General features: G+C 52.6%; 5 protein-coding genes and 1 non-coding gene across 11 annotated transcripts in view; 2 read left to right on the plus strand and 4 right to left on the minus strand.

Annotated features, from left to right (window-relative positions):
• ODAD1 (outer dynein arm docking complex subunit 1) overlaps nt 1–9313 on the minus strand; it is a 21765-nt gene extending 12452 nt beyond the window's left edge. Inside the window, exons 1-4 of the mRNA XM_057712109.1 lie at nt 9180–9313; nt 8765–8857; nt 7397–7496; nt 7039–7228 (exon numbers count right to left, since the gene is read on the minus strand). Coding sequence (XP_057568092.1) covers nt 7039–7228; nt 7397–7496; nt 8765–8834 — 360 coding nt within the window. The 5' untranslated portion in view covers nt 8835–8857; nt 9180–9313. The remainder of the gene's footprint in view (nt 1–7038; nt 7229–7396; nt 7497–8764; nt 8858–9179) is intronic.
• A 3795-nt stretch (nt 9314–13108) lies between these two features.
• Nucleotides 13109–16979, plus strand: EMP3 (epithelial membrane protein 3). Of its 2 annotated transcripts, none has more exons than XM_057711926.1 (5): nt 13109–13393; nt 14318–14479; nt 14732–14834; nt 15720–15860; nt 16713–16979. In XM_057711926.1, exons 2-5 carry the CDS (start codon nt 14402–14404, stop codon nt 16880–16882), a joined length of 492 nt encoding a protein of 163 aa, XP_057567909.1. In that variant the 5' UTR covers nt 13109–13393; nt 14318–14401; the 3' UTR covers nt 16883–16979. The 2 variants fall into 2 exon arrangements, with proteins under 2 accessions (XP_057567909.1, XP_057567908.1); XM_057711925.1 differs by having other exon boundaries at nt 13212–13393; nt 14387–14479.
• A 1355-nt stretch (nt 16980–18334) lies between these two features.
• Nucleotides 18335–37197, minus strand: TMEM143 (transmembrane protein 143). 3 transcript variants are annotated; one of them, XM_057713467.1, is made up of 8 exons: nt 37116–37197; nt 36510–36750; nt 35064–35168; nt 27008–27202; nt 25859–25986; nt 24481–24760; nt 20072–20261; nt 18335–19443 (listed from the first exon to the last, which is right to left on the minus strand). In XM_057713467.1, the coding sequence occupies exons 1-8, from the start codon at nt 37136–37138 to the stop codon at nt 19184–19186; spliced, it is 1422 nt and encodes a 473-aa protein (XP_057569450.1). In that variant the 5' UTR covers nt 37139–37197; the 3' UTR covers nt 18335–19183. The 3 variants fall into 3 exon arrangements, with proteins under 3 accessions (XP_057569450.1, XP_057569453.1, XP_057569451.1); XM_057713470.1 differs by lacking the exon at nt 35064–35168 and having other exon boundaries at nt 37116–37173; XM_057713468.1 differs by lacking the exon at nt 37116–37197 and having other exon boundaries at nt 36510–36785.
• SYNGR4 (synaptogyrin 4) lies at nt 36503–47138 on the plus strand. 2 transcript variants are annotated; one of them, XM_057713472.1, is made up of 5 exons: nt 36503–36611; nt 38643–38843; nt 44953–45190; nt 46419–46558; nt 46847–47138. In XM_057713472.1, the coding sequence occupies exons 2-5, from the start codon at nt 38751–38753 to the stop codon at nt 47078–47080; spliced, it is 705 nt and encodes a 234-aa protein (XP_057569455.1). In that variant the 5' UTR covers nt 36503–36611; nt 38643–38750; the 3' UTR covers nt 47081–47138. The 2 variants fall into 2 exon arrangements, with proteins under 2 accessions (XP_057569455.1, XP_057569454.1); XM_057713471.1 differs by having other exon boundaries at nt 36515–36563.
• A 1852-nt stretch (nt 47139–48990) lies between these two features.
• KDELR1 (KDEL endoplasmic reticulum protein retention receptor 1) lies at nt 48991–58482 on the minus strand. 2 transcript variants are annotated; one of them, XR_009049658.1, is made up of 6 exons: nt 58171–58482; nt 57402–57502; nt 56969–57127; nt 52598–52850; nt 51226–51342; nt 48991–50495 (listed from the first exon to the last, which is right to left on the minus strand). XR_009049658.1 is itself a non-coding variant. In XM_057711354.1 (5 exons), exons 1-5 carry the CDS (start codon nt 58259–58261, stop codon nt 51308–51310), a joined length of 639 nt encoding a protein of 212 aa, XP_057567337.1. In that variant the 5' UTR covers nt 58262–58482; the 3' UTR covers nt 50585–51307. The 2 variants fall into 2 exon arrangements, 1 of the variants encoding a protein (XP_057567337.1); XM_057711354.1 differs by lacking the exon at nt 48991–50495 and having other exon boundaries at nt 50585–51342.
• TRNAE-UUC (transfer RNA glutamic acid (anticodon UUC)) lies at nt 53151–53223 on the minus strand. Its single transcript has one exon. It is a non-coding gene; the product is annotated as a tRNA-Glu (tRNA).
• Nucleotides 58483–60948: the final 2466 nt, after the last annotated feature.

The raw sequence follows: 60948 nt of genomic DNA on the forward strand, positions 1-60948 counted from the left end.
TTTTTTTTGGGAGGGGGGCAAGCTACACAGCCGACAGGATCTTAGTTCCCTGACCAGGGATCAAACCCATGCCCCCTGCAGTGGAAACACGGAGTCTTAACCACCGGACCACCAAGGAAGTCCAATGTCACATCTTTGTGAAACTGAGTGTTTAGCAGTTGCTGTGAGAAAAATCAAATATCCCAAAATGGTACCATTGGGGTAAACTAAGCAAACCGTGTAAGGATTCTCTGTGTATTATTTCTTCAAACCACATGTGAATCTACAATTATCCCAGTAAAATTTTTAATTTAAAAAAAAAAGCAAGTACTGCACAGACATCAGTGTGGAATGAAAGTGGTGAGTCCAATTTGACTCCAAGATCTGAAAAGTTGCACAGTGGCCAACAGGTACAAACATCCCACAGGTAAGTGTGGTTTTTAAAAACAAAACGCAATTTTTTTCAATTTATTCATTTTTTTTAAGTGGTTTTAGGTTGTTAGGATGCAAACACTTATTGGGTTGTTTGGTCCATACTGCTATAATAGAGTTGTTAGCAGTGCACTACTGGGGCCTCCTTGGACCCTTCTTGAGAGCTGATTGTTACATTTTCAGGAGTTACATGAGTTCAGTGGTTGGTAGCTTGAAACTGACCCTTATAACAGTTTTCCATTTCTGCAGAAAAAGTTTTAAAGTTTTACGAAATCCAATTTATCAATTTGTCCTTTTATGCATCATGCTTTTGGTGCTGCATCTAAGAAATTTTTGCCTAACCCAACGCCACAAAGATTTTCTCCTACGCTTCTTTCTAGAAGTTTTATAGTTTTAGGTTTCACATTTAGGTCTATGATGGGTAACATCTTTTTTTTCTTAAAAAATGTTATGGTGCACAGAAAAGTGCATAGATTGTGTATGTACAATTTATTATATATTTCAAAAGTGAATACCCTTGAACCACCATCCAGGTCAAGAACTAGAATACTGACAGCATTGCAGTCCATCACTACCTCCTTTCCCTCCATAGAGGTACCACTCTCCTGTCTGTGTTAGTTTCCACTGCTGGAACAAAATATCACAAATTTACAGCCTTAAAACAAAACAAATTTATTATCTTACTGTTCTGGGGGTCAGAAGTTGGAAATCAGTCTTACTGGGTTAAAAACCAAGGTGTCAGCTGGGCTGTATTCCTCCTGGAGGCTCCAGGGGAAAATTCATTCCTTGCCTTTTCCAGTTTCTAGAGGTTGGATTCCTTGGCTTGTGGCCACTCCGAACTCTGCTTCTGTTGTTACATCTCCTCTCTCCATAATCACGTCTTCTCTGACTCTGACCTGCCTGCCTCTCTCTCTCTTTTTTTTTTAAGATTTATTTTATTATTTATTTATTTATTTTATTGTTGGCTGTGTTGGGTCTTCCTTGCTACATGCAGCCTTTCTCCAGTTGTGGCCAGCGGGGCTACTCTTCATGCGGTGCGTGGGTTTCTCATTGCGGTGGCTTCTCTTGCTGCGGAGCATGGGCTCTAGGCGCGCAGGCTTTCAGTAATTGTGGTTCGCCGGGTCTAGAGTGCAGGTTCAGCAGCTGTGGCACGTGGGCTTAGTTGCTCTGCGGCATGTGGGATCTTCCCGGCCCAGGGATCGAACTCGTGTTCCCTGCATCGGCAGGCGGATTCTTAACCACTGCGCCATCAGGGAAGCCCCTGCCTCTCTCTTATAAGGACCGTTGTGAGTAAATTGGGCCCATCCAGATAATGCATGATAACCTATCCAACTCAAAACCTGCAATCACATCTGAAAGTCTCTCTCGGGAATCTGTGACTATGTAAAGTCACATAGTCACAGATTCCGAGATGATGATATGGACATCTTTGGGGAGTCATTCATCTGTTTGCCATACTTCCTTAAGCGAAATTCTTTATAATTTTATCACCCATGTATAAACCCCCTAAAAAAAATTTGACTTGGACTGGTGTTGAATTTTATGTAAATGAAATAACGCTGGCTGTATATTTTATGTCTTGCTTCCTTCAAATGTTTGTGAGATTCATCCACGTTGCTGTGATTTTAATTTTTTATTGTTGTATACTATGTCATTATAAGAATATACTATGTGGGACTTCTCTAGTTGTCCAGTGGGTAGGACACTGGGCTCCCAATGCAGGGGGCCCAGGTTTGATCCCTGGTCAGGGAACTAGATCCTGCATGCATGCCGCAACTAAAAAAAAGACCCTGCATGCCGAAATGAAGGTCCCACATGCCGGAACTAAGACCTGGCACAGCCTAAATAACTAATTAATTAAAAAAAGAATATACTACAGTTTATTCATTCAAATACTGATGAACATTTGGGTTATTTCCAGTTTGGAGCTAGATAATATGAATAATGCATCTCTCTACACTGTTTTCATGAGTCGTCCCAGGGTATAGACTCAGATGTGGAATTGTTGGGTGGGAGGATGAGTTACTGACAAATCGAAACCATTTTCTACTGGGAGATGAGTTTGGTTTACTTCCTTCTAACACCGTTTCCATGGAAACATACCGGGTTAATGTAAATACAGAATGCCAGCTGTGTTCCCAGGCAACGATGTTTATTATAAAAATGCCCCCCTGATTGGTGAACGGTATCAGACTGGAAGGATTGTGAGTGGACTCATAGACCCCCTAAAGCCTACATGACCAGGACTGAATAGAAAACTAGTTTCTCTGTGGGGTGTTTCTTACAATAGAATGTGTTCCTGGTGGGGTCTTAGAAGCTGCCCTGATGATGTTACAAGAGGCGGCTCGTGTTATATATAAAACCTCCCTATGCCAGGGCGGGCAACACCCACCCACACCGTATCATCCAACTGAAGATGCCGAGAAGCAGCCCCTGGACGCTCAAGAAAAATGTATGGGATGCTGTTGTGCAAAGATGCTGTTGTTTCTTGTCCACTATCTTCTACAGAGTTAAGCGAACCTGATGCCAAGTGACTGGCTACTGGATCCTGTGAGTGTGATGGTCAGTCAGGTGGAAGCCAAGACTGCTTCTGGTGAAGCAGGCGGAGTGGATGCAGCCCCAGATCACAGGGTATGTCTCTCTTCAAATTTAATAGATAATGAGGGAAAAGAAACTTTTCAGGATACACATGACAATTTAGACTCCCACCAACTGGTGGGGTCTTAGGAACCAGCAGTTCATAAGAGTTTCCCCTGCTCCTTCTCTCCTCAGCACTTGGTATATTTGGACACTAATTTTTGAAAATCTGGTGAGTGTGTAATGACATCTCCTTGAGGCTTTCATTTGCCTTTCTCTGATTACTGATGAGTGATTAATTCCTACATTCATTGGACATCTGAATTTCTTATTTGGTGATGTGCCTGCTCAAGTCCTTTGACTGTTTTTAAATTGAGCTGACTCTTTAATGATTTGTAAGAGATCCTTATAGGTCCTTGACACTAGTTCTTTGTCAGCTATATGTCTTACAAGTAACCTTCAGTTCTGCAACTTAGTTTGCACACTCTTTACCGTTCTTTTGATGAAGAGGAGTTACTAATTTTTAAGTCATGGAATGTATCTTTTCCTTTAAAAGTAGAGATTTCTGTAACTTATTTAAGAAACGTTCTGCACTGTCACACATTTAAACTTTTGATCCATCTGGAATTAGTTTTGGGGACAGTGAGAGGTAAGAGTCTGGTTTCATCTTAAGGTACGGATATCCAATTTTCACAGCACCACTATGAGAATCCTCCTTTTCTCATTTCTTGAAGTCAAATATCAAGTGTCTACATATGCACAGATCTCATTCCGGGCTCTCTGTTCTGCCCCGTTATCCCATTTGATTAGTCCTGCATCAATTATAAGAGTTTATTTATTTATTTAGGCTGCACCGTGCTGCATGTGGGATCTTAGTTCCCTGACCAGGGATCGAACCCATGCCACCTGTATTGGGAGCATGGAATCTTAACCCTGGACCACCAGGGAAGTCCCATAAGAGCTTTGTAATAAATCTTGAAACTGATAGAGCAAATCCTTCCACACTGTTCTTCTTTTAAGTAAATCTTAGTCATCTTGTTCATTGCACTTCTCTATAAACCTTAGAATCTGTTTGTCAATTCCACCCATTAAAAATTTTAAACTTTTAGTGTTTTGATTGGGATTTCGTTGATTCTATAAATCAATTTGGAGATCTGACATTTTACAGCACTAACTCTTCCAATCCATGAATATGGTATATTTCTACGTTTATTAAAGTCTTCTTTAGTATCCCTCAATAAACTTTTACAGTTTACTCTATAGAGGCCTTGCACGCTTTTGTTAGATTTCTTCCTAGGTACTTCTTTTGGCTATTATAAATTTGTCTTTTCTTCTTCTGGTTTCTAATAGTTATTGCTAATACAGGGAACTATCATTAATTCTATATCCAGCCACATTGTTAAAATACCTTGTTAAAAGTAAGTTAGCTTCAGATTCTTTTGGATTGTCTACATACACAAATATATCATCTACAAATACCAACAGTTTCATTTTTTCCTTTCCAATCTTTAAATTTTTTTTTCTTTTCCTTGCCATACTGCACTGGATAGGACCTCCAGTAAGATATTAAGTAGAAATTGTGCTGGCTGACATCCTTACATTGTTACTGATCTCAAAGAGAATTTTTTTTCATGTTTTGCTATCAAATATGATGTTGCTGTAGATGTTTTTTAGTTGCCCTTTATCAAATTTGGGAGATTTCCTTTTATTACTGGCTTTCTAAGAGTTTTTTAACATGAATAGATGCTGAATTTTATCAAAAATTCTTTATATTTACATAGATTGTTGCTATGAACTGGTACAAGTCCAAGCTCTGTCGGTCATCAGTCTCTGACATGACAGTTTCAGAAAATGAGAGTAAGTATTTAGAAACTGTTCTTGGATGGCAAGTCACACAAGACACAAGCCTTACAAAGGTATCAGTCAGCGACAGATTGGAAGTTTTAAAAGTTGGTCCTTCAATATATACAGTTTGGCTAACTCTACATTTTTCTTTGCCAGAAAATGTGTATTCTCCTTTCTCATTCTTTGATGATATTTTCACTGGGCATAGAATTCTAAGTTGACAGCTTTGTCTCTTAGTACATTGAAGTTATAATGTCACTTACAATCTGACTTCCAATGTTTCTTTTGAGAAATCAGCTGTTAGTCTAACTGTGGCTCCTTTGAAAGTAATGCCTTTTAAAACTTTTCTGGCTGCTTTTATATTTTGGAACTTTCCATATGTCCTATATAAGTGTGGCTTTTTTATTCATTCTGTTTTGGACTCTAAGGCATCTTTGAATCTGTGGATTCATTCTTTCATTGGTTCTGGAAAGTTCTCAGATATTATCCTGTCACACACTACCTCTCTCTCATTCTCCTTCTGTTTTCCTGAAACTTTTATCAGACATCTGTTAAACCTTCTCACTAGATCCACAATTCTCTCTCTTTTTTTTTCTTTCTTTTTTTTGGGGGGGGGGCGCCATATTGGGTGTTCATTGCTGTATGCAGGCTTTCTCTAGTTGTGGTAAGTAGGGGCTACTCTTTCTTGCAGTATGTGGGCTTTTCATTATGGTGGCTTCTCTTGTTGTGGAGCACAGGCTCTAGGCACATGGGCTTCAGTAGCATGCAGGCTCAGTAGTCGTGGTGCACGGGCTTAGTTGCTCTGCAGCATGTGGGATCTTCCTGGACCAGGGATTGAATCCATGTCCCCTGCACTGGCAGGCAGATTCTTAACCACTACGCCACCAGGGAAGTCCTAGATCTGCAATTCTCTTGACCACCTTTCCCATCCTTTTGTCTCTCTGTGTGAGATTTTCAGTGATTTCTTTGGAACAAATTCTTTCTTTGGCTTTTATTTGGCTTATTATCTATCTCCCCAGTAGAATGTAAACTACATGAGAGCAGACCCTTGTCTGTTTCATTCACTACTGGGTATTCAACACCTAGAACAGCACCTGGCACTTAGTAGGCACTCAACAAATATTTGTTGAATGAATTACTGTCACCAGACATCTACATCCTTTCTTGATCTCACGTGGAACTTTACAGAGCTCTATTCAGAGGACCCCACCTGACCTACAATTCTCCGTAATCAAGTTTCTTAAGGCAAAGGAATCCATAGAGTCAAGATAATAAGATCATTCCGGTTGGACCTGTCTCTGGCAAGTTCCTGTGAGAGACTAAGGAAAGCTAACTACAGCAGCCAACACCCACTGAGCCACTGTACTACCATGAAACAGCCAAAATTTTGATGTGTGTAAATCTGATAGAATTCAGCTTCCAAAATGGGGCTCAGGGTGATACTGACAACTGAACAAATGGACTGATTGAAAGTCAAATGTAATAAAACAATAGAATATGTAGTAGACAGAAAAATGTCCCCCACCGTCCTGCCCAGATGTCCACATCCAAATCCCTGGAACTTGTGAATATATTACTTGCAGTGGCAAAAAGGACTGCATCTGTGTGTCTATGAACTGTGTCATAATGACTCATGGTCCTAAAAATTGAAAAGAAAACTAGCCTAGAAAAGTCACAATAACTTTCCAGGGTCCAATAACAAGATCTTGAAGCAAATAGGATGAAAAATCTGTCTAGGGAATTCCCTGGCGATCCAGTGCTTAGGACTCCGTGCTTCCACTGCAGGGCACATGGGGTCAATCCCTGATTGAGGAACTAAGGTTCCACATGCCATGTGGCACTACCAAAAAAAAAAATCTGTCTAGATTAGGCTGCATTACCACACCCTCTTTTTGCAGGTGAAGAAACTACCGCCCAGAGAGGTGAAGACTTGCCCACGGTCACACAGCTCTGATGTGCCAGGACCAGGATTTTAATGCAGGGTTCACTGACTCCAGAAGGTGAATCCTTCCCCCTTAACCACCTTTTTGAAGGTGTGGGGCTGTGCTTAGCACTAAATACTCATATTCCCACCAGAGCCTAAACACGACTCCTCCAGGTGGATGCTTTCAATAACCCCATTTTTCAGATGAGGAAGGTAAGGCTCAAAGAGGTTATAACACGTGCCACTTAGTAAGATCCACTGAGTCTGGGCTCAGAACCCACCTGCCTGTCCAGGGCTCTGGTCTGCTCCTGCAGCTCCTTGACCTCAGCCTGCACCCGGACCCGGCACTTGAGCAGGTACCCCATGTTCTCCAGCCTCTCGCTGTCCCGCAGCCGCTTGACCTGGCTCTGGGCAATGCTGATCTGCACCTGTAGTTTGTCCCGCAACCCCTCCAGGCGCTGGATCTCCTCACTGCCCAGGCAGGGAAGTGGAGGGGAAGCCAGAAAGGGGCAGAGCTCAGCATCACTGAAGTCCAGTGACGCTGGGCCTGCCCCAACCCCACCTCAGACTCAGGAGTCCAGCCCCCAGCCTCCTTAACAGCCCCCTCCCCAGCTCCAGAGACCCAGACGCTTGGCTCACAGCTGTTTGTTGATGCGCTGGTGGACTTCCTTGCTGTAGGCTCGCCTTTCACCCTCCATCACTTTGCATTGGCGCTGCAGTCTGCTCAGCTCCCAATCCACTGAGGTGGGACCAGGCAAGGGACTCAATAGGAATCCAGGTCCCAGCCCCTTCCTCCCTAGGACCTAGAAATTCTGGCTCCCTTAGGGTCTCACAAACCGCACCTGAACTGCAGACTCAGTTCCCGATACCACTCTAGGACTGCATCTCAGTTCCCGTATCCCTCAAGTTTCCTCATCTCTTCATAGTCCCTGTATCCCAAGCTGACCTCCGCATTTTTCCCCTAAACCCACTCCTACTCAGGGTTTGGGCATACATCTGTTCAGGGTTTGGGCATACATCTGTTTCCCCACTAGAGGGCACTCCTGGGAGGCCTCACAGACCTCAGGGACCAAAAGCACAAGACCTGGAACTTGGGAAAGCTGAGGACAGGTGTCAAGACCCCCCAGGGCACCATTCTTGTTCCCTCCCTCCCATTCGGCCCCACCACCCAGGCTTCCTCAGCCCCACCCTCCTGCCTCCTCACTTTCAGCCCATCCCCTTGGCTCAGGCCTCATCCTCCCCTGCCTGGACCATCACCCCATCACCCCAGCCTCCTCCCCAACCTCCTGGCCTCTGCTCAAGCTCCAGAGGGTCTTTCTATGCTCACTCAGAGTTGCCACAGGCCTCCCTGGTGCTGCAGCACCTCCAGAACAAAGTCCCAGCTCTTCAGCCTGGTGTTCAAGGACCCACAAACCCGACCCTACCCACCTCTCCAGTCTCATCCACTAACTCCCCATCTCCCACGGCCCAGTGGTTCTCAACCAGGAGCATTTCTGCGCTGTTAAGGACATTTGGCCATGTCTGGAGACATTTTTGATCCTCACGGTGTGGGGGAGGGTTGGGAGGTGCTACTGACATGGGGTGCACATGGGTGCTAGAGGCCAGGGATGCACTGAGCATTCTCCAGCGCACAGGACTGTCCCCCCCAATAGCAAAGAGTGATGTGACATCTGACCCCAAGGGTCAACAGTGTGAAGGCTGAGAAACTCTGCTCTAGTCACATGCTGTTCTCTCTGCGGAAACACTCTTCCCTTCTTTCTCCTGTTGGTAATTCCTGGGAGAGGTTCTGGGCCCCACTCAAACTTCTCCTCCTGCAGGAAGTCTTCCTGGCCACTCCACTCCCCAGGCTTGGCCCATCCATCGCCACCTCCAATCTAGAGCTTGTGTGTTTTCCTACTAGAGGGCGCTCCTGAAAGGCCACTCCATGCTCAGTGCCCTGCTGCCCAGGGCCTGAAACATGGGAAAACGGAGGAAAAGAATGAATGAAATAAAGAATGTATGAGTTACCCATTCCCTCCAGGAAGGCCTCGCTTCCATCCTCGGAGCGAGTGCTCCCAGCAGAGAGTCCCAAAGGCATCTTGGCCAAAAAGGGTGGGGCTCCTGTAGGGGCGACACAGAACCCCTTCAGACAGCGAGCGGGAGAGGGCTAGGAGGAGGGAGGGCGATGAACAGCAAAGAGACTAGGAACTGGAAGACAGTGACCCCAGAATTAGCTCTGGCCTCTCTTTGCGTCTCAATTCGTCCAGTGGATTGGAGGGGGTCGCTTCCCATGCCCCTCCCAACCGCCCACCTCTCACATTCTCTGTCTTGCGTCTCGCGCGAGGTCCTCTAGGCTCTCGGTATGGGACTGTTTGGGGAGGGGAGTCATAGAGAAGGGGGAAATCCGCCCCGTCGGCTGAGGGGAGCGAGGCCCGGTCCCTACCTGCTGGAGTGCCTGACCTGTCCTGGGTGCTGCAAGCTCACTGTTGTGGTCTGGTTACTGGGGAGATAAGAGGCCAATGAGGCCTGAGGACAGCAGCCGGGAGGGACCAAGGCCACCGAAGAAAGCCGTGGGAGGGGAAACTGGGGAGGAGGGGCCGAGGAGGCCACGAGGTGGCCTCTGCGGAGCTCGGGTGCCATGGACAGATGAATCAGGGGAGCCTTGCGAGGGGCGGGGCTAGGGGCTGCGATGGGCGTGGCTTCGGGTTGCCAGGGGCGGGAACTTTGGGGGCCTGTGAGGGCAGGACTGTAGGACTGTAGGTCTGGCGAGGGGCGGAGCTGTAGAGGACTGACGGGCGGGACTGAAAAAGCCTCTGAAGTGAGGGACTGGGTGGGGCGGAGGGGCGGGGCTTCAGGGGAGGGCAGAGCTGCAAGGGCCGAAGAGGGTTGGGGCTGGGGGACCTTGGATGGGATACGCATACCCGTCCGGGGCGGGGCTTCGAAACCTTGCGAGGGGAGGGGCAAGGAGACCCGTAAAGGGCGGGGCTGCGGGCCTTGTGAGGGGTGGGGCTTGGAAGGCTGAAAGGGGCGTGGCTGGAAGAACACGTGAGGGGTCTGGTGGGAGGGCAATGGAAGGGCGCGGGTTCCCAGGACTTGTGCTGGGGGTGGGACTCACCGGGAGGCACTCAGGGTCGGAGAGCCTGGGGAGGGAGGTCGAGATGGTCTGCTTGGGGAGCACGGGGTTGTGAGGGCTGGGCTGGGTGTTTCCAGGAGGGAGAGGCAGTAGCCGACAGAGCCTGTGGAGGCAGGGCTGGGGGGGAAACGTCTGGAAGGCTTCAAACTGGGCCGAGGTCCTTCGGGACGGGCCGAAAGAAATTTGTGTCTTAAGCTGATTAAGACCACGTTATTTTGAGGATTCATTAGAAGGCAGGCGGTGCCGATACGGGGAGTTGTGAGGGGGAAGGAGCGCTCACCACCGACTCAGGGCCTCGCAGCGGCTCACTACGCATGCGCGACCAACGGCCTCCGGAGAGGCAGCCAAAAAGCCTCAGCCGGCTGAGAGGTCCGCGCACGGAGAGGCGGAAGTGGGCGGGGCCTAGGGCTCTCCGTGCAACCCCCGCTTTCCGGCCACGCCCTTCTCCATGGCCACGCCCCTAGCTCCATAGGGCACGCCCCCTTGACGGCAGGCTGCTGCCCACGTGGGCTTTCACAGAGAGGGCTGGTGGTAGGCAGTGCTCCCTGCAGGCTGGGTGTGCCTGCCGCCTGCGGTTTCCTGTGGGAGGAAGCGGCCCGCGGGCGCTCAGCTCGTAGCTTTGGAGGCCGAGGAGGAGGAGATCCCACCATCGCTCTCGGGTCCCCTGATTCTCCCCGTTCTGTAGGGCCCTAGCATGGGGGATTCCCTGCCCCGAACATCTCCGGGGTACCCAACTCTGGCTCTCATCCACTCTGGGAGCTTGATTCAGAGTCCTAGCCTCCTGTTCTCCACCTTCCCCCCCTCAAATTTCATCGCCCTAGCCGCTAGTTCCCAGACTCTTCCCAGGACCCAGGTCCAGTCCTCTTTGCCTCCATGAAAAGCGTATGATCTCCAGTTCCTCATTTTTCCCCCAGTGACCCAGGCTTTCTAACTTACTGGGGAAACTGAGTTCAGACCTCCAGTCTCTGTTCTTCTCTAAGATGTAAAATGGATCTACTTTATTCCCCACCCCCGGGGACCTTCATTTTGTACTCGCAACTTTGTAGCCTTGGGACCCAACGGATCCAAGATTTTGCCCCTTTCCCAAATCCTAGAGACCTTGATCTCGGGTCTCCCAGTACTGAATCCACTCAGGGCCTCAGTATCTGGTATAACAAGCACATACAACAGTGCTTACTCAGTGCCAGGCACTCCTCGAAGAACTGCTCCATGATGTATTTACTATTATTATACCTATTTTACAGATAAAGAAACTGAGGCACAGAGAGATTAGTAACTTGCCCAAAGCCACAGCTAATGAGTAAAGCAGTTTCAATTTGAGTCCAGCCAGCGTGTCTCTATAGAGTCTGTGCTATAGTGATACCCAGCTTCCAGGTCTCCTAAGTACCCACCCAGTCACTGAATTGCCCCTCCCACACCCCCTCAGGGAGCCCATATGACCAACCTTTCTCCCTCCCTCTGGTTCTGGCCCCATCAGATACGCAGACATCCCATCGTCCAGTTCCCTTCCCTTGTAGGAAACCAGGATTTCAGCTCCAGCTCTTAATTCCATATCAGGACCCCAGACATGGTTCCCTGTCCCTTGCTTTTCACCAAGCACCCAACCCTGCCAAGAGATCCAGGTACCTAGTGGTGATCACCCCCCACCCTCATTCAATAACCCAAGAATAAATGATAACAATAATAGCTAACATTAAGTCCCTGCTACTGCACTTCTGTTTAAAACCCTCCAATGGTTTCCCACTGCACTTAGAATAAAATCCAAACTCCTCCTCTAGGCTTCAAGGGCTCTTTTTGATTTCCTTCTTACCACTCCCTCTCACTCCCTATGTTCTGGCCACACTGGCCCTTCTGTCTGCTCCTTAAACAACCTGAGCTTGTTCTCAAAGGCCTGTGCATTTCCTTTCCCCTCCAGCATTCAGATGACTCCTGTCTTTAAGTCTCAGCTCGGATGTTACCCCCTGAGAGAGGTCTGGCCAGATCACCCTTTTAAAGTAGCCTTCCGTTGTTAGCAGTGTCTCTCTATTTTATTTCCTTCAAAGCCCTTATCACTCTCTGAAATCTATCTTCTTTTTTTTAAATTAATTTTTTTTTTCTGGACGTGTTGGGTCTTCGTTGCTGTGCACAGGCTTTCTCTACTTACAGAGAGCAGGGGCTACTCTTCACTGCGGTGCGCGGGCTTCTTATTGTGGTGGCTTCTCTTGTTGCAGAGCACGGACTCTAGGCCTGTGGGCTTCAGTAGTTGCAGCACACAGGCTTGGTAGTTGTGCCTCGCGGGCTGTAGAGAGCAGGCTCTGTAGTTGTGGTGCATGGGCTTAGCTGCTCCACTGCATGTGGGATCTTCCCCAGACCAGGGCTCAAACCCGTGTCCCCTGTATTGGCAGGCGGATTCTTAACCACTGCACCACCAGGGAAGCCCTGATATCTATCATCTTCATTGATGTTTTGCTTTTATTGTCCCTCTCCCTCAACTAGAAGATGAACTCCGTAAGAACAGCAGGGCTCACGTTGTTTTCCTTTATTATTAACTCCTGGTTCATAATAGATGCTCAATAAATGTTTGATGAGGAAAAGTATAAACAGGTGTGCTGGTGTATGGGTATTACCTTATTCATTTAGAAAAAGTATCAGTTGTTATTATCAGTATTAGGATATTGTCAGTATTATGAGTAGTATTGTACACACCTCATAGATTAGGAAACTGAGGTCAGAGGGTTGAAGTAATTGGTCAAGTTCTCCCAGGCAGGAAACGGTAGCCCTGGGTGCTTAACTTCCACCTCCTGCCCCCTTCTGGAGTTCCACAATTCCCCATTTCCCATCCCCTAACATCCACCATGGTGCCAACCCCACCAGCCCTCAGCTCATTCCACTGCAGGAATCTAGCCTCCTCCCTCAGACTCCCATCCCTCTGAGGATTCATTCCTAAGCCCCATCAAGGAAAGCAGACATTGGTCCCAGGAAATGTCCCAGAGCAGAGGACTGAGAATCAGATCCTCCCACCCCTGATGCTTGCCCCACCCGAGGGCCCCAGCTCTGTTCCCTTCCCTCCAAAGACGTGTCATCTCAACCACAGGAGGGAGACCCAGAAGATGCCTGTCTGGGGGCAGTGGGTGGGGGCCCCAGAGAATGAGGAACCCAAGTGCCTGGGCCCTCCCTCTGGCTGCAGGCTTCAGCTGGGTGCGGTGAGGGTGGGTATAAAAGGGTCAGTATATATTGAGAGGATCAGAGAAAGAGAAACTAGGAGAGTGAGGAGAGAGAGAGAAGGAAGGAGGTATAGACAGGACAGGACAGAGAGACAGACAAGAGGCAGGAGAAAGAAAGGGAAAGAGGGAGGGGAAGAGAGAGAGAGAGAGTTCCGGGATTGGAGGGGAGAAGGAGGGAGAGAGCCAGAGGGGAGAGGGAGGGAGGGAGAAAGGCGGCGAGAGGCGGGGGCCTCGAGAGGGTGGAAGGAGGGAGGAGAAGGGCGGGGCACAGAGGCCCGAGCGAGGGACCAGACTCAACTCTGACTTTTTCCGCCGCTCTCGGTAAGTTTCCAATCCGTTATTCGGACTAGGATTTCTTTCTTTACCTGGGTGTGCAAGCAGCTTGGAAAGGAGACCCCCCAGTTTAGGAGAAGCTTGGAAATCCTTGTAATTTAAGAAGTGATCTCTTTGCGATTGGGGTGGAGACTTGGGAAGGGGTGGGGCCCCGGCAAGGTTTGAGGGTTCCCAGCAGAGCCCCCCACATGAAAACTTCTTGTGGTTTTTTTCCCTTGGCTGTCCACTCCCCCCAAGGACCCTGAGGTCAGAGAACAACCAAAGTCTGGGGACCCTCCAGCCCCCCACCCCCCACCCCCGCCCACCCTTTCTGGACACTTGAAGGGTCATGGGAGGTTGGCTGCTTCTTCTCGGGCCTCTCCCTACTCCCAACACGGATCTTGTCCATTTTCCCTACAAGACGTCCAGTAGACACTAGCCTGGCAGCAGGGTGGAGTGGGGACTTCATGGGCACGGCCAGGGGCTGGGGTTTCCCTGGTGCTTGGAGGCAAGGGGGTGAGATGAGTCACCAACCAACCAGGATGACTCACCGGGTCCCCCTTCCTCCCCCCACCCCAGGAGAGGAGTGGGGTGAGTCAAGGATGCCTGTCTCTGGGGGCAGCTCCCAGCTTCTGATGAATCTGAACGGGATGCAATATGAATTTTCATATCCTGGCCCCTATGTGTCCAGGGACAGGGCTCTGAGGAGATGGGGGCCACATGGCTAGTTCTGCTCATTCCCAGACCCAAGAGTCCATCCCTGGGCCCCTCTAGGCCCTGGGGGAGTCAGGAGTCCGGGCCCCCAGCCCCCTCCTCCTTCAGACCCAGGAGTTGGGACCCCTGGCTTCTCCTCCCTCAGACCGGGCATCCGGGGCTCCTAGCACCCTTTCCCATTAGACCTGGGAGTCTGGACTCAGCCCCTCTCTCCACCAGAATTCAGGCATCTCACCCACCCCTGTGCCAACCTCTTGAAGTGACTGTCTTCTGACGTCCCCACCCCAGGCTTCTAACGCAGCCATGTCAGTCCTTCTCCTGGTGGTCTCTGCCCTTCACATCCTCATTCTCATCCTGCTTTTCGTGGCCACTTTGGACAAGGTAAGCTCACTTGGAGTAGGGGGCTTCCTGCTCTCCTGCAGACTCCCACCACACCCCTCCACTGAAGTCACTCTGGCCCCACCCCTTTCCCTAGCTCTAACCCTTCTGCGCTCTGCCTCCACCCTACCCTTTCCCCTGACACATCTCCCCCCACACTTTCCTACTAAATTCATGCTTTCTCAAGGCATCTCGCCCTTTTCCTAACCCTTCTTAGTCACCCTAACTATGTCTTCGTTCCTCTGTCCATCCCAGTCTTGGTGGACCCTCCCTGGGAAGGAGTCTCTGAATCTCTGGTACGACTGCACATGGAACAGTGACAACAAAACGTGGGCCTGCAGCAATGTCAGCGAGAATGGTGAGGGGCATTGGAGACTGGCCTGCAAAAGGGAGGGGTAACCCCAAATCTCCTCCTGGGACCAAGGATTAGGAACCTCCCAAGTTTGAGTGGGTGGGTCTGGGTCCCAGTGCAGTGACTGAGGCTGATGTATGATGACCCACTTATCTGGATGGTAGGGGGAAGAAAGCTCATGTTCTAAAGAGGATGGGCTAAAAGCCCCACTCCCTACAATTCAGAAGGAGGGGAGGCCACATGCTATAGGTTTAAAGAATGAGGGAAAGCTCCCAAGATTCTGAGAAGACAGGATTATGTTTCCAAAGTTCTAAGGAGACAGGACAAGTGTCCTGAAGGGATGGTTGGGACCAATCTGTCCAAGTTCCAATGGGGTGGACAACATTAAGGTTCTAAAGAGGTGAGGCTGAATCCTTCTAAGGTTAGAAATAAGTGGGGCCAGATGCATCTGAGATCTAAAGGGGCAGGGCTGCATTCATTGAAATTTCGCAGTCAAAGAAGGTGAAAGATTAAATGCTTTTCCCCTAAGAGCAAAGTAAGAATTTCTGCTCTCACTACTTCTATACAGCATTGTACTGGGGGTAGCCAATGCAACAAGACAAGAAAAAGAAATAAAAGGGATAAAGATGGGAAAGGAAGAAGTAAAAATGTCTCAATTCCCAGTGAACATGTTTATATAGAAAATCCTAAGGAATCTGCAAACAGCTTCTAAAACCGATAAGGGAATTTAGGAAAGTTACAGGAATCAAGGTCGATATAAGTGATACTACTAAGTATCTAAGGTTGTATGGCTCTAAATGGAAGAGAGGTTGGTGGGGGCAATGACAAGCAAGCAGGTGGAGCTGGAACTCTGCACCTGCTGTGACTTCCACCTCTATCTCCTTGTTGCAGGCTGGCTGAAGGCGGTACAGATCCTCATGGTGCTTTCCCTCATTCTCTGCTGTTTGTCCTTCATCCTGTTCATGTTCCAACTCTACACCATGCGGCGAGGAGGGCTTTTCTATGCCACTGGCTTCTGCCAGCTTTGCACCAGTAAGCACTGTTCCCCGGGAATTGAAGGAAAGGGAGGACGCCTGTCAGGATGTGGGGGTGCACGGGGCGGGGCTGAGAATGGACATCTGATGAAAGAAAACAATTCTCAACAACCCAAAGACCACCTGAGGCTCCTCTCTTGGCTACCTCTCTGCCCCAGGGACTTAGGGGAGTTGTAGTTTTCAGTGACTCGGTGGTTTGTGGTGTGCAGCTCTGAGTCATGGGGGAACTGGCACTTAGAGCTTCAAGGAACCAGGGCTGCAGAAGGGGGTGTGGACAAATAATTTAGACCCCAGGGATGAAGGGGAGCCGGCAGGGATAGGTAGCTAATTAATACCCCAGGAGAGAACTCTGAATCATAATAGTAGTGGTCTTATAATTATAAAGTCAGCCAGCTGCTGTTTCTTGTGGACCTACCGTGTATCAGAGACTTCAGGGAGTTTTACGTACTTTTCAGTTTTTTGACTTCACGTGCAAAGGGCTAAGTTAATCATAGTCGTCAGTCTGGGGCAACAATATCTGTCTAGGTTCCCACTTGTTCTATTAATTCACTGTCTGTGTGCTTGGCTTGTAGAAAGGCACTCAAAAATATTCCTTGAATGGATATATGGATGAGTGGGTATTATCGTTCCATTTAATGGACGAGTAAAGAGGGCCCAGAGATTAACTAAGTTGTCCAAGACCAGTCTACAGCAGCCCGAAGGCACGGCGCTGGGGGAGAGAACCACAACTTCCAGCAGGCAGCGGTGCTGCGCACTCGCCCTCCCTTGGCTTCTTTGCCCCGTGGGTTGTTGGGAAATGCAGTCTTCTTGCGCGAGTCCTGCGTGACGCGTGGTTCCCGTCTCCCTGCAGGCCTGGCGGTGTTTACCGGGGCACTGATCTACGCCATTCACGCCCAGGAGATCCTGGCGGAGCGCCCATCAGGGGGCAGTTTCGGTTACTGCTTCGCCCTGGCCTGGGTGGCCTTCCCCCTTGCCCTGGCCAGCGGCATCATCTACATCCACTTGCGGAAGCGGGAGTGAGGGCCACACGTCCCCTTGGCTCCACACGCGGCTCCTGGCCCCACCACCTCACCCCCAAGCCCCCACCCCGCCTCCAGAAAACAAAACAGTTTAACCGCCATTCTGCCTTTGCCTCCTTCCTTTCTTCCTTCCTCTTCCGTGGACCCAGGCTGCTGGTGCCTGATCTTTCCTGAATGGGGACAGCCCCCATCACCAGCAGCTCTGCCTTGAGGACGTCCAGCTCCAGGTCCCCATTTGCTTCTAACTTGGGACACAGGAGCCCCAGGTCTGGCAGCCATTCCCCTTCCACAGACCTGAGGCCCCGGGCCCTCCTGTCTCAAGACTCAGGACTCCTCCCAAATCTAGACCTTCAGGCACTTCTAGGTGAAAACCAGGAATCTGGGTTTCCAGTCCATTCTCCTTGGCCAAGGGTTTTTTTCTCTTTCAACCAGGGAGGCTGTGTGTCTTTTTTGAGGTTGCTGTGAGACAGGGTGGGACCTGGGACCCTTTGCTGCAGTGCTTGCACCTGGACAAACGTCTCCTCCAGCTACAAAATACAAAGAAACTATAAGGGACTAAAAATAACTGCATGCTTGTGCATTTGGGGCAAATTCTGGACGACAAGATACAAAGAGACCAAAACGCCCAAGTGCCACTTCTGAAGAGCCAGGAGCAAAAGCAGGGTACTGCGCATGCCCTCTGCACACACCACCACCAAAGGGGTGGGCAAGCCACCGAAGCCACCCCTCTGGCCTGACCCCTGGACACACCCCTACCCTCACCCTATAGAAGGGACCACTTTGCCCCACCTCAAAGGAACCTGTTGTTTGTTCTTGCTCCCCCCCCCCGCCCCCGTTGCAGCAGGGACCCAATAAAGCCTTGCCTGTATTTCTTATCTGGCCTCTGATCAATTTCTATTGATTAAGGAAGCCAAGAACCCTGATGAGTAACAGTTGGTCTCCTTTCTCCCTCTGACCCTTCCTCTAGGAAGACACTTTTCCATGTCTCTCTTGGAACCCAACCCCTCTTCTTCCCCTGCCCTCTCCAAATGCTGCCTCTAGTCCATATGACACCTTAATAAAAATTAGATGACACCTCCCCCCTTTCTCCAGGCTTACTCAACCCCACATCAAGACACATGTGGGAAGGGAAGAGGCTGGCTCGTACACCAAGCCATCCCCTGGCCGTATGCCTTTGTGCAGTGAACAATCTGTCCTTTCTCCCGTGTTTAGATGATCCGGTCTTTTGGGGAACCAGGGCCTCTGCTCAGGAGTCAGGTCCTCCCTAAGATCCTCTTCTGGGACCCACAGCCAGTCTATTTCACCAACTACAAGCCCAGTCTCTCTCTAGGACTACAGCTTTCTTTGCCCAGGATCCACCCAAATGTATTCCCCCAATACCCAGAGTCTCTTCTTTCCAGGATTCTGATGCCTTCCATCTCTCCAACACCTGCAGCTACCCCACTCATCCAGATTTATGAAACGTGATTTATTCCTTTGGGAGAGGGGACAGGGGAGAAATTGATAGACAAATAAATATTGCACAGGCCACTGGTGGAGGCAAGATCCAGGCTGAGGTAGTTTCTGTAGAAAGGGTGAAGGACCTGGGCAGGGAAGTCACCTGAGTTTTGTTGTTGGGGCCTGAATGGATGTGAGCCTTGGGGTGAGGATGGTTTCTGGTTCCTCCTGGCCCCCAGCTTTCTGCCTGGCACAACGCTCCCAACCCCTTCAGCCTGGACAAGCTCATCGGCGGCTCATCAGAATGGCCTGCCTTATAAGTAGCAGCAATCTATAGAAAGATCAGGTCTCCTTTAGAAATTCTGGTTGGTTGCTTCTATGCAGGGACAACTGACTGCCCACGACTGGTAGTGCCCAGCAGCTGTCACTGGCGGTTTGCCAGAGAACCGGGCTAAAAGGCTCTCATTGGCTGCAGGCTCGAGCTCCGCCTGGGTGAACATGCTGGGCAGTTTGCCCGGTACGGGCTAAAAAGACATCGATATGTAGCCTCGGGAGGGCACAGTTTAACAACTGTGCCTGGTGGTTTGTAGCGTGGCACAGCTCCGATTGGCTGGCACTCCCTCCTCAGCCAAACCACGTTTAAATGTTTACGGTGAAGGCGGGGGACTAAGATGGAACAGCAGCAGAGCTAAAAAGCTTTGATTGGCTGGTCATCGGAAGAGGGGGCCTAGCCGCGGCAGGCGGCCGAGACACGCGGCTTTGTTTAAGAAAACAGCATAACGGAAGTGGTAATGAGTAATTGGAAGTTGGAGAATGGTGAAGCATCGCAGCCATGATGGACAGCTTGTCAAGGAGGAGGCGGAGCTTAGTTCCCAACCAGGTGGCTGGGAGGGGCCGGGCAGAGAGGTTTCGGCAAGGGGCTGTCACTGCGGGGCGGTGGGGCCTTGGGGGAAGTGATAGTAGCCCACGGCTCTAGTTTGGGGAAACCCGGGGGCGGATACATCCCGATGCTGGGGGTCAGGGCTTGCAGGTGGGCTAGGGCCCGAGTCCCGTTGAAGGCCACGTCACAGCCCGACTGGGCCAGAAGCCAGTTCTCCACCTCCGACTGGAGCCACTGGGAGGTGTCTGCAAAAAGGGAGAGGCAGGTGTCGTGAGGTCAGACAGACCCGGAAGCACTGAGAGCGGGCAGCGGGGAGGGTGCAGGACAACGAATATGAGGGGGTCTGGGTTTGGGAGAAGCCTAGGGGAGTGGGACAAAACCTACGAGGCTCAGCTTTGGAGCTCTCATCTGGGGACAAGCCCGGGACTCTGGGTCAGGGGAGGGCCCACCTGCGGCTTACACAGGTGACGGATGAGGGTCTCCTGTAGGAAGTGTTTGGGTTCACGTATAGGAAGAAGCAGGCGGGGAATGGGGAGCACGCCACAACAGGAGCCTGATCCAAGACTCCTGTGGAGGTTGAGGTTAGGAAAGGGAGGTTACCCCAGGGAAGATCAGAAGCTGGGTCGGGGTTCCCGACTGCTGAATCGGGCTCACCAGCGCAAGCCGGGATGGGGAGGTGGGCATCGTGGAGATGCTGTCTCACTGGGGCAGGGCCACTCGGGACTAACGGGAGTCTCAACCCAGTAGGGGCAGAGTGAAGTTTGTTCCAGGTGCCGCCAAGTCTGCGCCCGGCAGCGTTGGGATGGGGAGGGGCCCCGCGAGGGCGCGGCTGCAAGGGGGCGGGGCGGGGACACCTGGCACCCGCAGTCCTACCTTCCGGCGGGCCCCGCGCCCCCTGGGGCCGACGGGCCAGGAAGCTGTGCGCCAGCAGCGCTTCCTTCGTGTGCTCGTCCTGCGCGCGCAGGGCCAGGGCGCTGAGCAGCTCCGAGTTGTTGGACGTGCTGCGGTAGTAGAGCATGTGCGCCAGCTCCAGCGCCTGCGCGCTGCGCCGCTGCCCGAACATCTGCAGGCGGGACGAGATCCCGGAGGGGCAGGTCGGTGCTGGGACTCCAACGCCCCCACCCAAACACCCCCACCCACCCAAACACGCACCCCACACACGCCTGGGCCACTCACACTGGTACGGCCCTTCTCGAGGGCTCCCGGGACCTCCCCAGACCTCTTCCGTTCAGGTCCCCCGGACTGGGGCCTGGGTATTCGTATGTTCAACCCACAGGCTCTCGCCCCAGTGACTCCGCGGCCGCTGCCTTCATCTGAGTCACGTATTAATGGATGTGTTCGAGGATTTCCGGACCATAGGAGTTTTAGCCTGGGCACTTTTTGTTACAATGATTTTTTAAAGTCCTATCGTCCGGACACATACTAAAGTATTTCCAGATGATGTGTGTAGGATTTGCTTGAAAATAACCCAATGGTGGGAGAGCAGGGGTCTTTAGGTGAAACCTGAATAACTGTTGCTAATTGTTGACGCTGGGTGCTGGCTACAAGGGAGCTTATTATACTATTCTATTTCTGCATTTGTTTGAAATTTTCCATAATCAAAAAAAAGGGGGAGGGTTTAAATATTGTAAAGAGAAGTGTTAGCGGACAACAAACACTCAGTGACTTTCAGAGAAGAAGGGAGGGAGGGGTAGGTCAGGGGCCCAGCTATCTATTGGCTGCGTCCTTCCCCATCCTTGGCCCCTCCTCGCCCGGACCCCTCTCCCCATCCTTGTTGTCCCTAAGGAGGGAAATAAGAGCCCACCAGTGCCTTCTGGGGCTCATACTCAAAACCTCGGCGCAGATTCCTCCTCTCATCCACCAAATGAGTTCAAGGCTGCTACGTCCTGCAGCCAGCAGGCCCGGATGCTAGTCCCATCTCTGCCCCCTCCAGCTGTGAGACTGTGGCTAAGACCCAAGTCCTCGGGTAGCGCTGTCTGTGAACCAAGGCAGATGACCGGAAGTGCTCCAGAAGTTAATAAAACACTTGGCACAAAGGCTGGCCGGTCACAAGCATTTAAACATTAGCTACACATATCCGCCCACACCTGGTGCTGGATGCTGGCCCTTTACACGTCAGTGTCTGCTGCGCATAGAGTGTTGCCCATTTTACTCGGAGACCTAAGGTGAAATGCCTCTGAAATGAAAACAGCCCTGGAAAATCGCTGAAATGGCCAGCACGGTCCCGATGACACGCTCTGTGTGAACTGCACTCTCTTCTTACAAGGCCAGCACAGTCAGCTTATGTCCCCGCATTGGAACAAATCGCCATTTCTCTGGTTGGAGGCAAGATGCAGGAACTGCGTGCGTTCGGGACTGTCTGCTACGAAAAACATATTGGGTTGTGTGCCGGTTTCTGCCAAGCTTATGGAGTGGAATTCTGGCAGGTGAAGTGAGCGGGCCATGCTACCCTGCGGCACGCAGATGAGGCCAGACCTCTCCCTGGAGAGGGAGGGCTCACCACCAGCCACCAGGATGTTCCCTTCAACACGGCCCACGCTGAGTGTGGTGTCTCCCCTCGCCCAACTCCTCAGTCACTCCTTCCTATTCCCCTGGGGTCCCTATCTGGTCCCTATCTGGGGTGGCCCTACCATCTACCCCATTACAGGCCAGACCCCTGGCATCATCCTAATGCCCTCCTCGCCAGCCTGTCAGTCTCTCGCCCCATCCTCCTGCCTGGACTCTCTCTGACGTGTCCCCTCCCCTCCAACCCACCTAATGCATCATCCCAGCCTCCTCCCGGGCTGCAGTCTTCCCCACTCCCAGTCTGTCTCCACACAGCCCTAGCGCTGACCCTGCTCCTCCCCTGCTCACAACCCTCCGATGGCTCCCTAGTGCCCTCAGAGAGTCCAAACTCCATGGCCTGGTCCCTGAGAATCTCTCCCACTCACCTTCTGCTCCTCCCCTCTAAACACAGCTCATGTTGAATGAGTCAATTTACCCTGAATGTTGCCCTAAGTGCACCTTGCTCTCTCAGGCTTCTGGGCCTTGGAACAGGCCAAGTCACCTCTAGTCTGTTCTTGGGAAACACTCACTGCCTCATTATCAAGGTTCAGGATGGACATCACTTCTCCCACATGAGCAGCTGCGTCCTGGGGTTCCTGCAGGGCCCACGGCAACCTCCATCAGGCACATGGCCGTCTGTCCATGTGTCCCGCACCTCTCCCTCCAGGGCAGGACCGGCAGTGAGGCATCCCTGGGACGCCAGCTCCACAACCCCTCTCAGGGTGCCCCAAGGGCCTCCCCTGTGCTGGGCTGAGAGGGCCCCCAGTGAACCAGGGTACGGCAGGAGCTTCTTCAGCCTGGGAAGTCTGGGAGGGCTTTCTGGAGTCTCTGAGCTGAGGGTAAGGGGTGAGGCACGGTTGGTAAGCCCAATAACAAGGAGCATCTCCCGGGAGATGCTGGGGAGCTGCTTATGGAAACCACGGGAGTAGACAAGCTCTTTTGGGGGGGGGTCAGGAAGAAACAGGGATTTAATTAAGGCACAGAGGCTCAGCCTGGGGGGTGTGGGAAAATGTTTAAGAGATGCAGTAAATTAACTAGTGAACTGGGTTTTAAACTGGGCACTTCAGAGCCCTAGAGGCTCAGGCACCCCCCAACCCCCACAGGCCACTGAGAGGTGGCATGAATGGTCCCCCCCAGGGAGGACATGGGCTGGAACTGTGCACATCCTCCCCAGGCCAGCTCGGCACCCTCCCCTCTGGTGTCTGTGGTTGTCACATGCCCTCTATGCTTACAGTCCTTCCATGGCTCCCCCTGCCCTGAGGATGAAGCCCAGGGCCCCGGCCTTGGCATTCAAGGACCCCGCCACTCCCTCTGGGGCCTCACTTCTCCACCCTGCACCCCAGACTCCATCACTGTGAGATCCCCCAAGCTGTGCTCACCCAGCCCTGTCTCCACCAGGCTCAATCCCTGCCTTTCAGAGCTTCCCTCCAATCCCACCTGACCCCTGGTTCTAGGTAGGAAGTGCCCCACCCCAACCCCCTGCAACCCTCTCAGTCAGTGCAGTCTGGTTATTATCTGTGGGATTTATTACTAGGCTTCCTAAGAGCCCATTGGGATGGCTGAAAACATCTTGAAAACCAATGAACCAGCAACTGAATGACTGGGTACAATGGACACTTCATGCCAGTCCACATTCCTGGGGCCAGTGCCAACCCTGGGGAGAATCAGTAAAAGGCAGCCCCTCGAGGCCGCCTCGGCCTCAAGACAGAGCTCACGGCTCAGCAAGCAAAGCACAAGTTGGATTCTAGACCCCATCTGTCCCTTCGGCCCAGAATCCTTGGATGGTGAACAACCTGCACAACTGGATGAGGCGGCCCTGCACCCACATGTAGCGGAATCAGGAAGCGAGCTTGTTAATAATACAGGCCCCATTCCTGGGTTTTCCAATTTAGTCCATATGGGCTAGAACACAGGAGGCTGCATTGATAAAACAGCTCCCCTGATGATAGGGACACCTGGCCAGGATGAGGAAGCCCAGACTCAGGGAACAAGAGCCCAATCAGCAATAATAATGGTAATAATGGAAACGGCAAACTCTCATATAACCCCTTCTGTACAGCGTGCCAGGCTCTGTTTTCCGCACCGTACGCATATTAATTTACTTAATCCCACAACAACCCCCACTGGCATCTCTGCTTTAAAGAGGCACAGAGAAGTTAAGCAGCTTGTTCAAGGTCACACAGCTAGGGACTTTCCTGGTGGTCCAGTGGTTAGGACTCCACGCTGCCACTGCAGGGGCATGGGTTTGATCCCTGGCCTGGGAACTAAGATCCCATATGCCATGCGGCACAGCCACCAAAAAAAAAAAAGCTAAAAAACAAACGGGTGCAGAGTTAGAAGATGGTAGAACTAGATGCACACCCAGGCAGTCTGGTTCTAAAACATACATCCTTCACCACGTCACTAAGTGCCCAGTGAGTGGCCGTGAACACTTGTGTCCCACCAGCCATGTGTAAGCCCTCTATCCAGCGTTCCTCTCAGATTCACTCATTTCCTCCTCACCACAGCCCTACCAGGCAGGTCTTGCTCTTACACCCATTTTCCAGATGAGGAAACCGAGGCACAGAGAGATCAAGAAAGCTGCCCAAGGTTGTGCTGAGTAAATAAAGAAAGGAAAGGAAGCACAGCACAAAGCAGAAATAATCCACAAAAAGAGAAACAAAACAATAGAGTGGCTAGGGTGGTCTGACCTTCTGGCTGAACACCAAGGAGCAGGCTTGACGGGGTGGACTGCTTACCTTGGAGGCCCGCAGGCCCATGAAGGCAGCAAAGAGCAGCAGCAGCAGGGAGGTGGCCATCTTGAGGTCGGAGAGCACCACCATGCCCACATTGACGAAGAACACCACCCCCGAGACGACCAGGGTGACATTGAGCAGGGCGCGCTGCAGGGTGGACGTGCGCACCTTCAGCTCAGGCAGCAGCTGCTCCAGGCCCTCCAACGGCGTGTCCTTGAAGCTCTTCAGCACCAAGTGCCCCCGCTTCGTTCGGGCTGCTAGCACCACCCGCTTAAAGTATCTCCTGATGGCCAGAGACGGAGGGGTGAGGATGGTCAGGACCACCCCAGGGAGCCCCCCTCCAACCCCAGGATACTCTCTCTGGCTCTGCAGTCACACTACCATTTTAAAAGCTACTGAACAATGGTGGGAGGAAAGTCAGACATAAGCTAAGTGTCCAAAAATAGGGGATCAGTGACATGATGCAATCCCCTATTATTGGACACATAGGTTACTTCTTATTTTAAGAACTTGATAAATGAGAGCTGACTAAGTTTAGTTAATTTTCTTATTTTTATTATTTTTCTAACTGAAGTAGAGTTGATTTACAATATTGTGTTAGTTTCAGGTGTACAGCAAAATGATTCAGTTACACACATATATATGTATATACCTATATCGTTTTTTCTGTATTCTTTTCCATTATAGTTTATTACTTTAGTTGAGTAATAAATTCAAATTCTATATATATTTCAGTGTATCTGCTATGTGCCAGGGAGTGCTATTTAGCTCTGGAGAGACAACACTGCCTTTGTGGAGCTGCCTTTGTGGAGCTTATAGTCCAACATGAGAGACAGATAATTAAACACAGAGTCTGCAAGTATAAATATCTCCTTGGAATAGATTCCTGGAAGTGGAATTACTGGTTTAAGGGATGTAAGAGGTTTTTTGTCTTTGGTTTTGTTGTGTTTTGTTTTTGGATTCGTGACCATATTTGATACACTGATTTCCAGAAGGACTGGGTGATGGACAGGTCCACTGGCTGACTGTGAGAAGATCTGGCTCTCCTGACCCTACTCTGTATTTGAATATCTGTTAAAAATATAATGTTCCTCAGAATCCTGGTGGTATCACTCTTTGAGAATGTGGTCTTCCCTCTCTGAGCATCAGTTTTCCTCGTTTGGAAAATGGAGAGAAATGTCCCTACCCTTTCTCTTCCGCTGGGAATTGTAGTTCTTACTTCTCCTTGGGAAGAAAAAGCAGTATTTGATTCACCCTTACCCCCTTTCTTGATTTCCCACCCAGGTCCCAGACACCAGAATCCAGACACTGACCTGTCAGTCCCCTCTCGACTCTAACCTTGTTCCCTCTCGCTGCAGCTGGGGAACAAGGGCCGCCTCACCTCTCTGCAGGGGGCGACTTGAAGAAGCCACGCTTGGAGCCCACGCTGGACTTAAGGGGCATCTGCCCGACTCGCTGGCCAAGGGCCCAGAAATGCATGTAGATATACTGGTCCAAATTTATTGTCACCTGCCAAGGAGGAAGAAGGAGCTGAGCATAACCTAGGGTGTGAGTTCAGGTTCCTCAGATTAGATGCCCCTCCCCCTGGTGATACCCCAGCCCCCACTTCCCAGGCTTATCATCACTCAGTGTGTAGGCAAAACAGCCATGTGTGGTTGTTCATGTTGCACATTGCACAAGGGCACACCATCCAAGATGGCGCCATTCACATCATAGCCCTGTTTATTGTCATATTTCCTAGAATCTAAGATGCCACTGATTTTAAGATACACTATCATTTTATGAAGCAACTAAAAGGGAAAATATATTGCCAATTAAACTATGTCACACCACTGCTTGTAAGTCACAACCCGATTTCAGAGACAGCGAAGTATGACTTTAGAAAAAAGCACATTTGAATGTGAAACTTTGGAAGCTTTTAGTATTTTGACTTTAATTTTGTTGACTTTAACGGTCAGCATTTTGTATTATTTATTATAGTCAGCCCTCTGTGTCTGCGGGTTTCACATCCATTGATTCAATGAACTACAGGATCGAAAAAAATTGTTTTCATTCCAAAAAGTTCCAAAAAGCAAAATTGGAATTTGCTGTGTACCACCAACTATTTTACATAGCATTTATATTGTATTAGATATTATAAGTAATTAGAGATATGCAGGAGGATGTGCATAGGTTATATGCAAATATTATGCCATTTTATATAAGGCACTTGAGCCTTGGAGGATTTTTATATCCACAGGGGTCCTGGAACCAACCCCCCACCCGCATACCAAAGGACAGCTATATTAGTTTTCTGGCAGATGGTCATAGTCTCTAGTCCTAAGAAGACTTGTATCTCATGATACTTTTCCAACAGATGGTAGTGAAGCGACCTGAGAAAGAGGTGTCTTTTCCTCATTCACCAAAGGTGTCACGTGGGCTAGTGCCCTGTGTTCAGGACTACAACTCCCAGCAGCCTCTGCTTCCCAAAGGCTCTACCCCTGCCCCAAGGCCTCCTGGGAGTTTTGGTTCTCCTGTGGAAGACAAGTACCTGGACCTCATCCTGAGGGTGATGGACCACCAGAGCATAGGCCAGGGTGTCCTCCAAGAGTGGCGAGAAGTTGGCCTGGGTCAACAGGGGCTCCAGAGCCCGAAGCACCTCCTGCTCATTGGACAGACGCTGGGAGTCTGTAAGCAAAGGCTGGTCAAGGGTTTCCCTGTCAGGGTTGATGGGGTCATACAAGGCCTGCGGAGACAGTCAGAAGAAAAATGGACTAGGTCACAGTGTGAGAGATTGTGGGTACACATAAGGATGTTTCTGGCCCCATCCTTTAAATGATAGGGTACCCCCAGGGCTTAATTCTGGGCCCTCTTCCCTTCTCTCCCCTCAAGCTTGCTCAAAGTTGCCTTGCCATCCCCATGCCCTTAAACACCATCTCCATGCAGATAATTACCCAACTCACATCTCCAACTCAGACCTCTTCTCCAAGTTCCGGACCTAATACCCATTTCCGGTGCAGGATCTCTGTCCTTCCCTTATCCCAGAGTAATAGGGGTGAAGGCAGCCGTGGGGCTGCCCAAATAGACTACGTTTCCCAGTCTCCTTTGAGGCTAGGTGTGGCCTGGAGAATTCATCCACAGAATGTGAGCAGAAGTGACAGATACACCTTCTCCCTCATTTCTTGCTCCACCTGCATCTTCCACTCTTTCTTGTCCTACCAGCTTAGAACGCTGTTCTGCCTACAACCCAGTTCTGAGCCCACAGAGATGAAGACAGTGTCCTAACGGGATGGCAGAATAACAAGATGGAAGGAACCTGGGTCCCGGCATCATCTCATGTGGAACAGAGCTGCCTATCCACCCTGGCCTGCTTATCACAAGGCAGTGAAGTGGGAGAGAAAGAATCCTCCACCTCCTTTAAACCATTGCCTTGTGGGGTCTGCTTGTTACAGCAGCTAAGCCTTTATAGGAACTAATACAAACTCTCTACTTGACATTTCTTTAGGGATGTCATGGTCGTCTCAAATCCAACATGTCAAGCCCACAAGATCACATCTTTCCATCCTCATCTTCCAATAAAATAACCATTCTGAATTTCCCCTCCCAAACCTATTCCCCCCAACCATCCTTGGCCTCTTCCCTGAGCATCAGACTCTCATATTCAATCACGTCTTTGACATCTCCAGTTGGGTGTCTAACGGCATCTCAGAGCTAACATCGCCCGAGGAGAATGCTTCATTTCTTCCTCTTCCCCACCTTGGTCTTCTCCTTTCAGGAAATGGTACCACCATCCACCCATTCAGATACTCTGATCTGAAATCTGGGAGGCATCCTTGATTCCTTTCTTATCAATACCCCCATATCTGATCCTTTAGCAAATTCACAGGCCAAACCTCTGAATTTCTCTGGACTCCATCTTCCCTTTCATCCCCACTGCTACCTCCTCGTCCCAGCCACCATTACCTCACACCTAAACAGTTGCATTGGGTTTCTGCTCTCCCACCACATCCAAACCAGTCTCTACACGGCTGTCACGAAGAGCTTATTGAGATTATAAACAGACCCCACACCGTATCCCTCCAGCAGCTTTCCACTGATTTGGAATAAAATTCAGATTCTTTCTATGACCTTGCCCACCTCACCTCATGCGCCCACCACTGCCCCCCCCCCCCAATTGTTGACTGACTGAATGAATGAATGAAAAAAAAAAAAGCAAGCTTACTGGTGGCTTGTCTACTTGTTCACAGAGAGAATGAATTTCAGGATGACATATGATGTGTCCCAGACAATACAGCAAGCCACAGAGGGAACTCACCCCTCCTTAAAACCAGTCCCTAAACCCCACCCTCTGTGTGTGTCTCAGGAGAGCCAGCCTTAAGGAACAACATGTCTAGGTCAGATGCAACTTTGTGTTAGTGGAAGGAAATGGGGGAGGAGGTACTCCAGGTGGAAGGAATGGCCAGGGCGAAGGTTTGGAGATGGGAACGCCCAGGGCCTCAGAAACAACGGAGCCAGGTGACAGGTGATGCAGGAGAGAGTCGAGCCTAGCAAATCCCCGTCCGAACTAACTCCTAGGGCCAGGTTGTGCTGGCCAAGGACAGGACTGGAGCCCAAAGCTAAGGCCTGTGCCCAAGTCCTTCCAGCCAGGCTGACAGAACAGGTCCCACAGGCCACATTCTCAGACTCGTGGAATGACCTTGAGAAATGCCATTCCCGGAGCTGAGGTGCAGTTTGAGAATGAGGGAATCTCAGAGCTGGAGGAGAGAGAAATCTGCATTCACCAAATGTCCGCTGCGAGCCAGACTGTCTTCTGGGAACCTCAGATCTGCCCAGGGCTTCAAGCCAGAAACATGGATGTAGCAGGTGACCCTCGCTGTTCCCCTCCCCCACAGGATAAATCACACTGATTCCATCTCCAGAACAGATCGCCACTCTGCCCCACTCTCTCCTCCCGACCAGCCCTGCCCCATCCACACCACCATCGCCTTCTCCTGCCTGGATGAGTCCAACAGCCTTCTTAGGGGTCCTCCCAAATCCCCTCACCTCCCTCCCCTGCTCTCTGCACAGCAGCCAGGGAGATCCTGTCAAACAATCACAACAACAGTAATAAATGAGAACAGCGCACATTTACATAGCATTTACTATGGCAGGCTCTGCTTGAAGAATGTTGTACACACATTCTCACAGTGTGAGAACAGAACTATTATCATCCTCATTTATAGATGTGGAAACTGAGGCACAGAGAGGTTAAGTAACTAGCCAAGGTCACACAGCCAGGAAGTTGTATATCAGGAATCACATATCCAACCATGTCAGTCTCCTGCTAAAACCCTTCCAAGGCTCCTGCTGCTTTCAGGAAAGAGGACCATGCTCCATACTATGTCCTGCAAAGCCTCCCAGGGCCTGACACCACAATCCTCTTTGGTTGTTCTATACCAACCACACTGGCTTTAGTTCCTCCAGGCACAGGGACTTTGCACATGCTGTTGGAACACTCTCCCTGCCCCCTTCCCTGCCTCCTTCCCCTTCCACTGCTGAACTGCTACTCCTCCATCACATTCCAGCTCCCTTATCACTCTCAAAAAAGCCTTTCTTCACTCCCTAGGCTGAGCAGGGCTGCCCTGTGCAGTTGGGTAGGGTGCACACTGCACAAAGGTACCAGACCTAAGTGGTACCATTGTAGATGCTGTAGACCTAGACATTTATCATCTTTTCATAGGGAAATAAAAGATATAGAACAGCACCATCCAATAGAACTTCCTGCAATGATAGAAACATCTCCATGTGTGCCAGCCAATAGGTTGCCACCGGCCACAGGTGGCTACTGACCCTTGAAATGTGGTGGGTGCAATTCAGGAATAGAATTTAAAATTTTTATTTAATTTCAATTATTTCAAATTTACAAGCCACGTGTAGATCGTAACTGTCATATTAGACAGCCCCAGGCTAGGGGATGGGGTGCTTTTTTCTAATTTGCACACAGACCCTGGTACAGACACCTGGGTCAGTGTGGACATCCACTCACTTGGACCCTTGCTGTCACAGTCTGAATTCATCCCTGCACTGGGGGACAGCGCCTGACTCACGACTGTCCCCACCACCCCCCTCTCAAGCCATCTATGGCCCACACTGGGGTCCTGAAGCTCCTCCCCAAACCTGCTCCTCCCCAACTCCCCCCATACCTGCCCCCCAATCTTCTCCATCTCAGAAGAGGTCAAGTCCATCCTTCCAGGTGCTCAGGCCCAAAGCCTTGGGTCATCCTGGACTCCTCTCTTTCTCCAACCCATCAGCAAATCCTGATGGCACCACATTCAGAATCTTGATAGATCCAGAATCCAACCACTTCGCATCCCCTGGACTGCAGTGGTGGCCTCAGCACCAGACACCCAGTTCCCATCCTCACCCCCAGTCTGTTCCCAGCATGGCCACCAGAGGGCGCCTATTGTAATCTAAGTCAGTTTAGGGTTGTTCTCTGCTCAAAACCCTCCCCTGGCTTCCACCTCACCCAGAGTCAAAGCAAAGTCCTCACTGTGTCCCACAGGGCCCGGCAGGATCTGGCCCGGGGTCCCCTCCCCACCCTCATCTCCAGCCCTGTCCCCCTCACGCACTCTGCTCTAGCCCCACCAGCCACCTTGCTATTGCTCCTACACACCATACGCACTCCTGTCACAGGGCCTTTGCACTTACTGTGCCTACAGATCTTCACATGGCTCACTCTGGCCTCCTTCAGGTCTCTGCTCAAATGTCACCCCTCAGTGAGGACTTCCCTGACTACTTTACCTAAAACTGTATAATCAGCTCTGCTTTCTTTTTCTCCTTAATTAGGGTTACCAGATTTAGCCAAAAAGAAATAAAATATAGGACACCAAGTTAAACTGGATTTCCAAATCAACAACAAATAATTTTTCAGTTTAAGTATGTCCTAGGCAATATCTGAGGATTGTATTCCATGGAACATAATTACACTAAAAAAACAAAACAAGCAAACAAAAAAACCCCAAACTATTTATACCTTTATGTGAAATTTAAATTTAACTGGGTGTAGAGGGTTGAATAGTGTCCCCTAAAAATCCATGTCCCCTTGGAACCTCAGGATATGAACTCATTTGGAAATAGGGTCTTTGCAGGTATAATTAAGAATCAAAGTGAGATCATACTGGATTAGGGTGGGCCCTAAATCCAGTGAGAGTGTCCTTATAAGAGACAGAAAAGGACACACAGAGAAGGTGATGTGAAGATGAAGACAGATTGGAGTGATGGGTCCACAAGCCAAGGACTGCCAGAAGCTGAGAGAGAAGCATAGGCTGGTTCTCCTCCTCTGAGCCTCCAGCAGAAACCAACCCTGCCAGCACCTTGATTTTGGACTTCCAGCCTCCTGAACTCAGAGAATAAATGTCTTGTTTTAAGCCACCCAGCAGATGGTGATTTGCTATGGGAGCAGTAGGAACTGAATAGGCTGGGTGCCCTGTACTCTATCTGGCACACCTATCCCTGGTACTTAGTACTTCTTAACATATTTTACTTCTTTACTTTGTTGAGGTCTGTCTCCCTCACTAGAACGTGATGCCATGAGGCAGATACACACATCTCAGGCTCATGGCTGTGTCCTGGGAACCATTTGGGGGACACAGTACATGCTCAGTAAATATCTATTGAGTGAATTCAATGAATGAATGCATAAGAGAAAGGAGGAGCAGAGAGAGGTCACCTGCCAAGGTCACCCATGTGCCTAGTGAACAACAAAGCCAGCATCTGAACTGGGGCTTTTCTTGTTGTTTGCCTGCCCCAAGCTGCTTCTTCAAGGGACTTAGGTCATCAGCAAATGGTCACCCGGTGTGTCTCACTCACCTTTGGTGCTTCTACCCACCCCTCTCAGTGTCTCCGTTAAAAATCTGCTGCCTTGGACACCAAGTGGGGAAAGCTGGGGAGAGGGGAACTGGGGGGGAGTTGGAGGGGGAATGAATTGGGAGATTGGGATTGCCATATATACATTACTAATAAGAAAAAAATATCAAATTGTACACTTTAAATATATGCAGTTTATTGTAAATCAACTGTATCTCAACAAAAGTTCTAAAGAAAAAAAAAAACACTATTACAAAATGAAAAAAAAAAATCTGCTGCCTTGGGATTTCCCTGGTGGCGCAGTGGTTAAGAATCCACCTGCCAATGCAGGAGACACAGGTTCAATCCCTGGTCCAGGAAGACCCCACATGCCACCGAGCAACTAAGTCTGTGTGCCACAACTACTGAGCCCGCATGCCACAACTACTGAAGCCCATGCGTCTACAGCCCGTGCTCTGCAACAAGAGAATCCACTGCAATAAGCCCGCGCAACACAACAAACAGTAGCCCCTGCTCACAGCAACTAGAGAAAGCCTGCACACAGCAACGAAGACCCAACGCAGCCAATAAATAAATCTTAAAAAATCTGCTGCCTCAGTGAGAATGTGCGTCTTCACTGTATATTCTTTCTGTTCCAATATATTTAAATGTTTATATAATGATATGTTTTTAATAACTTTTTTTTAAAAAAGCGCCCCAAAGAAGAGCTTGGAGGCAGGCAGACAGGGGTGTAAATCCTGGCTCTGCCACTTGGGACCTCTATGAGCTGGGGCACAACTGGGCCCTCTTGGATCCTCGGTTTCTGCCTCTGCAAATGGGGCTGATGGCAGCTGCTCCTCAGTTCTGCAGGAAGGAGTTGATGAGCCTGACACAGAGAGGCCACTGTTGCTACTTAACGCAAAGAGGAAAGCTATAGAGAGGCAGGAGCAGTAAAGGGTTAACTTGGCAGGCCTGGATTGTCCAAACCCTGCACATTCCAAAGAACTGGCCCTTGATGGGCTCCTGGGAAGGAACCTCTAAGCCCTTGGACTGCCTGATGAGAGTATCGTGGTTTGCCGGGGGCTTGGGCAGCACCTAATAGTCTATACTAACCATGTGATTCATGGTGGGGCCATGAAGTAGCAGTCTGAACTCTGGAGGGGCTGGACACTAAGAAACTAAGGTCAGCCAAGCAGGCCATCAGCCACGTAGGTGGTCAGCCACACCTGCCTGACCAACCACCAATACAAACCCTGGACACTAAGGCTCAGGTGAGCTTCTCTGGTGGGTGATACTCTGTGTATGTTGTCACGTATCATTGGTGAGAGAATTGAGTGCTGTTCTTGTGACTCTGCTGGGAGAGGACTGCCAGAAGCTGTTGCTTGGTCTCTCCTGGACACCGTTTCCTCACCTTTATCCTTTGTGATTTTTGTCTGCTCTCCTTTCACTGTAATAAACTAGCACTGTGAGCTTAACAGCTTTTCTGAGCTCTGTGAGCCCCTCAAGAAAATCAGTGAATCTGAGGGTGATCCTGGGGATCCGCGACACAAGATCCTGGAGGAGGAGGACAAAGATGCTGAAAATTTGCCTTCCCGACACCACTCTTTCCTGGAGTTCCACTTCTCACTGGCTGCCCTTTGCCCAGCCCCCTCACTGGTTCCGGCTCCCCTTCCCGACCTCAGGACGCACTCACTCCCCAGGGCTAGCTAATTCTCCTGATGGTCACGTGTAGTACCATCTAGATCCTCCCAGCATTGTTTTTTAGCCCAGCCCCCTCCCTTGAACTCCAGCCTGTGGGCATTCAAGTCTCTCTCTCTACTCGGCCCTCCAACAGGCAGCTCAAATTCCTGAGTCCAAAACTGAGCTCTCAATCTTCCCCACAGACCTGTCTCCTGCCCCCACTCTGTCTTCCGCATCTCAGTAAGTGGCAGGAGTGCATCCTTTGGGAGAAGAGGCCTGAACCGCTGGAGGCCCCCCAAGGCCCCACCCACACAGCCGAATGCTGATGCCTTTGGACCATTACAGGCGTCTGACCACTTTCCACCACTTCCACTGCTATTACTCTTATAGCAATTGCCATTATCTCTCTCTCACCTGGACAAACATAATAGACTCTATAATAGATCTCCCTGCCTCTGATGGTCTGTTCCCTACACAGCAGCTACAAGGATCCTATGGACACCGAAATCAGCTCATGACCTATCTTTGCTCAGAACCCTCCTGCGGCGGCTCCCAGCTCACTTAGCACAAAAGCCAAGTCTACTGCGTGGCCCACAAGGCCAGGCACAATTTGCCCCCACTCCCTCTCTGCTCTCACCTCCTGCCCTCTCTCCCTCCAGCCAGTGGTCCCCTTGCTGTTCCCCCAACACTCCAGGCCCTCTCTCACCTCAGGGCCTTTGCACTTGCTTTTCTCTCTGCCTGAAACATCCTTCCCCAGACACCCATTGGGCTCGCTGCCTCACTTCACTCAGGTCTTAGCTCACCTGTCACCTCCACAGAGAAGCATTCCTCGACCACAATGTCTAAAACAGGCCCCCATCTCGTCCCTCTCTATCCTGCCTTCAATAGCACTCACTGTTCCTGGATATCATATTTTACATTTATTGATTTATCATCTCCCCAAATGAAATGTCAGGTCCATGAGGACGTGGCTTCATCTGTTCTGTTCACTCTCACATCGCCAGTGCTTAGAGCAGGGCCAGACTCCAGGTAAGCACTCAGAGAATTTTTGCTTAATGGATAAACAAACAAGGCTGACAGGGCTGGAGGGGCCCTGTCCTCACCTGCAGCTGGGCCAGGATGTGATGATAGTGGAACAAGGTGCAAAAATTCACGTGGGCCGCGAACTCCTCCAAAGCTGCCTTCTCCGTAGGACTGGAATGGAACTCCTGTTACCTCGGGAAGCAAAACTCCTCTTTAGGCTTCTCCCTCCTTCCTCATGGGGAGGAATTCTTTCCTGGGCAGCCCAGACAATCAGAGCTCTTGGCTCTTTAAAATTTTGTGGGGTTTTTGAGGGGGGAAGAGGGTTGATCAATTTCGCTGGCCAAGAAACTGAGGTCGCTCCAGAAAGCGTAAAAACAGACGGCTTAAAGAGCTAGAGGTTCAAGCTCCGGGTCTGACACTCACTGGCCATCAGTTACACAAGGCTTATTTGTGTCCCAGGCACTGTTTGCTGGCATATCACCCTCCGGAGGATGCAAGGAGGTTGGTGGAATTATAACCCTCATTATTCAGACGGGACACTTGGATCCAGGGAAGTGACTTGCTGAGGGCCACACTGTCTGTATAAAGAGGAGCTGAGACTCCAATTCAGGCCTGTCTGACTCCAGAGCACACATATTTAACCACTTTTTTACGCTTTCTACCTTGGTGTCCTGGGTGAATGTCATCACTTCTCTGAGCCTGTTTCCTTATACCCTCTTTCTCAAAAAAGCAGTGGTGAGAATTTGATGTGAGTACATGTGTCCATATATATACATGTGTGTTTATGTGTGTGTATGTATACTTTTGTATATGGATAAAGCCCAGCATAGGACTTAGTCCATAGAGGTGTTTAATCAATAATTATTAAACAAATGAATGATAATACAGAATAATCACAAATATGATGGTGATAGTGGGGTCAGAACTTAAGCTCTTAGGGTTGAGCAAGTGCCTACTTGCTTGACCCTTGTCCCCAGCCTGCTCTGGAGTCAGAGGACTCTGGTTCAAATCTGGGCCACTAGTCATGACCTTGAGTGAGTCACTGTCCTTCTCCTGCTACATTTACTTCATTTGTAAAATGGGATTGATGGTGGTACCTCTCTTATTGGGTTGTTCAATAATTCAATAATACATGGAAAATGCTTAGCACAGGGCCACATAGTAAGAGCTCAGTGTGATATTGTTATAATTATAGCTTCATAGGTATAATTATTATTAGGTAGTAGTAATAGAAATGATAAGAATGCTTATTATACCCATTTTGCAGAGGGAAAAACCATGCCCCAGGGAGTGCTTATTCAAGCCCCCACAGCAAGCTAGAGGCTGGAATCGCTGCTGCATCTGCATCTCAGAGGTCTGTCCCTGCTTTCTTACTCACTCCACGCCCACCTGCGCCTAGAAAGGGAACCGGAACTACAACTCCCAAGGGGCGCCAGGGCAGCCCTCTATAGCATGAAGGGCGGTACCGCCGCAAGGCCTGCCGGGATTCGTAGTCCCCAGGCTCTTGGACCTGGAACGGGCGGTACCTGTATCAGGAGGCGGAGCAGCTGCTCTTTGGAGAACGGGATGAACCGCTCGCGGTACTGCTGGGCCCAGTCGCGGGGCTCCGTGGGGCTCCACATCTTGCGGTACTCCCCCATCTTGGCCGCCAGCGATGACAGGGCCCGGGGGTGGCCGAGGAGCGCGGGCAACAGCGGCCATACTCGGACCCTGGATCCCCAGACCCCTCGGGTCACATGCAGCATGGCCAGACCCTTTCCCCACAGCCTAAACGAGGGAAATAGGCAGAGGTCAAAGGTCATCGGGGGGAGGAAGCTCCCTCTTCACCTCCGAGTCTCAACTTCCAAGGGCCGTTTCTATCCCAGGCAGCGCGCAGGGCCCATCCTCCCACCTCGTAGGCCCTCCTGTCCGTCCCCTCCCACGCTGCTCAGTTGGCCTGCGTCCCAGGCAGGGGTCAGAGGTCTTAAGTCTTGGAGCGTTTTGCGGGCCCAGAAGCCCTGTGGTGGCACAACTGGTCTCTGAGGGGTCTAGGCGACAGGTGGCCCTTAAGCGCATAGGGTATGGTCGGAAGGCTACATAGGTGTGCAGGGCGGCCCACCCCCTGCCATGCAATCCTTTACCCTTTCCCTCACCTTAGCCAACGTTCAACTGTCATTGAGCCTTCTGCGCATGTGCAGAAAGGCGTCCTGGGCCTTCTAGGTTCGGCTTCAGCCCGCAGTAAGGCGCATGCGCAATGCCTGGGTCATTGAGCGGGGTCCATTTCTTTCTTCTAATGCCTGGTCTCGATTGCGCATGTGCAACCTGCCTGCCTTCTTCCGCAACTCCCGTTCCTTGGACTCGGCGCATGCGCGGCAGAAGTAGCTCCTTGTCCTAGAGCTTCAAAGGGAAAGGGGCGGGGCGGGCGCCAGACTCCCGGGGCAACTGGGACCCGGCAGGGCTCCCGCGCGCAGCCTGCCAACGGCGGGCGGCCCAACGTCCGCTGAGGCCACGCCCTTGCTTCTGTCAGCTCCCGAGTAGGCGGCAAAGAGAGGGGGCGGGGATTCGGTGCAGCCAATCAGCTGTGGAGGAGCGAATAGGCGGGAAAAAGAGGAACCAAAAGAAGGCTGAGGTGGTGCCAGGGACCAGGTGGGGTGGGTGGGCGGGCGGAAGGAGGAGCGGGGCTCCAGGTGACGTAGACCCGGCCTCCAGAGTAGGAGTGACCCTTTGTCAGGCGGCATCACTCCCAAGCCTCACCACCCCCATTCCACCTCCTTAAAGGGAAGACCCCGATTCTCTGAAGGTAGCTTAGTGCAGGGGGCACAGCCTCCTCATTCTGGGGGACAGCTGAGTTCGGAGCCCATGTTCCCCACACATCTGAGGTCCAGACCCCCGACTTGAGGAAATGCACTTCAATGAAGATGGAGCCAAATTCTAAGGGAAGGCCCTGATTCTAAGGCAATCACCCCCAATCACGAGGACAGCCTAAAATCTACCCTGAGCTGCCTGGGGTCTCCACTATGGGTGCTGTCACCCCAAAGCATGAAAGGGATCCCCTGTTTCAGACCTCCTAGGGGTCCCGATCGCCATTCCAGCACCTCTGCTCCCTCGAAAATCTCATTAGCACAGTCCTTAAAATGAGCCCTCTGGCTCCTGTGTCAGGCACATCACCCCAATAGCCCGCCCTCCCCCTGCTCCTTCTCCCTGGCCCAGAATCTCCCCACCCAGCACCTCCATCTCTGAGGCCCTGGCAGCCCCCTCACCCTGCAGCCCCCTCTGCCTGCATTCCTGACGCCTGGGACCCCGCCACAGCCCCCCACCCTGTACCCCTACCTCTGGAATTCTCAGAAACCCCTTCACCCGGCACGTCAACTCATGGGACCATCAGGCACCCTCTCACCCTGAGCCCCCATCTCTAGGGCCACCCCCCAGCAGTTCCTTCACCCCATGCACTGACTCCTAAGAACTCTCACCCCATATAACCCCATCCTGGGACCCCAAGAACTCTCCCATCCCCTGCCCCCTACTCCTGGGACCCTTGGCAATCCCTTCGCCCCACAGAACCCCATCCTGGGATCTTCCAGAACCGCCCATCCCATGCCCCCTCCTCATGGGACCCCGGCAGCCCCTTCACCCCGCACTTGGACTCTAACCACCCCCCCACCGTCCCTCTTGTCTTGCAGCAGCCGAGCCCCAGCGTGGGCCTGGAGCCTCCAGACGGTGGTGCCCAGCAGGCAGCGCCCAGCATCCTTGCTCCAGCCTCCCAGGGCCCGGGCAGCAGAGCAGCCGCCATGCACATCCCGGAAAGCCTCCAGGACCTGGCCGACAGTGAAGCCGTGCAGTTTCTCAAGAGGCCAAAGGCAATCACAAGGATCTTCGCAGGGGTGAGGCCCTCCTGTGGCCCAGCTGCCCCATGGGTTTTCACCTCTCAGACCCAGCGCAGAGAGTTGTGGGGAAGAAGGGGTCAGATGGGGAGAACGAAGCCAAAGGGAGTTCATAACCGAAGTCACCCTTTCTTGAGCATCTAACTATAGGCCCTGAGCTATTCTGACCACTTTTCAACTCTCCTGGGGAGAAGCAACCCTGCAAAGTGGGTGCTATGAGCCCCATTTTTGAGAGAACACAACTGAGGATCAGAAAAAGTTAAATAAATTTTTAAGGCTGTGCTGTCCAAAGGGGTAACCACAAGCCACATGTGGCTCTTCTAATCTAAACTAATGAAAATAAAATATTCCGGGAATTCCCTGGCAGTCCAATGGTTAGGACTCCACATTTCCACTGCAGGCAGCCTGGGTTCGATCCCTGGTGGGAAACGAAGATCCCACAAGCTCCGTGGCGTGGCAAAAAAAAAAAAAAATTCATTCCTCAGTCACAGTGGCCGCATTTCAGGTGCCCAACAGTCACATGTGGCTGGCGGCTCTCATATTGGACGGCAAGGATGTAGAACATTTCCATCATGGTGGACTGTTCCATTGGACAGCATTGGCTAAGGTCACACAGTAAGAGGCAGGGGTTCAAACTGGATTCTGTGAGACCACCGCCCATTCATTTTCCACCTCTGACCAGGGACTAGGAGAGGAGCAGGGGCTGGGGCCTCTGGGGAGAAAGAGATACACAGAGGTAGGAAGAGAATAAGAATATGTAATGTAGACCTAGGATGCCAGACGATGGGTGGTCCCTATGCGCCAGGCATAGTGCAAGCGAGGGCGTTACCTGCATTCGTTTCATCATTAACGCATTCCCGAAGAGTCAAGACACCTGGGGTCAAATCCTCATTCAGCCCCTGAATTTGCTGTGTGACCTTGAGCCAATCACTGCCCCTCTCTGGACCTCAGTACTTGAGGAGTTAGAGCTGTGACTCTGGGCTCTATGCTGTGCAGCCTCCACGGCGCTCCTTTGACAGAGTTGGGAACTGAGGCCCAGGGAGACAGTGAGGCTTGATAGGGGTCAAGGGAGTAGGTGGGAAGCCTGGGATTGAACCCAGGGTCCTATTCCAGAAGGATCCATCAGGCTTGGCTGAGAATCCTAGTTTGGCCACATGCTGTCCACATAGAGCGACATCCTCCCCTGCTTGCCTGGGTCGGTCCTGGCGTAATTATCAGCCACACCTCTTTTGATTCTCAAAAGTGCCCCATTTTATTTGATAACTTCCCAGGTCACCCTAGGCCTGTGTGACCTTGAACAAGTGACCTGATTTCTGTGAACCTCTACACCCTCCCGTGTATAGTCCTTCCTGCTCACCAGGAAAGACTGTGTGAAAATGAAATCAATGCCCCAAAACTGATTCACATGGGCCTGGCAAATATTCATCTTTGCTTTAATAGCGACTTTTTAAAAAAATATTTATTTATTTAGTTGGTTGCACCGGGTCCTAATTGTGGCAGGTGGGCTCCTTAGTTGAGGCTTGCCGGCTCCTTAGTTGCAGCACATGGGCTCCTTAGTTGCAGCACGTGGGCTCCTTAGTTGCAGCACTCGAACTCTCAGTTGCGGCATTCCTGTGGGATCTAGTTCCCTGACCAGGGATCGAACCCGGGCATTGGGAGCACAGAGTCTCATCCACTGCACCACCAGGGAAGTCCCTCGATAGCGATTATTATTGGGACCACCTTGTGCTCGAGGAGAGATGGGTTTGGAGGGCATAGGGTGGTGGTGACTCATGTCCATCGTCGTTCTCACCCAAGGGAAGAGGGAGAAGAATGCATTCCACATCCCACTTCCAGGTCCCTCGCTGGCCTTAGCTCTTCTGCTCCTCACCACGGCCCAGTGACGCGGGCATCATTACATCTCTTGGACCCAAGGGGAAACTGAGGCTCACAGAGGCTGAGTGACTTGCCCAAGGACGTCACCCAGCTGGCGAGCGAGTCAGAAGGATGAGCGGGCTTCCGATGCTTTGGAAGAAAGGGCGGGTGGTGAGGGAGGAGGAGGCCCAGCTGGTGTGGACAGGGGTGGGGAAGGGCTGGGGAGAAGGGCCGCCGACCGTGCCAGACGTTACAGTCATGGACTTTGCCTGCTGCCTCCCTCCTCCCTCGTGCCCGCCCTCTCCTCCTTCCCCCCTGGCTGGGCTCTTCAGCAGGGAGTCTCTGGGCAGCTGTCCTCCTGTCCTTCTCGCGGCCGACTGCCAGCTGGTGCCTTAACTGATGAATCTTTGCTCCCTCCCCGGGGACAGGCCCTGAAGGGTGTGGAAGGAGGTTGGCCTTGGGCTTCAGAGGGTTAAGATCCCTCCAGCCCAGCCGAGCCCCACTCCTTGCGTGTCCAACTGCAGCCCAAGGTTTTCAGGGTCAGTGGACAGACAGCCCAGAGCCTGGAAGTCGGGGGGCCTGGATTCCAATAACTTCCCCCTCACGACTAACCTTGAGAGGACACTTCCCCTGTCTGGCCAGTCATGAGAATTTCCATCAGGGCCAGGCCCCCACCTCTTTGCAGCACAGAGACAGACTGGGAAACTGAGGCTCCAAGAGGCGAGCAACTCGCCCAAGGCCACACAGCTGACAGAGTCAGACGCATCTGGCTCTTAACACTGCACCGTCACAGCTTCGATTTATCACCTGTGAAACAGCAATGAATTAATAACTGCAGCCACACGGGGCCGGCGCGAGGCTGCAGGGAGGTAGCGCAGGTAAAATGAATCTGGGCTCAGAAATGATCAATGGGCCTTCCTGTCCTTGACCTGGCTCTGCCTCGGACCAGCAGGGGAAGACGCTCTCCTTCTGCGGACTCAGTGCTGCAGCCCCGAGATGGGAACGGATGTGAATACCCTCCCTTAATGCTAAAGTGCTAGACAAAAAGAGGGACTAGTCATGATGATGATTATTGTTATTATTTGTTCTTTTATTCAGAGAAGGCAAGGAAGGCAAAGGAGAGGGGAGAATGGACAGAGGCTGAAGAGTTTAGGGCTCAATCCTTTGTCTCCCCCATCCCCACTCTGAAGGGCAGGGCAAGAACAAAAAAGAAGGGCCAAAGTCATTCACTCTTTCAGCACATTTGCGGAGGTCCAGTCTGGTGCTGGGTGCTGGGCGTAGAGAGAAGGGTCCCACGTGCACCCTGTCCAGGAGGAGTTCAAATTCTAATGAATTCCTTTCCCCTTGTCTCCTCCCTCCCTCCTGTCCCCAACACCACCACATCCAATCAATCACCAAGTCCAATGTTGCGTCCTAATTTTTTATCACTGGCTTCCCCAGAGCCCCGGCCTCAGCGTTTCTGCCTGTACCCTCCCATCCATCATGACCCTGGAGAGTTTCTCTGACTCCCAGGTCTGACCCTGGCCATTCTCTGCTCAGAACCCTTCCATGCCTAAAATTGAGTCCAAATTAGAAATTTAATTTTTGCCATGGCTCCCAAATCCAGGCCCCTCGGTCTAGTGTTCAAGTCCTCAGAGGATCTGGCCCCCGCCTGCGTTTCCAGCCTCCCCTCACACCAGATCCCTCGGATGAGATTTCCCTCCAACCCCTGCAGGAGCTTCACTCCGCAGCATCTGGCTTTTGCACACATGGTTTGGCCTGCCTGGAATGCCCTTCCTCCTGTCTGCCTGCAAAACTCTTCGTTCTTTTTTTTTTTTTTTTTAGTTTTTATTGGGCTATAGTTGATTTACAATGTTGTGTTAGTTTCAGGTGTACAGCAAAGTGATTCAGTTATACGTATACATATATCCACTCTTTTTTAGATTCTTTTCCCATAAAGGCCATTACAGAGTATTGAGTAGAGTTCCCTGTGCTGTACAGCAGGTCCTTATTAGTTATCTATTTTACATATAGTAGTGTGTATATGTCAACCCCAATCTCCCAACTTATCCCTCCCCAAAACTCCTCATTCTTTTTTTTTTTTTTTTTTTAATTTGTTGGCTGCGTTTGAGTCTTTGCTGCCGCACACGGGCTTTCTCTAGTTGTGGCAAGGGGAGCCTACTCTTCATTGTGCTGTGCGGGCTTCTCATTGCAGTGGCTTCTGTTGTGGAGCATGGGCTCTAGGCACACGGGCTTCAGTAGCTGTGGCTCATGGGCTCAGTAGTTGTGGTTCAAGGGCTCTACAGCGCAGGCTCAGGCGTTGTGGCACATGGCTTAGTTGCTCCATGGCATGAAGGATCTTCCTGGCCCAGGGATCGAACCCGTGTCCCCTGCATTGTCAGGTAGGTTCTTAATCACTGTGCCACCAGGGAAGTCGCTTCATTCTTTAAGGTGCAGTTCAGATCGCACCTTACTTACTCCTAAATCTAGCCCACTGACTTCGGTTCCTGCTCAAACCTTGACTCTCCCCCTGACCGCAGGCCCCAGCCTCCCCACCAGCCTCCCAGCCTCCAGGCCTCCAGTCTCACTAGCTCCAGTCCATGTCTGCATGGCCCCACAGGGGCCTTCATACACCCAGAGCTGACCCTGCCCCTCCCCTGCTCTCAGCCCTTCCACGGCCCCCTTTCTGACTCCCAGACAACGTCCCGCTCCGTATCTTTCCTCACCCTGCAACATTCCTTATAGGCCTCACCACATCCAGAAAGCCCTCCTGGACCAGCTTCCACCCCTCACCACATACACACACACATTCCGTCCGTATCTGCTGTGGCCCCTGCCACGCTGCACTGTGATCATCTGGGACAGGTCCCTGGGGCTTCAGATTGTCACTGAATCACACGGATGGGAACCGCTGCCCTTCAGGCGTCTAGTCCAGCCGGTGGCAGTGTATACAGCAGAGGTTAAAGCAGATTCAGGAGCCAAATGGCCTGGGTTCAAATCCAGGCACTGCCCCTTACTAGCTGACTGACTTTGGGCCACTCCTGACCCTCTCTGTGCCTCAGCTCCGCTGTCTAAAATAACGGGGGTGTTAGTAGTGCCCACATCCTAGGGCAGTTGTAAGGATGACACGGGCTAGCGCCTGTGCAGTACATCAGTGTTTTCATGAATGAACGTAGTAGAAGACGAGGGTAGAGAGGGACAGTGATGCCCCGGTGTGCTATGTTCAGTGGGCACAAAGGAGACAGGGCTAGCATATCAGTGAAGCTGCATTTGTTTTTTTTTTTTTTTTGCCCGCGCCATGCAGCTTGTGGAATCCTAGTTCCACGACCAGGGATCGAACCCGTGTCCCCTGCAGTGGAAGCTCAGAGTGACCACTGGACCGCCAGGGAAGTCCCAGGCTGTATTTGCTTAAAAAAAAAAAAAAAAAAGGCCTTGGGAGTTCCCTGGTGACCTAGTGGTTCGGTTAGGATTTGGCTCTTTCACTGCCGTGGCCCAGGTCTGATCCCTGGTCAGGGAACTGAGATCCCACAAGCTGTGCAGCGCAGCCAAAATGTATTTAGGAAAAAGAAAAAAAGCCTTGAAGCAAAAGGTGAATGTTTGTTAGGTACTGACTGTTACATTTCTCTCCGTACTTTTGTGTGTCGTTGGAATGTTTCACAAGTTCCTTTTTTAAAATGGAGAGGAATTAGCCGAGCCAGAAGGGAGGAGAAAGAAGTAAGTGGCAGGCAGAGGGAAGGACTCTGAGGCAGAGAGAATCAACAGGATAGCAGATACTGTATGTGCTCGCTTCCGGTGTCCTGGGCACTGTGCATTTCCTATTGGTACTTGGGTTTGGTGGCGGGTACCTGTCTGGGTGGCAGAAGGCAAGCATGAGCGAGGCAGGGTTGAGTGGAGAGAGGAGGGGCTGGGACTCTGTCCTGGGGGTGCTAGGGAGCCGTGGAGTGGGGGGCTGGGAGCCGGAAGGGGCAGGGTGTGGAAAGACTCCTTGGGGGACCCATGTGGGGGGACTTGGAGGCAGGGAGGCCAGGGAGGAGGCTGGGGCAAGGGCCCAGCGGGGGGGGACAAGGCCTGAGCTGGGATGGAGGAGAGGGGCCCAGGGGCAATGGGAGGGTGGGGCTGGGAGGCTCTGAGGACGTGACCAGGAGGGAGGGGCCGGAGCCACCAGCAGGGCCTGCAGGAGGGCCCTCCCGCCCAGTGATGGGGACCCCCGGGGAGGATGAGCGGGTCTGGGGAGATACTGAGCTCCACTCTGGCCCCTGGGAACCCACACCCGCAGGTCTTCTCCCTCATCGTCTTCTCCTCCCTGCTGACCGATGGCTACCAGAACAAGACCGACTCTTCGCAGCTCCACTGCGTCCTCAACAGCAGCAGCTCAGCGTGCAGCTTCGCTGTGGGAGCCGGCCTCCTGGGCTTCCTCAGCTGCCTGGCCTTCCTTGCCCTGGACGCCCACGAGGGCCGCATTGCAAGCACCCGCTTCAAGACAGCCTTCCAGCTCCTGGACTTCATCCTGGCTGGTGAGCCCCTGGGCACTGCCTACCCAGAGCTGCCCCGCCTGCAGCTCCCAGCCCCAGCCTAGACTCCCCAGGGCCCCCAGGACACCGCCCTTGACCACCCAGCTGGCCACTGACCAGCCTCCACATGTGACCCAAAGCGTCTTCCCTCCCTTCTCAAAGCTCTTCTGCATCCACTGTTTCCTCCTGGGGAATCGTTGCCCGTCCCTTGGACTCAGGGTAAGGGTCACCTCTTCTGACCCCCATGCTAATTCTAGAAGCCTCTTTTCTGCCCAACTTTTTCCTCTCATTCCCCTCCCTTCTTCACAACCTTTCTTGAAAAGCCGCCAGTGGCCAGTGCCAGGGGGTAGGGTGCAGAGCACAGAGCCAGACAGACCCGGCTTTGAAATCTCTCCTCCTCGCTCTGTGGGCTTGAGGGGGTCTCCTCCCCTCCCTGAGCTTCCGTAGAAGCTGGGGTGAAAACCCCCGACTCCAGGGTTTTTCTGAGGGTGAAATGCGAGAAAGGACGCCTGTAGCAATGTTGACATTTACTGGGCACGTCCCACGTGTCAGGCACTTCGTCAAGAGCTCCCTGTGCCCCGTCTTGTTTCTTCCTCAGAACCACCCAAGGAGGGACGTCCTGTTCAGATTCCCATTTCACAGAGGAGGAAACTGAGGCTTGAGGAGGTTGTGTAACTGGGCACACGGCTGCCAAGCCAAGCTTGGCCTCCTAACCAATGCTGAGCACCCTAGATAGAGCCCAGCACACAGTAAGCACAAATAAAGGCTCATTCCTTTTCCTCAGGCCCAGGCTCCTTCCTCTCCTCTTCCACACCTGCCCAGTTCCAGAGTCTCAGGGTTGGGAGGGCCCCTAAAGGTCACTGAGTCCAGTGCCACCCAAGAGAACATTCTGTGAGGGCTGGAATGGTCTGTGCCTGGGCTCGCCGATATGGGAGCCACAGGCCACGCCAGTGAGCACTTGAAGTGTGGCCAGTGCCACCAAGGGGTGGAATTTTTAAAAATTCTATCTTAATCGATTGGAATTTTGGATTGAGTGAAACATAAAAAGCCGCTAGTGGCTGGCGACCCCCTAGTGGAGGGCGCAGCCCCACTCCACGGGGTGTTTTGCAGATGGCTGGGAGGAAGAGGCCACAGCGAGAGCAGAGACCCCAGCCCCCGCCCCCCAGCCGCCCTTCCTGAGCCCGCTCTTCCCACCCCACCCCCTGCCCTCTTCTCTCCCTCCATCCCGCAGTCCTCTGGGCAGGCATCTGGTCTGTGGGATTCTGCTTCCTGGCCAACCAGTGGCAGCATTCGCCGCCCAGACACTTCCTCCTGGGGAGCAGCAGCGCCAAGGCCGCCATCACCTTCTCTTTCTTCTCCATCCTCGTCTGGGTGAGGAGGAGCCCCCTCCCTGCAGGGCGGGGTGGGATGGGGTAAGAGGGCTAGAACCTTCCACCCAGCTCCCCTGGGCCTCCGCGAGCCCCTTCGGTGACTTTGGGCAAATAGGGAAGGAGGCGCCCCTTCCTCCCAGCAGACGCAGCCCAGCTTCAGGCATCGTCTGGTGAGCAGCGGGCACAGCCATACCCTGCAGCTCCCTCCTGGGCCAGCCCCCCGCCCCGGCCCCTCTCCTCCCCTGCCCCTGCCCACGCCAGCCTCTAGCTTGCCCTCCTCTGCCCGCAGATATTCCAGGCCTACCTGGCCTTCCAGGACCTCCGAAATGATGCTCCAGTCCCCTACAAGCGCTCCCTGGATGAGGGCAGTGTGGTACTGACCTCCCTCTCCCCGCCGTCCGCCGCCAGCCCTGTCAACACGCCCACCACCGGCCCCCATAGCCTGAGCTACGCCAGCTACGCCCTGTCCCCCTATATGACCACTCCAAAGGCCCCCCGCCTTGCTGTGATGCCTGACGACTAGCCAGCCTCATCTATGTCAGTAAAGAGAGGATCCTCCCTCCAGAAGCGTTTCTGAAAACTGCCCTCTGTCCTTCTCATGTCTGTTCCTCTCGGGTCCCTTGAGTGGCCAGGGATGGGGGAAATCCTACGGGGTCTCCTCAGGGGTCTCTGCAGCAGGTCCCATTTCCGTCCCACCTCCTGGACGCTCCACCTAGGCACCACCTTGATAGCTAGGAGCAGTGATGGGAGGGAAACCCTTCTCTCGGGCCTGTGACACAGCGAGCCCTTTACTCCTCGCACTGGCCACGTGAGGGAGGCACGAGGTGCCCCACTGTACAGCCGAGGAAGCTCAAGTTCAGAGATAAGATGCTTCCGCCTGTGGAGAGGGCGCTAAGGAGAACCAGGGCCCACACTGAACCCGCCCTGTCGCCAGGGCCCACGTCCTTTAACTCACCCCACTTGACAAGGGACCCAACTCAAAAACCATGTGAGGAGTCATTTAATTTAAGGACTAGAGGATGGCACGTCCATGACCGAGATCAGGGGAAATCCTTGTCTTCAAATATTTGCGAGCTTGTCTTGGGGAAAAGGAAGGAATTTGCTTCCAGAACCCTGAATCTAATCGGAGACTCGAGCTCGGGCAACAAAACGCTCCTGCCTGCAGACACTAAGCAGGTAACTCCACTGGGTGAAGCACTCAGGAAGGGAGTGGTGCAGGTGGGGGCCACATCTGGGAAGGGGCAGCCTCACTCGGCACCCAGCGTTCCGCACGGCAGCCTGGGCGTGTCCAGAGCAGCGCTGTCCGGGACTTCCTTCGTGGTCTGGCGGTTAGGACTCCGAGCTTCCACTGCAGGGAGCGCAGGTTTGATCCCTGGTCGAGGAACTAAGATCCCACATGCCACCACGCAGCCAAAAAAAAAATTATAGAGCAGTGCTGGCCAAAGGAAATAAAATGCGAGCCACGGGGGACAGCATTTAACATTGTCTGCTGGCCACATGAAGAAAAGTAGAACGAAACAAGTGAAATGAATTTTCATATATTTTATTTAACCAGATATATCCAAAATATGATCATTTCAACATGTCATTAGTAGAAAAAAATCACTAGCCAGGTAGCTTACATTCTTGGGCACTAAGTTATTAAAATCCTTCCCGTGATTTACACGGACAGCACATCTCAATTTGGGGTCACCACATTTCCAGCGCTAATAGTCACTGTATTGGATAGTGCAGCTCTAGAACCTTCTGGTTTTTCTAGAACAGCCAGACATCCGTTTCTTTTTATGTGGAATTAGTTGGCAAGGAATATAAAAGAGAAAGAAAGAAAGAAAGAAAGAAAGAAAGAAAGAAAGAAAGAAAGAAAGAAAGAAAGAAAGAAAGAAAGAGGAGAAAGAAAGAGGAGAAAGAAAGAAAGAAAGAAAGAAAGAAAGAAAGAAAGAAAGAAAGAAAAAGAGAGAGAGAGAAAGGAAGGAAGAAAGGAAGGAAGAAAGAAAGAGGGAGGGAGAGAGAGAGAAAGAAAGAAAGAAAGAAAGAAAGAAAGAAAGAGAGAGAAAGGGAGGAAGGGAGGAAGGGAAGAAGGAAGGAAGGAAGGAAGGAAGGAAGGAAGGAAGGAAGAAAGAAAGAAAGAAAGAAAGAAAGAAAGAAAGAAAGAAAGAAAGAAAGAGAAAGGAAGGAAGAAAGGAAGAGAAAGGAAGGAAGAAAGGAAGGAAGAAAGAAAGAGGGAGGGAGAGAGAGAGAGAGAAAGAAAGAGAAAGAAAGAAAGAGAAAGGGAGGAAGGGAGGGAGGGAGGGAGGGAGGGAGAGAGAGAGAGAGAGAGAGAAAGGAAGGAAGGAAGGAAGGAAGGAAGGAAGGAAGAAAGAGAAAGAAAGAAAGAAAGAAAGAAAGAAAGAAAGAAAGAAAGAAAGAAAGAAAGAAAGAAAGAAAGAAAGAAAGGAAGAAAGAAAGAAAAAAAGAAAGAAAAGAGCTTAATGCTATGTCGGCCAAACCAAACACACCCACACAAGGGCCACAGTGGCTGCAGAGCGTGCATTTACAAACTGGGCAAAGGGATGCGAGTTGTGGGGAGTCAAGTGTGGGCTCTGTGGTCCCCTTTTTTGGTTTCCTGTGTGGCAGTGCTCAGTGCTAAGGATGCCGAAATAAATAGGCTGTGGTCCCTATGGGCACCTGGAGGAAAGGGCAGCTGTGCAGTGGAGTGGGCAGGGTGCCGGTATGGGAAACAGAGCACCTGGAGCTCTGGTCCTCACTCCATCACTAGCTGGACCACCTGGGATATGTCACTAATCTCTCTGGGCCCAACCTGGGCTGGCTGTCAAACAGAGACCGGATTTAGATCGATAGTTTGCAGATTGCATTCAAAAACGTGCCCCCTCCCGAACCCAAATCAACCCAAGGAGCCCTGCTCCTGCATTTTTCATATGAGGCATCTGGGCAAATATCTCTAAACAGAAGGTCCATTGGCTTAGCTTACAAGAAAGAAAGAAAAAAACATTTGAAAAACCCCACAGCAGTGGCTAAACACAGAGGATCCAGGAGCAGGAAGCCGGGGTACCAACCCCATCTCTGCTGCTCACTCCGCTAAGCCCTGGTTTCCTTCTTGGCAAAGCGAGGGTGCCCTGAGGGTCCCACCAGCTTACCTGTGTAACACGCGTTGCCTGGCTGCTTATGAAATGCTCGGCAAATGCCAGCTACCTGCCTCCTGAAGCTTCCAGAGCTGTCCTATGGGAGAACTGGAGGCAGTTAAGAAAGGCCTCAGCAGACCTTTCTAGGTCTAGGGCATCTGGCAAAATCAGGGGACAAAACTCCAGAAGCTTACAAGGGGCAGGCAGGTAGCGCAAGTGAAGGAAACAGGCCAGGTGTGAAGCCCATCTGGAGGGAAACGTGGAAAATATTTGACTTTCCTTTGAACTTCACAAAACAAAACCACAATACAACAGCTTCAGCCCAATCATAGATGGTATCCACCCCTCGGCCAAGTCCTGGGGACTGGGAGGGGGCGGGGGGGATGCTCTTCTCCCAGCCACCTGCTGCCACCCAGAAACGAGGGCCCGGCATTGTCAGATTGATGGGTTTTTTTCAAGAGAAGCCAGAAATCCCGATTTTAATGCGAAAATCTGGTTTTTAAAGGCTGGCGACCAATTCCATTTTTTTTTTTTCTTTTTTAAAGAAAACATAAAGTGATTCAACACAATGCAAAATGATGGGGGCAGGGGCTGTCCCTTGGTGACATCCAAATCACAGGCTCTTGGAGGTTTTCCTCTGCGACCCTGAGGTTAGGGAGAATTGTCAGGGAAGTTCTGTGCCAAGATAGGAAGAATCTTCGAGAAGTTTTTTTTTCTCTGAAACCTCTTCCCCTGTGGAGTCATGAAGAGTCAGGGTGAAGCTCAGAGTCTCGGGAAGCCCGGTTTCTCATCTTCCTGCTCCTCCCAGGCCTTGGTTGCCTGCGGATGGTGGATGGGATAAAGTAGAAGCAGAGAGATGGGCTGGGGTGCTGGGGGGACCCCATAAACACCAGAGAGAGGGCAAGGAGTAGCAAAAGAGGCATCATTTTCCTCAGTTTATTTCAAGAGAACGAAGAATCAGCCATCACTTCTGTACAAAAACGTGGCCGTAGAGCCACGGTGACCCTGGGGCCAGCCCCCTTCCCACGCCCCCCTAAATTGCCAAAAGAACAAGGGCAAGACCAAAAAACCCAAACTCTGGAAAAAATTATGAAAAAATCAGGGGAGACCTTCCCTCCCCTCCTCCCTTTCCCAATGCAGAAGTTTGGGAGGGGAGGACGGGGGGCTATGTTCATGGCCACGGTCAGAGGTCTGGCAGGCAGGCGTTGGCAGATTGAGTGTTTGGCAACCAGTGGGGCTGGGGGGTTAGAATCCAGAAGGAAGCCAAGGGGCTCCGGGGAGGGAAAAGATCTCCTACCCTGCCGCGCCCCACAGGACACTCGAAAACGGTTTATAAAAATTGGGGCCAGAGAGTAGAAGAGAAAGGAGTCATAAGAATCAAAAACTAAATCGTGGAAAGATTTTTTTTTTTTCTTCTCTAAAAGGCAAAAAACTACAAACAGCCCAGGTCCTGAGCTCCCCCAACACTTGGGTCCTCCACCGCCCCCTGAAACCCGGCAGGAGCAAGGGGCTGGGGAGTGAGGAGAGGTGGGTTCTTAAAAAAAGTCACCCCTGGGTGGGAAGGCTCTTCGTCTTTCGTTGCCTTCCTCTGCCTCTCGCTGCTGCCCTGGAGAGGGATGCGAGGACCAGGGCTACGCGGGCAAACTCAGCTTCTTCCCCTTTAGGACTGTGAGGAGAGAAGGAGAGGGGGCGGGCATGACCACAGGGTCCCCCCGCGGAGGGGATGGCCTCCCACACCCACAGCAGGGGCTTGGATGCTGGGCTGGGCAGAGATGCAGGAGGGGCAGCCCCGGGACTCCGGATTATCAACTGGGAGGGATCAGCCGGAATTACTGCGGGCTGGGGCTGAGGACCAGGCTCCCGGGCTGGGGCTGAGGACCAGGCTCCCGGGCTGGGGCTGAGGACCAGGCTCCCCGCCTGGGGCTGAGGACCAGGCTCCCGGGCTGGGGCTGAGGACCAGGCTCCCGGGCTGGGGCTGAGGACCAGGCTCCCGCGCTGGGGCTGAGGACCACGCTCCCGGGCTGGGGCTGAGCCAGGGAGCCCCAGAGGAGGCCCCACTTCTCCTAATGCTGGCTGCTCCTCTTCTATCTTGGAAGGACTCTCGAGGTTAGAGGCCTTGGATCTCAGAGGGAGCTGGGGTCACAGGGTCTGGCAAGGCTGGCCGGGCGAAACCCCCTGTTTCTGCCCTCCCGGTCTTAATCCTCACGGGGCGTGGCTGTCTCCAGGCCTCTGCCCTCCTGTCTCCTCTTCCCTTCACACTGCCTGACCCTGCACTTGGTAGGTCTTTGGTGTAATCACCATCTCCTCTAAAAGGCCTCCCCCGACCACCACCCCCTCACGTAAAGGAACCCCCTCACCCTGCACCATTGCTCACCAGCACATCCCTGGTTTCTTTCTGTCATTGCCCTTCTCGCTGCTTGCCAGCATCTCTCCTGTCCATTCCCCACCTCCCCCTGACCACAGTACAGAGCGGGGGGAGGGCCTCATCCATCTCCTCCCCTGTGGCTGTATCACCTAGCCCTGGCCAGGGACAGAGAAAGTGCACCATAAATTCGTTGACTGAATGAATGAATCTTGGTGGGCCTGAGTCCCTGAAGGTGAGGAAAGAGGTCAATCAACACAGAGGAGGCCCTCCGTTCTCTGAGCACTGCTAGGGGTTCTCTGAACACTGCTGGGGCCAGGGAGATGGGAATTCTAGATCTGTTAAGGCTGTGAGACTGAAACACTGTGGATCCAGCACCTCAGGGCAGGAGGAGGGCTTAGGACAAATTCCAAGAGCAGAAAAGTCAGAGGCCACACCTGCCGCTCTCTTTGTCCTGTCTTCCCTCGAGGGATACAGGGTGGGGTGGATGGAGCCCCAGGGAGGGCAGGAGGTGGGGAAGGAGCAGGCCCCCTTCCAGCTGGCTCCCGACGCTGGCTACCTTTGGTGATGTAGAGGTAGAAGAAATCGCAGTAGAGGACCGTCTGGACCAGGCCTGCCACGATGGCGATGAGGTCGAAGAAGCCCTCGAAGTGGTAGCGCCAGATCCAGTTGAAGAGATAAAGGGTGCGGTAGACACCCAGCGCAAACAAGTAGTGGCTGGTGATGGTCTCTGCCTCGCCTGTCTTGCTCACCATGAATAGCTGCGGCAGGATGGCCACAGACTCCAGGTAGATGGAGAAAGTCCAGAGGATCTGCGGGGAGACCGGGGAATGGGAGCAGAGGGCAGGACAAGGTGGGAGGGGACAGGGCGGAAGAGAAGGGTGAAGATGGAGAGCGTTGTGGTTGCAGGCGCAGTGATGTTGGAGAGCGAGTAACGGGTACCATGATGCCTGCCGGGCACTCCCCGTGTGCCAGATACCGCTCTTCCCGCCCCAAGAGTATCCTCTCCTTTAATCCCCACGATGGCCCCATGAGAGAGGTACTATTATCAGCAGCCCCTTCTTTCTTTCCTTTTTTTTTTTGGCTCCACCATGTGGCTTGCGGGATCTTCGTTCCCTGACCAGGGATGGAACCTGGGCCCACGGCAGTGAAAGTGCTGAGTCCTAACCACTGGACCACCAGGGAACTCCCAGCATCCCCTTCTATAGATGAGGAAACTGAGGCCCAGAGAGGGTAAGAGACTTGTCCAGGACCATGGGCTAGTAAGCAGCAGAGCTTGGATTCAAACCAAGGGTTCGGAGCCGGAGTTCGTGAGCACTTTTTTACCTCTCCCAAGGGCAGCCCAGGTTGAGATCTTGGCTCTGAGACTTCTCTTCTATGAGACCCTGGGCAAGAGACCCAGATTCTTGGAGCCTCCGCTTCCTCATCTCTAACACGGGGATGATTTGGGGAATTCCCTGGTGGTCCAGTGGTTAGGACTTTTACTGCTGAGGGCCCAGGTTCAATCCCTGGTTGGGGAACTAGGATCCCACAAGCTATGTGGCACGGCCAGAAAACAAAAAACTGGGATGATTTTCCTGCCCTGGTAGGGGTGACGTTCAATGTGTAATCTTGAGAGACAGAAATCAGACTGTGTCACTCCCTGGCTTAACACCCTCCAGTAGCTACTTCTTAATACATCCAGGATAAAACCCAAGTTCCTAACCTTGGCCTTCAAGGCCCTCCTCAATCCAGCTTCATCTTCTACTCCCTCCCCTCGCCCTCCAGGCTACGACTACCTGGGCCTTCCATCTGGTCCTCCAACACACCACGCTCCTTCCTGCCCCAGGGCCTTTGCACTTGCTATTCCTTCAGCTCTTCCCCCAGACGGTCACATTCTGCCTCTTCCACCTCCTTCTAACGTCAGGTCATCAGTTGCCTCCTGAGAGAGATCCTCCCTAGTCATCCACCCCCCAGGATAGTCACATCCTCTGTCTTATCTTCTTCCTGGCAGATCTGACCAGACCTTGAGCTCCATGAGGCCCAGGAACCTACATCTGGGGCACCCTGTGGGCCCAGCGCCTGGCACAGTGCCTGCCACATGTTCGATGTCTGGATGAATGGATGAGCAAATGGGAGCAAGGTCCCCAAGTGCCTGTCACCGGTCACCATTTAGGGAGCAGTGACAATCATCATTCGTGAGCAGGACAGGGCATCATAGGAAGGAGAGATGAAAAGATGGCAGACAGCTGTCTGCCCCTTTTCAGTCCTTGGCTCTCTGAAAGTCCCATCTGGGGTGACTTGTGATCTGTAGACCCACCGAAACCTCCTCTCAGACAACAAAACCAGCTGGCAGGTGTGGTTCCTCCTGGCTTATTTTGGTTTGTGGGAGGGCAGTGGGGACCATCAGGTCATATTCTGAGAACTGACGTTTATATAGCATTTACTATAGCCAAGACACTGCTCTGTGCACCTTACGGGTATTAACTGGCATATGCCTTAACCCTTTGAGGTAAGTCCCATTCTTATCCCCCTTATACAGATGAGGAGACTGAGGCCCACAGGATCAGTAAGTCGTCCAAGGCCACACAGCTAAGACGTGAGTGGAAACAGATTCCTACCAAGGCAGCTGCACTTTAGGGCTTATTCCCATAATCGCTCAGAATCCACCATGAGGTTCTTACTAAATCAGGTTAGTGGAGGCTCTCGGGAAACATACCAATTAAGCTGATACACACCCAATTGTTAGCCGTGGGGAACAGAATCATGACATAAGAGGAGAGAGGAGGTCTGTTGCATTTTACTTTATCTCTTCGTGATGTCTAAATTTTTAAAGAATTGTTTCCTTCTATGATTAAAAAATAATTTTTCAGCACGCACCCATCAACAGCATGGGCTTTGACAGCAGGCAGACCTGGGTTCAAAGTCTGTGAGGTCTCCCCTGTGAGCCTCCCCTCAGTCCTCCAAGAAACAGGGAGGAGGATATCTCCTTCCCCAGGTAGCTGAGGGGTCAGATGGGATGATGATGGATTTGGAATGGCTAGCACGGAGCTGGATACACAGTCGGTGCCAATACTTTGCACAAGTGACCTCCCCCCTCTGAAAAAGGGAACCACACAAGCTGGAGTCAAGAAGCCTGGATGCTGGTCCAGCCTCCTCCACCTGGAGCAAGCCCCAGTGCCTTCCCCCGTCTCAGTCTCCCCATCTGCAAAATGGGCCCAGCTCAGTGATTGCTCCATGCAAGGTGATGCTGATGGTAAGTGTGCAAAGTCCAGGCCCTGCAGCCAAGCTTGGGGTTCCTGCCACATGCAGTGCTGCCTCCCTTTGACATTTCTGGGACCCCTGGGTCAAAGTCACCCTCAGTCAGATTTGCCTAGCCTGCAGGGTGCTTTTAGAAATAGATCTGGAGGGACTTCCCCTAGTGGCGCAGTGGTTAAGAATCCACCTGCCAATGCAGGGGACACGGGTTCAATCCCTGGTCCCGGGAGATTCCCACATGCCATGGAGCAACTAAGCCCATGCACCACAACTACTGAGCCTGCATGCCACAACTACTGAAGCCCACATGCCTAGAGCCCATGCTCAGCAACAAAAGAAGCCACCACAGTGAGAAGCCCTCGCACCACAATGAAGAGTAGCCCCTGCTCACCACAACTAGAGAAAGCCGTACACAGCAACAAAGATCCAACACAGAGAAAGAAAAGAAAGGAAGGAAGGAAGGAAGGAAGGAAGGAAGGAAGGAAGGAGGGAAGGAAGGAGGGAAGGAAGGAAAGAAAGGAAAGAAAGAAAGAAAGAAAAGCTCCCTCAGTTTAAAAAAGAAAGAAAGAAATAGATTTGGAATCTGTAGCCAAAAGTGTAAAGTGAGATTTCTCAGGAAAACTCCTGAATTGTGGCTTCTGTTGAAAACATCAGTACATCTGGCCGCCTAGGAGCAGCTTGTGGAAATCTTAGTTCCCACACCCTCTGCAGTGGAAGCATGGAGTCCTAACCACTGGACGGCCAGGGAAGTCCCAGGGCCATCTTCTCACAAGGCAGGAGTGAGTGGTCCTGGGGGAGGAAAGACTGCTCTGAATTTGATTCCTGCCAGGCCCTAGGAGGCAGGAGATCACAGACTTAGCACAGACCCTCCCAAAATTTCTCCCTGGAATTTGTACAGGTCCCACCAAAATGCCATGCAATAAAACCATGACAGCTAACATTTAGGAGTAAAAGTATTCACATGGTCCTAAACACTGCAGGCACTGAACAAGCATGGACAGCACTTCCTGCCTACTGCCAGACACTGTGCTTTACCAATATTAACCCCTCATTAGAACCTATGAAGTAGGAACTGATCATCCCCATTTTATAGATGAGAAAACTGAGGCACAGAGATTTTACATGACTTGCCCAAAGTCCCACAGCTGCTAAGTGGGCTTCAAATCCCAGCTCTCTGGTTCTAGAGTCTGTGTCTAACCACTAGGCGATGCTGTCTAATCTCAGTAAATCCTCACAATGACCTGATCTCAACTTTACAAATAGGGAAACTGAGAGACAGAAAGGTCAAGATCCATATCCAAGGTCATGCTAATAGAAAGTAACAGATCCGAAACCAAGTAGCCTGGCCCCCCAGAGCCCCTGTTGCTGACGCCTGGACTATTCATTAGGCCAATGACTTTGGAAGAGTCATTTTGACTCCCTAAGCCTCAGTTTTCTCATCTATAAAATGGGGCTGCTGTGAAAAGTAATGAGTTAACGTATGTGAAATGCTCAGAGCAGCATCTGGCACATAGTGAGTGCTGCTGCTGTCACACTACTACCATCTAACTCCAGAGCCCCTGTTTTGAACTTTACGTCCTAAAAGAAGGAAGCTGGAGCAAACCCTGCAGAAGGAAGCCTCTGAGTGGGTCCACTGTCAATAGCTGTTCTCCCACAGCTCACCCCACCACTACAGGGACTGCAGGTGGCCTACCTCTAGAGGGGTAAAGTCATGGTTGACCAAGAACGCCAGGATGGCTGTAGGAACAACAAGGAACTCCACTCGGAACGTGTCGTGGTTCCCATCGTAAGTGGCTTTGAACTTGCTGTAAATCATCCAGACTGTGGTGAAAGAGCAGGCGATATAGACCACCTGTTGTGGGGGAGGATGAGGAGGGCGCTTCAGCTCCAAGCACAGGGCCCAAGCCCCCCATAGGCTTAGACTCAGCAGTCTGGACCCCCAGCCTCCTCTTCCCTCAGACCCAGGAGTCCCAGCCCTTGTCACCTCCTCCCTGAGACTTAGCAGTCTGGACCCCTAGCCCCCTCCTCCTTCCGACCCAAAAGTCTGGGACCCACGTTCCCTCCTCCCTCGGACCCTCCCCGGCTCCCCCCTCAGGAGGTCCCTGCAGGTTAGGAAGAGCCTCTACCTTCATGCACGTGTTGTAGAGTGAGATGTAGTTGGTGAAGAGGTCCAGGTAGCGGGCAGTGAATACCACAGCAAACAGGACCTGGCTCTTCCCTGAAATCCCTGTGGTGCAGAGACATGGGGGTAGGGGGAGGCTGCAGGTGGGCTGCACGGTCAGTAAATCCAGGCCCAGGGCCCAGGACGAGCCTGGAAGCGGCTCTGGAGTGCAGCTGTCCCTGGAGGCCTCCCCAGCCGCCAGCCTGAGCAGGGCCCTTTCCCACGGCCTACAGCCAGGGGGCAGCCCGGCCCCAAAGCTACTCCAGCCCGAGGCTCTGTCCCAGGCTAGGCCTCACGGCCGCCCCCGGACCCCTCAGGGTCCTCCCCCAGTCTGGATCCAAGGTGCGGCCTCGGGAAGACCCCACTTGACCTCAGCCCTCCGGAACAGGTCGCCTACCTCCTGCTCCCTTTCTGGCCAGCACAGTCCACGTCATCAACTCCCAGCCACCTCCCTGCCGGCCACAGCTCCCTGTTCCCAGCCCCGGGAACCCTAAGGCCACCCAGATAGGGGCCGGGGAAGGCTGAATTGGGTTCCTGGAGCCACCCCCCACCAAACTGGAGGCACCCCCGGTCTGGGGAAAGGAGCCGACCCCCTGGCGACCCCGGACCTGGAAGGGGGATCCCCAGTAAGAAGTGGCGGGGAGGGACCGTCCCCCTATGTCTCCAAACCCTTCCCCGAGTGCTGGAATGTCCCCCGCACTCTCCCCCCTTCTGCGGCGGGGTGGGCGTCTCACCGGCACACGAGCGGGACTTCCAGATTTTGAGCAGTAGCAAGATGATGGCTAGGAGGTGGGAGAGGTCTCCCAGGAATCGGAAGAGATTCATGGTTGGGGGGGATCGGGCAGGGCTGGGCTGGAGGGAGGCAGGCTGGAGGGGGTTGCCCCCCGGGGCTGCTGTTCTGGCCGGGCGGCTGGGCTGGGGGACGGGAGAGGTGCCCTCTGGTGGGCTCCGCTCCGGGGAGGGGGGCTCTGGGAGGGGGCGCCGAGGCCGGAGCTGGTGGCCGAGCTGGAGCTAGGAAGAGGGAGGAGGGCGGGAGGGGGAGGAGTCTGGGTGGGAGGCTCCGCCCTCGAGGGCGGAGCCCCGGCTCTCCAGCGCCCCCTACCCGGCACCTCCCTGCTTGCAGAGTTGGCGCCGAATTTACCCCTCAAGGCCGCCTCCTAGGAACTTGCGGGGTCTCTTGGATCTGAAACTCCCAAATCCGGCACCTGTTCCCCCAGGCAGTCTGTGCCTCTGTAAGGTCGCAGCCCAGCCACACAGATTCTGCCCTTGGCAGTGATTCGGGAGGCAGGTCTCTGAGCTTTAAAAATCCTAGACAGGGACCCCAAAGCTGCCTTTTCAGGGGCCTCCAGCTCCAATTCACCCAAAAGACAAGAAAGCAGCCCTCAGCCCCACCCTCAGACACAGGAGTCTGGGCCCCCAGCACCTTCATCCTCCAGGACCCAGGAGTCCAGGACCTCAGCCCCTTCCTCCCCCAGGACCCAGGAGTCCAGGCCGGCAACCCCACCTTCCTCAGACCCAAGAGCCAGCCCCTCTTTCTTGGGACTTAGGGTCCCACCCAACAATCTTGTGTCTCAAGCATCCTAGACCCAGGAATCTAAATGCACAATCTCTTCCTCCCTCTGGGACCCACAAATTCAGGCGCCCAGTCTCTTCTTTTTCAGAAATGTGAGCCTTCACTCCTGCTCTCCCAGACCCTGGAGTGAGCAACCCACAGCTCTGGCTCCAGCCCCCCTCCGGAGCTGCCCCCTCACAGGCACACACACACACTCTCAGGAGCCCAGGCGTTCTGCGCCACACTGCACCCCAGCACTTTATAGAAGCGCCGGGCCTAGCCTCTCTAGCAGGAAGGGCAGGAGCTGGGCAGCTGGCCTTGAGGGACCCTGGGGGCAGGGACAGGCTGTGTCTGGGAGGGGACGCATGCTGCTTTCCTCCTGGATGTCTGAGTCCCACTGGTCATGAACGTGAGGGTCCCTCAATAAAAGAAGGGGTGCAGCGGCATCCGTTTCCTCAGATTGCTCAATGGACTGGGTGCCTGAGGGTGACATCCATGAGTCTTGGACTTGTGGGTCCCTGAGGGTGGTTTGTGCTAAGGGGTCAGTTTGTCTGAGTGCCTAAAAGGGACTCAGGCCTGGAGGAGGGAGCGCAGATTACTGGGTACGGGTGGAGAAGGGAGCGATGGGCTTGGATTCCTGGGTCTGAGAAAGAAGGGGGGCCTTGTATCTGGTGTCCTAGGTCTGAGCTAGGAGGGGACTGGGGGCCTAGACTCCTGGGTCCTGGAGGAGAAGGGGGCTGGGGACTTGAATTTCTGGGTCTGAGGGAGGAGGGTCTGGGAGCCTGGATTCCTGGCTTCATGATGGAGACCTAGTTTGCAGGCCTGGTCTTCCGGGGCAATAGAAGCCAAAAGATCGGTCCTAGCATGGCGGAGACCGAAGTCTGGGAATGGCCTCCTGCTCTGAAAGCCTCAACGTGGGGAGGGGGCAAAGGGCAGCAGCCCCTGGGCCCTGGAGTCCGGGTCCCAATCTCATGTCTCCGTGCGGAGTGCTTGCTCGCGCCCGCTCCTCCCCGTTTGATTTGCAGCCCCTCACTCCTCCCAAGAGGAAGGCAGAGGCTGGGAGCTGGGGAAGGGGGTGGCCCCCTCCCCCAGCCCTGGCAGGAGGAGGGGTCCCCAGGGAGGCCGGGGGGGGGGGGGGGCTGTGGGTCTCAAGGCAGGGGCGGACGGGGACTGAATGTTAATCGCATCCCGAGTGAGTGTGTGTGTGTGAGAACAGAGCGAGTGTGCGAGTGCCTCCCGCTCAGGCTCCTCCAAGCCGTGGCCGCCGCCGCCCTCCGCCCGCAGCCTCCCTCGGCCACCGGTACCCAGCTGGGGGGGTGTCGGCCCGGGTGGGTCCGCCCGGCCCCCAGGGGTCTCTCGTGCGTCTGCCATCTGCCCGGTGAGGATCTGTGTGTCCGGGTGTCTGGGGCTGGGCTGGTGGAGGGGGGGGTGTGTCTGTGAGGGCTGCGGCGGCTGAGGGAGGGAGGGAGGGAGGGGTCTGTCTGTCTGTCTGTCTCGACCCTGAGCCACCTGCCTGCCTGGGTGTCTCGGGCTCCCCAGTTTCCTCCCTCCAACACCCCCACCCCCCCCCCCCAAACCCGGATGGATGGTGTGTACCTGGGCTCTGTGCCTCCTGCCTGCGTCCGGCCGGGCGTCTGGCGTCCCTGGCTGCCTGTGTCCTCCTGTCTGTCCGAACAGCCCCTGACGGCAGTGGCATCCTGGCCCCATCAGACCCCCGTGTGTGTGTGTGTGTGGGTGTGTGTGGGTGGGTGGGTGGGTGTGTGTGTGTCTCTCCCTCCTCAAGCTCCGGGGGTGTTGAGGGGAATCCCAGGGAAGTGAGGTGGTGCGTGTGTGCGTGTGTGTATGTGTGTGTTTCTGCCTGTATTTGAGAGTGGGGGCGCCTGGGGGGAGAGGTTTGGAGGTGGCCAAGCGAGGAAGGGGCAAGCAGTCCCCCAGGCAGGCAGTCTCCCGCCCCTCACAC

Source organism: Hippopotamus amphibius, chromosome 16 (genome assembly GCF_030028045.1).
Source record: "Hippopotamus amphibius kiboko isolate mHipAmp2 chromosome 16, mHipAmp2.hap2, whole genome shotgun sequence".
Lineage (NCBI taxonomy): Eukaryota > Metazoa > Chordata > Mammalia > Artiodactyla > Hippopotamidae > Hippopotamus > Hippopotamus amphibius.

What these genes read in the sequence shown, in the direction of transcription:
- EMP3 (XM_057711926.1), top strand. Translation starts at nt 14,402, where the DNA reads ATGTCAGTCCTTCTCCTGGTGGTCTCTGCCCTTCACATCCTCATTCTC. An exon ending in CAGCAATGTCAGCGAGAATG is followed by an intron (nt 14,835 to 15,719) that starts GTGAGGGGCATT and finishes TCCTTGTTGCAG; the next exon opens with GCTGGCTGAAGGCGGTACAG. An exon ending in CTTCTGCCAGCTTTGCACCA is followed by an intron (nt 15,861 to 16,712) that starts GTAAGCACTGTT and finishes GTCTCCCTGCAG; the next exon opens with GCCTGGCGGTGTTTACCGGG.
- SYNGR4 (XM_057713472.1), top strand. Translation starts at nt 38,751, where the DNA reads ATGCACATCCCGGAAAGCCTCCAGGACCTGGCCGACAGTGAAGCCGTG. An exon ending in CCTGGACTTCATCCTGGCTG is followed by an intron (nt 45,191 to 46,418) that starts GTGAGCCCCTGG and finishes TCCATCCCGCAG; the next exon opens with TCCTCTGGGCAGGCATCTGG. An exon ending in TCTTCTCCATCCTCGTCTGG is followed by an intron (nt 46,559 to 46,846) that starts GTGAGGAGGAGC and finishes CTCTGCCCGCAG; the next exon opens with ATATTCCAGGCCTACCTGGC.
- TMEM143 (XM_057713468.1), bottom strand. Translation starts at nt 36,785, where the DNA reads ATGACCTTTGACCTCTGCCTATTTCCCTCGTTTAGGCTGTGGGGAAAG. An exon ending in TGGGCCTGCGGGCCTCCAAG is followed by an intron (nt 20,262 to 24,480) that starts GTAAGCAGTCCA and finishes TCCCGCCTGCAG; the next exon opens with ATGTTCGGGCAGCGGCGCAG. An exon ending in GGCGCGGGGCCCGCCGGAAG is followed by an intron (nt 19,444 to 20,071) that starts GTAGGACTGCGG and finishes CCCTTTTTGCAG; the next exon opens with ACACCTCCCAGTGGCTCCAG.
- KDELR1 (XM_057711354.1), bottom strand. Translation starts at nt 58,261, where the DNA reads ATGAATCTCTTCCGATTCCTGGGAGACCTCTCCCACCTCCTAGCCATC. An exon ending in TCTACAACACGTGCATGAAG is followed by an intron (nt 57,128 to 57,401) that starts GTAGAGGCTCTT and finishes CCCCCACAACAG; the next exon opens with GTGGTCTATATCGCCTGCTC. An exon ending in CTACCTCTACATCACCAAAG is followed by an intron (nt 51,343 to 52,597) that starts GTAGCCAGCGTC and finishes CTCTCCTCACAG; the next exon opens with TCCTAAAGGGGAAGAAGCTG.